This window comes from Euprymna scolopes, chromosome 6, assembly GCF_053919585.1.
Source record: "Euprymna scolopes isolate OS-2025 chromosome 6, ASM5391958v1, whole genome shotgun sequence".
Taxonomy (NCBI): Eukaryota; Metazoa; Mollusca; class Cephalopoda; order Sepiida; family Sepiolidae; genus Euprymna; species Euprymna scolopes.
In genome coordinates this window covers 123,452,950-123,525,038 of record NC_136487.1, presented here as the reverse complement: position 1 = coordinate 123,525,038, position 72,089 = coordinate 123,452,950, and the positions used below count along the sequence as shown (strand labels likewise).

Below are 72,089 nucleotides of genomic sequence, written 5' to 3'. Positions count from 1 at the left end.
TTTTGGTTTACATTTGTCATTTTTTTTTTGCTCCATTGTATCATTTCCAATAGTTGTCTTTCTTTTGTCCTCTTTGTAAATTTTCCAACAGGTATTTTTGTCTGACTTACATTTGTCATTTTCATTTGTCTTCTTTGTTTTCCCTCCATTAATCGCCCTTCTTTATGCCCTATATGTGACCCCTTACTGTCCCCTTTCTATCCATTCTAATAAGTGTATTTCATTTTGCCTTACATTTGTCCATTTCTTCTGCCTTTCTTTCTACTTTATGTTATCCCCTTTTCTGTCCCCTTTGTTTTTTCCAACAGTCATCTTTCTTTTCTGTTTTATATTTATCCCATTTTTCTTTCCTCTTTGTTTTCTCTTCAGCAGTTATTTTTCTTTTTTGCCTTACATTAATTTTTTTCTGTCTTTTTTGTTTTCTTTTAATAGCCGTTTTCTTTCTCGTTTGCATTTGTCTTTTTCGGATGTCCCCTTTTGTTTATTTCTGTTTTAAACTTGTCCTTTTTCTGCTGCACATTTTGTTTTCTATCGAATAGTCGTTTTTCGTTTTGTATTGCATTTGTTTTTTTTTTCTGTTCTTTTGTTTTCTTCACGACTCTCTTTTCTGTTTGTTTGTTCCTTTCTTTCATTGCACTTTTTACTTTATTGATTACTGTCTCCTTTCTCTCCTTTTTCTGTTTATTTTCTCTTTTTCTACCGTCCATTTTATTATATTCTTTTTCGGAAACCTTTTTCCTTCCCGTCTTTCCTCCTCTGACTACTCTTCCTTTTGAATAAAATAAAATGCGCATCAAGTGAGTTTGAAAGCCAAATCACAACGTAATGTTAGGAAAATAAACAAATGATTACTTGTGTGAATTTTATAGCATAAATATATTTCGGAGCCGAACTCCATCCTCAGCATATTGTTTTCTTTCTTTTCTTTTCCTCTTCCTTGCCATTTGATTCGACGTTATTCTCGCGTTGCTTACGCACTGTTGCAACATTTCAAAACACAACCGCCGAGATACAACGCGCGGCTCCTTACAAACTGACTTGTCATTCTCCAACTTTACAACATGGCAAGAAAGAGGAAAAGAAAGAAAAAAGAAAGAAAGAAAACAACATACCGAGGATGGAGTCTAGCTCCGAAATATATTTATGTTATAAATTTCAAACAATTAAAAATATTTGTTTATTTTCCTAATATTACGTTGTGATTTGGCTTTCAAGCGCACTAGATGCGTATTTTATTTTATTCAAATTAAATCAACGTTTCTATATGGAACTCACACCTTTGACGACTCTTCCTTTTATTTTCCGTTCGGAACCCCTTTTTACGTGAGGTGTTCTAAATGTGATTCCTTTATTCCTATTTACAATGCCTCCCCACGGGACAGAGTTAGACACCAGGGTCGTTTTTTAACGTGGAGAAAAGGAACAAAAATAAAAATGGTCTCAGTCGTGAAGGAGTTCTCCTCCACTGACAGAGAACAAGAAATTGAAGTGGAGCATCTGAAGAACAGATACTACACTTTGATCTTGTCCCGAAGGCCAAGAAGAAAAAAAAATGTGATTCCTTTCTTGATTACTGTCTCTTTTCTCTCCATTTTCGTTTATTTTTTCTTTTTCTACTGTCCATTTTCTTTTTTTTTTCCCTTTCGGAAACCTTTCTCCTTTATGTTTTTTTCCACCTTAAACTATACTTTCTTTTATTTTTCTTTTCGAAACCTTTTTTTTACGCGAAGCGTTCTAAAAGTGATTCCTTCAATTTTTATTCCATCCAACTGGATCAGAGGGGATTGCAAATCGTATTGTTATGTCTTTCGTTAACTATCCTCCTATCTTTCTACCTATCCACGTTAAAACAAACAAACACACAAAACATCGCCTTTATTTTTAGCTAAGATAATCAATCAACTTATCCTAAATTGATTGATTAATTATTTTCTTTCTGATTGGTTAAAACAAAGAAAATAAATGAACACCAAAGCGGACAACAAAGCAATCGACTCACTATCAATTACGTAATCTATTCTAATCACTTTAGGAAAGCCCAAAGGAAGAATCCCAAGCGTTTATAAAGCAATTGGAATAGTGAAATTGACTTAGGAAAACAAGTCACTTTAATTGTTTAAATACGTTACCGGCAACACTGGTAATCTTATAACGCAATCTTATAACAACAAAAGGGTTACGGCTTCAACGCGCGGCCAAATAAACGGCAGTGTGCATTTGTTATTGATTTATTTGCACTTAATTAAGTACGGAATATCAAGGGCAGCTAACTCAATTCCCCAAATTGACCTGGCAAAGGGGATAAATCTTAATTATAGAATTACATTTATGTTACACATGGGTATTTCATCTCACACTTAACGACTACCGGGTGAAATACGTACAACAAATAGTATGTGGATTCATAATTTCATCTGGTGAGGTGTCGAATAGAACACTCTTCCTGGACGATAATCTAGCGGGGAAAGATCTCTCCTCCACCAGAAGACCCATTACAACCCTTCTTTCACAGAAGACCCGTTGCAAGTTACTTTCTACTCTATCATTATTTCGATGGAAAATGCTCGACTGAGCTCTAATCTTAAACTTTTCGTTATAAGACATTCAGAATAAGAACTCGTATTCCTACCACAACGGAAAAAAAGACTTCACTTTTTCTTCTCCATGTTACTCGCGCCAGGTAGAATTTCCGTGCACAGAGCTACTTTGCAAGATCTTTCCGCCCGTGGAACATATTACTGCGGGAGTGCTTCCCTGCAGGTTACAACTTAGCCGTCTTTAATACAATGTCAACAAATACTCTCCCTAAACCGTCCCATGAGTAATGAAACGCAGTTCATACCATTGATGTCTGTATTCATATAGCGTTCCCCATCTTGTGGCTGATAGTTATTCCGTCTCATTAACCCTTATCCTCGATCATTCGTGGCCTTAATAAAAGATAATCCAATACTGAAAACGTAATCACATTAAAATTTATTGAGCAAAAGATGTATTGTATTTATATCTACATATATTATGTGAGGTACCTCACCAGAAATTGGGTCAGCTGAGAAATTAAACGCAAACACGTGTTACTATAAACGTTTACGTTTATATTCATTTTGAAAGTTCATTTATACTGTTTAGCAATGGTATTACCAGTCTAGGACACATTTTCGACAATTATTTCTACAGTGGCATTTTTGCTGGGCTGTTGTGGTATGGCTCTATTCAGTCTTAGGAGGCTCACTATCACAGGCTTCACTTTATCTCTAAGAAAGAGTTAGTTCAATGGTCTGAGAAACCTCTACTGGAAACAACGTGGTTGCTCGGGCATTTTTTGTAGGCCAACTAGCACTTCACCTAAAGCACTGGCTTTTAAACCATCGACTGATCTTGTATCTAACCTCATACAAAGCAGGTAAATAAATACGGCGTTTGTTTTTATTTACTTGCCTCCGTTGGGATAAGCAACACTAGACCTGGCCAATTTAAAAAATGGGTGACTATTTGGGAATACCAGGTGCTGTATGTGCTCTTCGCTTATCTTGGTATTGTTTCTAGTGGTCTTGAATTTCTCTTTGCGACTAGAATCAGATACTGCCAACTAAGGAGACGTATAGTTAGTAATTAGGGATTGCGAAACTCTTGCTTCATGATTACACGCGGATCTACTCTTACAGAGGGTATCCCTTGTCTCTCAAGACTGAACGAGGGCTCATACATATATACTTACCGCCACAAGAGGGCTGAGTTAGATACAAAATTGGATCTTAAATATGGGAGAAAAGCCAATTCCACCAAAAAAGGCGTCCTCGCGAGAAACAAAGATTAAATTGCTACAGTCTAGAAGGATCTCTCTTTCATTGAACGAGGATAAGAATGATAAAATGTAGTTACGTGACAGATGCTACACTTTAATCCTAATTAAAATGCCAGTTTGTTATTGAATTAAGATGTGCATAAAAAGGGGACTCTGTGTGTTTGCACAATGCAACTTTGTGCATTGTAACTTTGCCTAATGTTTGTGTATCATGGTCAGATATGGTTTTCTTCACCCATCATTCATTTTTTACTAGTTGGATCACAATTAATCAAGGCTTACATGCCACACGAGGACAAGTGTTAATGAGTTTAAAGTGGCCACTGAGACAAAATCTGATGATGATGAGTAATGGTAGAACTTGAGTAGGGTTTGATTATTTATAATAAGAACTTGTTTACATTAGACTTGAAAACGGCCATGTTATAGTCAGTTGGGAAGCAACTCCACGGTATTTTGTTCTACAAGCGTGTAGTACTAGGAAATAAACTTTGCTCATGGAATTTATATTTAACTTTAGGCACAGATAGATAATGAGGAGAAATTGTTAGCAGTTGTTGTAGTTAGACGAGTGCCCGATGCGAATGTTCTACAGAGCGAAGTATTGAAGCTCAGTCGAGCACCTGTCGTGAAAATATCTATAGAGGTTGATTTGTTACGGGTCCTTTCTGAGAAGGAGGAAGTAAGGTAGAGAAGACGGCTTCCACTAGATTTCGAAGTCGGTTTTGTATCCTATCAAGGCTGGAAAGGTCACTCTTAGCAGCTCCTCGCAAGATGTGTCAAGAGTATTCGATCTTAGGACGTAGTTAGCTCTTATACAGGTAAAGGATTGCGTCGGGAATAATATCAGATAACTTTTGTGGCAGTAAATTGACCCAACCATTTTATTAGCAAGCTTGATGTAAGTTTTCTGTTTCAGGTCAAGAGTGAAGGTCAGACCAAGAAGTTTATCAAAACGGGGTGCTTGTTTGAGACGAGAGTCTGCGACGAAAAGAAGAGGTAGGTTCTGATTGTTAACTTTTCAATGGAGAATGATGTTGTGAGCATTACTTTCAACGAGGAAACAAGCGATCAGGCTTGTTTCATTATCATGCATGTTCTTTTGAAAGATTACAATTTTAGTGCCACTACTAAACGAACATAGAAGTTTTCTTAAAAGTTGCCCTCTCATCAATTTTAATCCGTTAAGCATAGTTTGTAATCTCTAAGGTATTCAAGAGATTGTTTGCTGAAAATGAATCTGTCACGCGTAAAAGTGTTGCGTTTTTACTTGCCGATGGGTTATACATCATTACACACACCGTCAGGACCACGAGTTCTATTTGTCTGCTGACAAAGCGAAAAACGTTAAGATGAGAATAAATAAGTAACGAGTTACTTGCGGTGGAGAGAGAGAGAGAGAGAGAGAGAGAGAGAGAGAGAGAGGGAGAGAGAAAGAAAGAGAGACAGACAGACAGAGACAGAGACAGAGACAGAGACAGACAGACAGACAGATAGACAGACAGAAACAAAGACAGAAACAGAAAGGGATGGGTCACTGATAAAAATACACATAGTCGGATAAATACAGATAGATGGACGGATAGATAAACAGACATAAAGACATACAGACAGACAGACGGACAGCTTGATAGATAGATAGATAGATAGACGGATAGATAGACAAATAGATGTATAGTTCGTCTCACTACACCTACTAAAATTGAGCTCGACCGGCCACCCCTAATTATAGACAGCACCTCCTATCTGGAAGTCACGTCGTTCCGTAGACTTCCGTGTAACTGAAGTCGCCTCTGATTTCTAGATGCCACTCAAACTTTTCGATTCAAATGACGAATTTTGAGCAAAAGATTTTGTCGATTTGTAGATGGGGCATTTTAAGCTATATTAATTGATTCTATACATATTGTTATTACTTAAACATGTCACCCTTACAAATTTATAACTTAATTTTCAATTCTTAACTCATCATTCCTATTTTTCTGCAAGATTATTAAATGGTCTTTCATGTTTATCTGCAATTTAACCAAAAACGACTTTCTTTAGTCAGTAGAAAGGGAGTAATCTTCCATCATGATAATGCTCGTTCCGACACAGCACTACTGACCAAATATTTCCTAGGTGAATTTGGTTGGGAAATCTTGCCCCATTCTGCATATTCTCCTGACCGAGCTCCGTTAAATTATCACTTACTAGCCGGGGGGGGTGCTTTTCCCGGTCGTAAAATACGCTTAAATATATTTTAATTTGTCCAGTTTTCGTATACTTTATTATAAAGTCGTGATTTTAAATGTTAAAAAACAAGTATTTGGGTGCCATCAGCTAGAATCGAAACCGAAACTAACATTCAAAACTGGTGACGTTACCACTGTACCCACGTGACACGTATATGAACTGATTAAACATTTAAAATAACTACGATAATGTACAAAATAGATGTAGATTTTTTTCAATTTTGACCCATTTTTGAGCCCTTAAAAACAATTTTAACCGGCTAAAGACCCATAAAAGAGCAGTCAGTAAAAAAAAAAAAAAAAAAAAAAAATCCAATCATTTGCGGTCTCTAGCGCTGCTCTGCGACTTTTAGTTTAGGGGGAGATAGAGTTTAAAAATATGGAGACAGAGAGACGGTCATATAGCCTTTTATATATTAGATTTCGAAGGTTACAAAACCATTTAGATGACTTTAGGTAACACCACGAAAAGAGATTAGGCATAAAGTTAATATTTCATATTAAGACCTGACTAATTTTACAAGCGAGACATTTATAAACCCGCTGATAAACGGAATCAAGTTATAAAGAGCAGATGTCGTTATTTTTCTGAATAACGATTTTCAAAAACAGTTTTTCATTTTCAAGGACAAGGATAAATTTTAAATTGGCAAAAACTTTTGCACCAACCCGATAACATATATTATAAAATAGTGCAAAAAAAAAAAAAAATGGGTGAGAACCTACAACTGAGCATGCCGTCCAAGCTCGTTTGAAACCATAGCTTATTAGTACTACTATCTGAGCCATTCTTGAAGCGGTTGCGAAGTGGAACCCTGTCCAAATAACCTCATATGGTACCTGCCAAAAGACTTTGAAAGATAAATGTGCCAACGAAGTTTCGGTGTGAAAATGTGTTTTTTTTTTCTTTTGGCCTACACCTGTGTGCGAACATAGGCCTGAGATGAAGATCAATGACTAGTCGATAAAAGAAAATGGCCATTTATAACAGACTCGAGGGGAAAACGAACGAACACATATCCAAAAACGGCTAAAACCTTAGAGAATGCATGGAGTAGTATTGCCACATCTGAACTAGTTGATCTGCTACTAGTCTGTCACTCCTAGACAGGGTTCAGAAAAGAGTCGCCACCCTAATACGTCTCACACTAGTAACCAAACTCCAACCTCTGTCCCATCGCCGAAATGTGTTATCTCTTTGCCTGTTTTAGAAGTATTTTAATGGACTGTGCTCTGTCGAACTCAAGGCACTTGTACCCCTCGACGTAGATACCCGTATGTTTAGTTTTAGGCAAAATCAAGCAGCAAAATTCCACCCCTACACTGTAGAGATCCATGGATGATGTAAAATCTTCTGCTCAAATAGCTTCTTCCGTCGAAATGCTAAACTTTGGAATTCTCTCGCAGGTCCCTGCTTCCCCGATAGTACTGACATACAGAAGTTCAAGTGTAATGTGAGCGGATATTTTACTACCCCACTTCTTATATAGTGCCCCTGTAGATTATGACAAAGTCGTACTCTATTTTGTTAGGGTTGAAATAACATTAAAAATAGAAGATTTGGTGAATTAAGGCGAATACAAAATAAAAAAAAAACAAAAACAAAAAAAGCAAAAAACAGAAACAAAAAAAAAACAAGAATAATATGTGAAAATTTAAAACCATGAAAGAAAAATATTAAAATTAGAAAGTACGAACAATAAACACCAAACAAGGATTCAGTATCCAATGTTGCTGCTCCCTGAAATGATCGGGCTTAGCACTACACATTGTCTGAAGTCACTAAAGCACACAAGATAAGAACTGTAGTCCGTATAATCGAAAACAATACAAGCGAGAACAATAATTGAAATAATGCAAATTATCTAAAAGTTGCTGAAAAATAACAGTGTGTCTTTGATTTCATTTTATAATTTTAGTTCAAGTCTCAACTACTTTTTTAAAAAGGTCTAAGAGGTTATCAGTATTTTGAACCCGACCAATGACAGGTACCCCAGCTAGTTGTATCTATTACTTTAGCAAGGCTCTTCAGTCTATAACACGTTGAGATCAGAGTAAAAAGCTAAGTGTATGTAAATATGACCTATAAGTAAGTTATTGATTATTGGGTTATATTCCGTTAAATTATGAACGAGTTGAGAGATAAGGGAGATAACTCAATTCAGAAAATTGATTTAAAGGGGCGTTGGATATTATCCACGATAGGTTTAAGTTGCGAAATAGAATTTTTGCTCCAAAGGAGGAGATAAAAAGAAGGAAAATATAAAGGAAGCGATAAATAAGGCAGACAGGAAAGAAGAAAAAGAAAATAAATAAATAAAAGAACAGAAGAAACCAGAAGTGCGGAAAGAATATTAGAATAAAAAACTAATAAAATAGGTGTAAAAGAATAAATAAATAAAGTAAATAAAACAAAACACAATTGAAAGAAAAGGAATGAATGTAACCCCCTCCCCCCAAAAAAAACAAACAAAACAAACAGCAAACAAAAGAAACAAACAAACACACAAACAAACAAACAAACAAACAAACAAACAACAAAAAACAAAAAATGCCAAACCATTGTTTTAGAACGACAGTTGAGAGATAGTATCAGCTCTGTCCTCAGTTGGGAAAGGAGAAATTCTGGGCATGTTTTACAATAGGTAACTGATTTAAAATGCTATCAAAAGCAAAACAAGTTACTATTGTGTGATTAAACGTCTTAAAAATTAGTACAAACCTGTTATTTTTTGTGTGTGTACGACCTGTAGATCCCCGTGAAAAAAATGGCCGCCTTTTCTCTGTATATGCTTCGATATTGTCCTCTAATATACAAATGAGATGCTTCCAGTTTCAAATAAAAAGCCTGATATCCTTTAATTTGTAAACTTACATTTAACATTTAAATCATATAATATTATTTACGTTTCTGAATTTTTGAGGTGTCGATTGGTTATTTGAATTATTTGGATTTATCGAATTACTTTCATTTCCCAATTTTGCGATGCTATCAAAAAAGTCATTGGAAAATATTTTGGGTTCCACATCTGTGCATGGCTTTCGCAATTTAAGCCGTAAATAATATTAGTATCATTTGGTTTCATCGGACTACTGTTCTCATCTTCAATGCCATTTTCACAACATTTCGGTCGATGTAACTTCCGACCTTCTTCATGTGTATCTTGCTGAACTCGGGAATATTTCTGTCGAACTAGAGAATTATAATAGAATTTTGAACGGAGCCTTTTATTTAATTCACGCATGTTCTTGTTCCATCAGCCATGTATTCGCAATTGCATTTTTTCGGTTGAGTACTTGGAAAAATCAATTGTAAAAGTTATATTTTCCTGAAAGTTGAAGGTTCAATTCTTACTGTGGGCGAACGAAAAATACAATTGCGAATTACTGAGATCCTCTATCTAGTCGTGGCTGACAGAACTAGAGCACAGTACTGAGTATGTAGAATTAGATCCACAAAGACTTACCAGGCAGTGCACATCAATCTGACATGCATTCGAAAATAAACACACAGAACTGGAAAAATGAAATTGTCGGGTGTTAACTCGCATGCTTCTCCATTTTAGACACATTTATTCCACTGACTTCAGGTCGAATACAAAATGAATACAGAACCTGTGTAATACAAGGTGTTCCCTTTATCTGTGCGCTACGCACGCGTGAAGTCATTACTGTCAACTGGAGACAGTAGTCCGTTAAGACTAGAATGTTAAAGAACTGTATGGGGTAGTTATTCGTTCCGTTTATTGAACTTTTTTTTTTTTACTGTACACGCAGCACACATCGATACATTGATACACAGTATGTTACACGCATGCTTTTTGACAATGAAGTACGTACTTTATAGATCCAGTTAAAGACACGCGTTGGTATTTGTATATACCCTGTATGTGATATAAATACATATTTACAAATATAATACTTTCAAATAATCATCAGACAACGGCAATATTTTGCATATTACTATCTGTTATATATACCTCCTCTTAAAGGAGAAGTCTAATCTCTGGCAAGTCACAATCAATTAAAATATTTAGACATTCCTAATATACGTTGTTGGCCGTTCGTTTCCGAATGCTATCTAGCCCGACTAAAGACGACGCCTGTAAACTAATTCGTTTATATCTCGAAAATAAAAACGAAGACAAGTGAAACTGTTGATGACAAAGAATTGGTTTATTTTCATTGTTATTGTTCAAACCTATGACCGATGAGGCAAGGGGTGGGGTAGAGGGGTTGAGAGGTCGTTAATTATATCGCTTTATCATATCTTATTCGAGCATCTCTAAAGCACTAATTTCACAAGTGTGTGATTCCAAGCGAACTTAAAACTTCTCTCCCCCCATTCTCTCTTCTTCGACCATTTAACGTCACATCCGTGTCTAGAACACAGACGATCGAACTGCCATCCTAGTATACTCAACTGACACCGAATTAGTCCGGCCCTCGTCATCCTCTACGCACGAAATCACACACGCACAACATATTTATATACAATTTATTCACGGTTCGTTTTTGTATTTTTGCTTTCTCTTTCGTTCTATTGTTTTCTGTATTTTTTTTTTGTAAAATATATTTCATTCTGTCGTTCCCCGTTGTTTTCTTTCTTTTCGTCTCATTTTTCAGTAATAGATTGAGGTGAGTAACTGTTGGATTAACTTCTTGTTTCAGAGTTTTCGCTTGTGTTTCAATTTTTTTATCGTTTTATTTTTATGTGGATGGGGCATCCTTCTTCTTCTTCTTCTTCTTCTTCTTCTCTTATCATGGGATGTTGATGTTGTAGATGAAATCATGCTTAGTGTTCTCTATAATCTTCGGTCAATTGTTGGTTCGATCCCTCTGAACACATCACATGATTTTGAACTTGGCAGAATACATGGGGTGGGTTGCTATTACCTTCCCCAGAGCAGTGGCATCTGACTCGTCTGTTCACACCTATTAGTTGTCCTTAGATCATCCGCATAGCTGCTGTCGAAAAACGTAACTCTTAATATCATAGAACCGTTTATCTGCTAGAGATTCATCCTTATCCATGGTCATCCAACGTCCTACTACCGACGTCATTAGAGTTACCTTCTCCTAGATGCATATCTTTACTAAGACTAGGGGTGCATCTCTCCCAGTGAATTAATGCGTCTCCAGATATCAACCTGGGAATTTCTTATGACTCGCGGTACATACAGCGCCTAGCCTTCCCAAATGGTCACCCATCTGGTGCTGACCAGGCTCATCGTTGCTTAACTTCGGTGATCTGGCTGGATGCTAAACATTCATGCACTATTTCAGTCACAACCAACCAAGAGATCTTTTTTAAATTCTAAGCGCTCCTTTGAATGCAATTGTTTGTTTGTCTGTATTGTAATATGAAGGAAGAAGTAGCCTGCCGAGGTCAATTAGAAAAGACATCTAAAAAGTGTGGGGACGGAAGTGATGAGAGGCAAACGGATAAGAAAATGACGTAATAGAGAGAAAAAGAGTCATTTGTAAAATTAAGAATTCGTGATTAAAAATCAGTGCGAAGTGGTTAGCAGAAAATGAGTTAAGGGATAGAAATAAATAGTTATTTATCCTTCTTTTTACATAGGCATAACCACGTATCAAGGCCCAGAGACCACTGGAGGATAAGGGTTACGAGTGTACAGTAGTCAGTTGGATAATATAGTAATCGTTAGTAATGGAAATTCGGTAAATGTGTTAACTTAAGCAGAACAGCTCATCAAGAACTTGTTTACGTTGGACTTGAAGACAACCATATTGTAGTCAGCTGGAAAGCAGGAAAACAAAAGACAGTTCCACAGGCATGCAGTTCTAAGAAATAAGCTTTGTTCATGGAATCTCCGTTTAGGTTTAGGCACAGATAAAGAGTAGTGGGGAATTATTGATAGTGTTTTCAGCTAGACGGGTGTTTCTTGTGAAAGTTTGGCGAGGGGAGACCATAGATTGAAGCTCATGAAAATAACGATAAAGCAGAGAAAAACTCGCAGCATCTTTCTCTTCATAAAAAATAACGTATTGTCTGCTCAATAAACTACATTTTTTTCAGCGGCAAACATTTTGTATGTTTTTGTGTTTCTTTTGAATAGAAGCGTAAAATGTCTTAAAAATTTGAATTTAAATTAATGACTAGATGAACAATGGCGGCTAAAATCAGAGAGAACCTAAAATTAATTAAAAACGACAGGATCATCTAACATTCATTTCATTTTGTGTTCGTCCTTTCATCCTGATTTTCTTTCTTCCTTTCTTTTTCTAAATTTCTGTTCCCTTGGTTGTTCCCCTTATTCTAGAAAGCATTTTTATTTGTGTTTTCTTTATTTCGTTGTTTTCTTTTCGTTTTTTAATTTTCCTTCTTTATCCTCTTCCCATCCATTTTTAATGTTTTACATTTTTTACGGGAATATTTAAAAAAAAAGGGTAATACTAAATTGTAAGACAGCGAGAAAAATAACATATGATACATATACACACACAAAATAACGTATGATACATATACACACACAAAATAACATGTGATACATATACACACACAAAATAACATATGTTACATATACACACACAAAATAATATATGATACATATACACACACAAAATAATATATGATACATATACACACAAAATAGTATGTGATACATATACACACACAAAATAATATGTGAAACATATACACACACAAAATAACATATGATACATATATACACACACAAAATAACATATGATACATATACACACACAAAATAACATATGATACATATACACACACAAAATAATATATGATACATATACACACAAAATAACATATAATACATATACACACACAAAATAACATATGATACATACACACACACAAAATAACATATGATACATACACACACAAAATAATATATGATACATATACACACAAAATAACATATGATACGTATACACACACAAAATTACATATGATAGATATACACACACAAAATAACATGTGATACATATACACACACAAAATAACATATGATACATATACACACACAAAATAACATGTGATACATATACACACACAAAATAACATGTGATACATATACACACACAAAATAACATATGATACATATACACACACAAAATAATATATGATACATATACACACACAAAATAACGTATGATACATATACACACACAAAATAATATATGATACATATACACACACAAAATAACATATGATACATATACACACACAAAATAACATATGATACATATACACACACAAAATAACATATGATACATACACACACACACGAAATAATATATGATACATATACACACAAAATAACATATGATACATATACACACAAAATAACATGTGATACATATACACACACAAAATAACATGTGATAGATATACACACACACACACACACACAAAATAACATGTTATACATATGCACACACAAAATAACATGTGATACATATACACACAAAAAATAACGTGTGATACATATACACACACAAAATAACGTATGATACATATGCACACACAAAATAATATATGATGCATATACACGCACAAAATAATATATGATACATATACACACACAAAATAACATATGATACATGTACACACACAAAATAACATATGATACGTATACACACACAAAATAATATATGATACATATACACACACAAAATAAGGAGGTCCAAAGCCTATGTTCACAAAAACAAACATATACACACAGACACACGTACACGCATATATTAGATATTTTTTTAAAGTGTGAGATAATATATAATTATTTCACAAATTAAACAACGCCGCAGCTTACAAGCACCATGAGAGCTGCCAGTAGATTGTTGACCTGGGTTTCGAATCTCGAGTTCGAAATATTCATCTGATGAGCGCAAAGGAAGGCGAAACGAGTCCTGTACTTCCAGTTTGCGGCTTTCTTAGTTCGTGTGAGGTGTGGCGGTTTTTGATTGTAGAAATAATTACATAAATGGAACGCCTGGTTTATTCAAAATCGATAATCTAGAAAGTTACAAGTCCGTTTGTAAATATATTTTGCAACAATGACTGTATCTAACCTTACTGTGTTTTTAAATATTAAAAATTATAAAATATTACCATATTAAAAAAACAACAACTTTATTTCGTCACCGTCACTGTCCGTTTTTGGCCAGGACATTGAGTGTAAATACTTCCGGTTTCTTCCACGCGTTCATAAGTATACCATTAAGCCTGTCATATTTTTATATAAACAATTACATTAATTCGTTTTTTTTGTTACTTCTTTTTTCGGCCTGCTTTTTCTTTAGATATTATATTTTACCATTGACTTATTTTTAAATTCTATTCATACACACACGTGCTGATTTCCCTCCAAGTATTTGCGCATTCTTTAACTATTTCAGAAAATTCGGGTTTTCATCATATTCGGAAACAATGATTTTTTAAAAAGATTACATTTTCACTCCAAACAAGGCACATTGCCACTTTGGTGTAGGGGGCTACTATCAGGGGCAACAACTACTGGGGTACTATGTAGGGATTTGGGCAGCAAGATGTCTGTTCACGTTTCACTTGAACTTCTGCACGTCAGTACAGTTGGGGAAGCAGGGACCTGGATTGGAATTCCAAAGTCTAGCGGTTCTGGGGAAGAAACTACTGGAGTAGAAAGATCTTTTACATCTAGGGATTTCTACAGTGTGGAGGTGGGATTTAGTGGCCTGTCGGGTTTTTCTAGGGTGTGCACGTCGTGGGGCACAAGTGTTTGCAGTTCGTCAGAGCATTCACCATTAAAATACTTGTAGAACAGGCAGAGGGATGCAACGTTTCGTCGATGGGACAGAGGCTGAAGCTTAGATGCCAGTTCAGGGCCTATCAGATTTGCGACTCTCTTTTGAACCTTGTCAAGGAGCGAGAGACTAGTAGCAGATGCACCAGCCCAAATATGACAGCAATACTCCATACATGGGCGAATGGTGGCCTTATAAAGGTACAAGATACTTTCGGGTGTTAGTATTTTTCTAGCACGGTAGAGAGAGACCACCTTCCTTGCAGCGGCCCAGGCGATGCCTTCAATATAATTGTTCCAACTCATGTTTCCTGTGAACGTTAGGCCAAGGCGTTTGAAATATGTACTCTCAGATAAAGAGTCGTTGGCCATCGCTATATGTGGTAGAGAAGGTTTCTTATAATTATTGAATGAAACTAGTTTAGTCTTGGCGGCATTGAACGTGACCATCCATTTTTGTCCCCATTCCACTACAGATTGGAGGTCATCCTCTAGTGTTTCCGCCATTTCTTTAGATATGTGTTCATTTGTTTTCCTGCCATGCCTGTTATAGAGTGTGTTGTCATCAGCATATATACCCATCTCAGAGGCAATTTTGTCGGGGAGTTCATTTATAAATATCAGGAATATTAGAGGCCCAAGAATAGACCCCTGGGGAACTCCTGAATTTATATCACATTGTTTAGATGTACGACCGTCGAGGACAACCTGGATTTTCTCTTATCTAAGAAGGATTTAATTATGTTTAGTATTCTACCAGTGATACCGTATGATCTAATTTTCCTGAGGAGACCCTCATGCCATACCCTGTCAAAAGCCTTAGATATATCTAGAGCTACCGCTCTGTCCTTCCCCGCTTTGTCCAGTGAATGGTATATACGCTCAGAGATTACAGTTAGGATGTCTGCTGTGGAACGGGCTTGTCTAAATCCATATTTTTGGTCAGTCAGAAGTTTAGCATCTGTAAGGTGCTGGACTAGAGCATGGTTAATTAAGGTCTCAAATATTTTGGCAAAAAGTGGGAAGAGGCTAATGGGGCTATAATTTAATGGGTCAGTTCTTTCACCAGAATTCTTGAATACTGGTACCACAGAAGCAGTTTTCCAACAACCTGAAAAGCAAGATTCATTAAGGCATTTGTTGTAGAGTTTGGAGAGAACTGGATCTACTTCGGCTGAGCACTTTTTAATAGCACAGCTGGGATGAGATCGGGTCCACATGCTTTTGAAGTGTCAAGGTTTTTTATGATAGCATGCACTTGAGCAGGGGTGATTTTCAGATCGTCTAGCGTGGCGTCTGTCCGCATAGGAAATTCAGGTAAGAGATGGTTGGAAGGGCCCAGTGTGGAGTTTGGGGCAAACCAACTGGCAAGCATGTTAGCCTTCTCGGTTGCTGAGCAAACAACCTCGTGATTTTTGGTTAGTGGGGGAATTGTTGATTGCCCATTATTTACTACACTGTTGTAGATTTTCTAGAAGTCAGGAGTTCCTAGTTTTTGTGCTTCGATGCGTTTTTTAGTGGTTTCCGTAAATTCTCTCTTAGCTGTCGCTATTTCTTTCTTAACGTTACTTCTAGCTTCTATGTACTTCTGTCTGTTTGAACTGGACTCATGTCGGTTAAATCTGCAATATGCATGCTGCCTTTGAGCAATGGCAGTAGCGCAAGTCGAAGTAAACCATTAGGGAGAGTGGGGCTTGCTATAAAATTTCCGCATGGGAACATGCGCTTCGATTGTAGTTTGGAACCATTCGGTGATCTCGTTTGCGCACTGTTCAGCAGGAAGTGAAAAAATATTTCCCCATGGGGCACCTCTGATAAGATCTCTGATGGCTTCCCAGTCAGCCTTTTTATAATATCTCGTTGTTTTGAGCACTTTTCTAGAAGTCACTGGCTCTTCAGTTTTGGCTCTAGAGTTTAGGGCGATTTCAACCATTATCATTGCATGATCAGCGTTCCCAAGTGGGCTGCCGGCATTCGTTATACAATCATCGGGAACTGTGGTCAAAAACAGATCTAGAAGTGATGCATGTTGTTCTTCCTGGTCAGGGAAACGGGTTGGAAACGTAACAATTTGTGATAGGGAATAAGATATAGAGAAGTTATGAGTTGTGCTGCCCGCTGCATCTGTGTAATAGAGAATCCAAGCCAGTTTTTGTGGGGGACATTACAGTCACGAAATACATGTACTTGTGCTGTTTATCTAACCTAACTGGGTTTTTAAATATTAAAAAAAAAAAAACATATTACATAAAATTTTTCTACAACGTCACTTTCCATTTACGGCCGATTAATTTCGACATTTGTTTTTCTTTTTTTTCTTCTTTCTTTCAATTCTCTTTTTTAACAACCCATTGTATTAATTCATTCTTTGTTTTTAATGCAGCCTGCCTTTTCTTAATTATTATAGTAAAAAATAATTATATATATATATATATATATATATATATATATATATACATACATACATATATATATATATATATATATATATATATATATATATATATATATATATATATAAATATATATATTATTTTTTACACTTAGCGGTGTTGTTTACTCTCCGAGTTTTTTTTTTCGTCTCTATTTCGACCTTATTAACTGTTTTTAAATATTAAAAATTAAAAAAAACAAAAACATATTACATAAAACTTTTCCTACAACGTCACTTTCCATTTACGCCCGATTATTTTCGACATTTATTTTTCTTTTTTCCATTTCTCTTTTTTAAAAACCCATATATTAATTAATTCTTTTTTTTTTTAATGCAGCCTGCATTTTCCTATACATATATATTATTTTTTACACTTAGCGGTGTTGTTTACTTTCCGAATTTTTTTTACTTGTTTTTTTTTTCGTTTCTATTTTGACCTTATTAAACAAACGTTTTTTCCGCCAACTATTTTTTTTGTTTCCTCCATTTTCTTTACAGCTTACTTTCCACATTTACGGTGTAGAATTACCTTATCTCACGGCTTGCTATTTCATTCCGATATAGTTTTTTTTCTCATTTATATACGACCGGTTTTTTTTACTTGCTAACAAAAAAACACCGTAAATTAATTTTTTTTGACATGCTTCCTTAGCAGTGTCGTTTACTTTTCCAGTTTTTTATTTGTTTATTTATCCTCTTTTCTATTTTTATCATATTAAACTTCTTTCCGCCAACGTTTGCATTACTTTTTTTTTCATCCTGCTTTTTCTTTATAAATTACTTTTTGCATTTGCGGTGTATAATTGCCTTATCTCAGTGTATGCTATTTCATTTCGCTATTTGTTTTATTTTTTTCGTTTTTTTTTTTGGCTTTTCTCTCTTTTTTTTACAACCGTTTTTTTTCTAACAAAAAAGCTCCATAAATCAATTTTTCTACGTGCTTCCTTATTTTTTACATAAACAGTAAATTCACGTGGATTACTGTTACAGCACTTTTCCTATTTATCACAAACAAAAAACTATAGACTTCTTTCTTTTGTCCGATTCTTACATTAGCAATTTGTCCATTTACTGCTTAGGACAACCCCTTTTCCTTTTGGCTGTTCTTTGGATCTAAAGTCGTTCTTGGTAAGTACCGGTGGCGTTACAGTTTTCCCCCTCTTTAAAATGCCCCGCCATAGATCACAATGCCGATTCAAATTAGTTGACAGTCAAAATCCTGAACAACGAGCATCGGCAAACGAACACAGACAATGGATGATTTTGATACGTGCCAATGAAGCAGCAGATCGACGTGCTTTCAGACTTGAGGCAGCAAAATTACTGGTACAACAATCCCGTAATACAGATCTGCTTCGATCTCGATGGAATGAACGTGAGAGACTGCGACATGCGGAAAGACGTCAACGAGAAACTGCAGCTCAGCGTCAAACTCGACTCCATGCTCAACCAACCCGCGATTAGGATCGGCTTGCATTCCACTACGACCCTGATGATGATTACAGTTTGAGTCACCAGGTTCAAATCGCCACAATGACTGAAGTGTGTCCCTACTGCAAGGCTCTGAAATTTAAGGGGGAAACTAAAGGATTGTGCTGTGCCAAGGGGAAAATTAAATTACCTCAACTTGAGGAACCACCAGAACCATCAAAATCTTTGCTTGCTGGATATACTGCTGAATCAAAGCATTTCCTATCGAACATCAGGAAATACAACTCATGCTTCCAAATGACGTCGTTCGGTGCAGAAATCGTTACAGCACAATTCATGCCAACTTTTAAAGTTAAGGGACAGATTTACCATAAAGTTGGATCTCTGCTTCCTTGCCCAGACGGTCATCATAGATTCCTACAACTGTATTTTATCGGTGATAACAATGATGGACTGAATGCACGCTGTGGAATTTCAACTGGCACAAGAAGGGCCATTGTTTCCGAACTGCAAGACATGCTTCATAATAAAAACAATTTGGTGCGTTTATTCAAAACTACAATTGAAATGATGCCATCTGATACACACAAGATTGTTATTCGTGCTAACAAAGCTCCTGCTGGAGAACACGTGCGAAGATTCAAGGCTCCAACTTTGCATCAACACTGCTCTATTCGGAAGTGCCCATGTATTACGCATGGAATAGGAGTAGAAAATTATTTGAACGACGCAAACGAGGAGATAGAGTAGACGGGCACCCTGGAATTTACAATAGGCCGACTTTATACTATTCATCCCAAACAAGATGAATGTTTTTTCCTTCGCTTGCTGTTGGTAAATGTCCCTGGTCCAACATCTTTCCAGCACTTAAAAATTGTCAATGGTGTTACACATGCTACTTTTCGCTGTGCATGTCAAGCACTGAATTTATTGGAGAATGACGGACACTGGGATGAATGTATTAATGATGCATGTTACACATCGCATCCAATTCAAATTCGTGCATTGTTTGCCATCATATTGACAACTTGCTCCCCTTCATCTCTATTAGAGTTATGGGAGAAATATAAATCACACATGGCCGAAGACATTTTGCATAAAAAACGCAATGAAACTGCAAATACCTACCTGGATTTTACATCAGAACTTATAATGAGGCATTGATACGGATTGAAAATTTGTGCTTAGAAATTTCAAAAAAACTCCTCAGTCAATTGGGATTGACGTCACCGAACCGATCTGCTGCGACTTTGATGTAGAATTGCGTCGGGAACAAACTTACAACACAGATTATCTTTTGTTGTACATTCATTCAAATATTACAAAATTAACTATTGAGAAAAAAACACATTTACAACGAAGTAATGGAAACAGTCAATAATGGGGTGGGAGAAATTTTCTTCTTAGATGCGTTAGGAGGAACTGGTAAAACCTTCTTAATCAAATTAATTTCGATCATATTCTGACATAGCCTTAGCTCTTGCCTCATCTGGAATAGCTGCAACATTACTGCCAGGTGGAGGACTGCTCATTCAGCTTTTAAACTACCATTGAATATGTAATTTATGGAAACTCCATTGTGCAACATTTCCCAAACCTCGAGTATGGGAAAGTTATTGCAGAAATGTAAACTTATTGTTTGGGATGAATGCACAATGGCACACAAAAAATCACTGGAGGCTCTGGATCGATCATTGCAAGACTTGCGTAGTAATGACCGACTCTTTAGGAATGCAGTATTATTGCCAGCTGAAGATTTCAGGCAAACACTACCTATTATTCCTCGATCAACACCAGCAAATGAAATAAATACTTGCCTAAAATATTCCACTTTTTGGCAACATGTGAGAACATTCCATTTGAGTAGAAATATTCGTGTCCAGCAGCAAAACGATCACTCAGCAGAGTTATTTTCTAATCAATTACTGCAAATTGGGAATGAAAAACTGCCGGCTAATCTAACCACAGGGCAAATTACATTGCCACAGAACCTCTGTAATAAAGTGACAACAAAAGACGACTTGATTAAAAAGGTTTTTGCGGACATCCAATTTAACTATAAGGATCCCAGTTGGCTGAGTGAACGAGCCATTCTTGCACCCAAGAACAAAGATGTTCATGAACTCAACAGTACTATTCAGTTGAGCATTCCTGGTGAGTTAGTCACATACAACTCCGTCGACACTGTTCTTGAAGAAGATGAAGCAGTCAACTATCCAACAGAATTTTTGAATTCGTTAGATTTGCCAGGGATACCACCTCATGTACTTCAATTAAAAACTGGCGTGCCAATCATCCTGTTGCGAAATATTAATCAGCCCAAGCTTTGTAATGGCACACGTATTTCTGTAAAAAAATTAATGACTAACCTAATAGAAGCCACAATTTTAATGGCGCCCTCCAAAGGTGAGGATGTCCTGATTCCACGCATTCCTATGATTCCTACAGATATGCCATTTTAATTCAAGAGATTGCAATTCCCAATTAGACTGGCATTTGCTATCACAATCAACAAAGCACAGGGACAATCTTTAGAATTGTGCGGCTTATATTTACATACTGATTGCTTCTCATATGTTGCATGTTCTAGAGTCGGCAAACCAGGCAATCACTTTATTTGCACTGAATCAGGAACCACCAGGAATATCGTGTATCCACAAGTATTGGAAAATTAAACATATCAGACACACGCATTTTTTTGTCAATTTACACCATTTACGCCACAGCAACGCGTGGCGGGGTACAGCTATTATATATATATATATATATATATATATATATATATATATATATATATATATATATGTGTGTGTGTGTGTGTGTGTGTTCATGTACATATGTATGTATATATGTATGTGGTCAGGTCATGTCATATGCTACTGGTACCATGCAACCCAGTACTACCTGCCTCATGGTCGGGTCACCGGCGACTAAACTGGTTACCCCATCAGACTTGTTTGGTGAGGAGGGCGGCTAGTCTCCTTGAAGGATTAAAAACAAAACCTTTCAAAGGACGAATGAACTCTTTTTCGGGGTCAACGGCCAACTATCACCGTGTATGTATATATGTGTTGGCGTGGAAAGGGCTCCCGTAAGCCGTGGGGAGGCAACCTTTCTAGGAGAAGCAAATCTCTGATTAAAAAAAAAAATAAAGCGGGAAACCAGTACCCGGATTAAGCTGGTCTGCAGTTTAATTTGTTGCTGGCTATCTTGCTCTTGCTTGTTGCTGGATCTCAACGTTTTGAACAGAGAGAGAGAGAGAGAGAGAGAGAGACTTAGCTGTCGTACAAAGCTAAAACTCCGTAACATCATCTTTGTATAGATACTCCCTCAGGCATTTAAGCTAAGACTTGAAGTGTCTGAGGGAGTGGCACTCGTCTGACAAGTCGTTGCAATCATCATGTATGTATGTATCAGAGAGGCGGTAGCACTCTCTATATAGGGATGGCCCGTACACGCCTATATACGCCTACAAAACAAAACTATCTAAATCTCAACTAAAATCAACTTATAAGTTTCAAAAAGCACATATTCTTACAGAGAAGCGTCTTACGAATCCAGCGAGTGTCAGAACGTCGGTTAAAATGTCAAAAGAGAGCAAAAAAAGGGTACAAAAATGGCCAATTGTTCTTCTTTCTTCTTTCTTCTTTGTTCTTCTTCTTTCTTCTTTCTTTTGAGACGATGTATCTCGGTGTACGAACGGTCTCTGACAACAGTTCAAGCATCAATCGACTGCTCTTTACACGGAGAAGTGCAGTGACCCATCGCTTTTTAGCTAACTCCATAATTAAATAAGATTACGTGTAATAACAAGTTTTAAACACTATATACCCAATGTAGACAGACCACTTCGAACACGGAACTTCTCTCAAAAGGGACAGCTCCAAATAATACACCGGATGCTCACAGACGTTCCAGTTTGCCAGTGGCCTATATTTCTTGGACGCTGAATATTTGAGGTGAACGTTAAGGTTTTTTCTTTAAACAGTAACCCACCAGCGTTAATGAAACCACGAAATCTTTATCTCAGTTGATCAAAATTGTTATAAGAGTAACCTATCAGCAAGTACGACGTCAAAAAACAATGTTATAAAAACAAATAATTCTTCAGATTTTGGACTGTAAAATATGTACAAAATGTCAATGCTATGACCAGGATTCGAACCTAGGTTAGCACGGCCACAACATGGGGTCCTAACCTCTAGACGATCACGGCTAACACTGACGTCTGTCGCTCTTGGCAGAAAGACACATGACTACTGTCAAACTATTGAAAAATAAGGAGGAAACTTGAAATTCTCACGCATGCGCAAAAATACACTATAGCAACCATTTTTAAATGCAGCTGAATCTCTTCGCTCGCTAAGAAAAGTAGATCAGACCAGTTCTTCTAAGAACTCACCAAACGCCAAAGGAAATAAGTTAAATTAACCGCAAAAGAAACTGCAAGAAAGTCATCTTCTAAGAACTCACTGGAAGCTTACCAAAAAGAATCAAAATCCAAGCCCTAGCCACAAAAATAACTGGATATTGTGGCTACTATACACAATCTACTAATAAAAACAAGTAAGTTTTCTAAAATAAACTACAATAAATTAACCAAGTAACCTCACACTGTCACTGATTAGGACTTCATATAAAGATAACAACTACACTATTGGTGTATATACCGTTCCACACTTTAACTATTAGTGACGGGGCAGTATCTCAATTCTACGAGAGTTGTCTTGCTATAAGATAAGTGATATTATAGTAAGATACACATAAGTGTTATATCTTTACATTTAATAAAAAATGCCAAAGTCAGCACGTAGTAAAAAAGCTCAGAGAAATATAGACTATGAAAAAAACAAAGTAAAGGTATTATCTGAGCAAAAAGAATACTATCAGAAAAATGCTGAAATAATAAAAATTAAGTATCATGCTAATCCTGAGGCAAAGAAGGCTGCCTCACGTGCTGACTCAAAAGCACGGTATAACAGGGATCCCGAGAGGAAAAAACAGCCTCACGTGCTCTTTATAACAAAGAACCAGAAAAAAGAAGGCTGCCTCACGTGCTGACTCAAAAGCACGGTATAACAGGGATTCTGAGGAGAAAAAAGCTGCCTCACGTGCTCTTTATAACAAAGAACCAGAAAAAAAGAAGGCTGCCTCACGTGCTGACTCAAAAGCACGGTATAACAGGGATTCCGAGGGAAAAAGCTGCCTCACGTGCTCTTTATAACAAAGAACCAGAAAAAAGAAGGCTGCCTCACGTGCTGACTCAAAAGCACGGTATAACAGGGATCCCAAGGGGGAAAAAGCTGCCTCATGCACAAACTATTATAAATATAAATATCAAAAACTGCCAAATCTTTGCCAAAACGCCAAAGAATGAACCAAGAAAAATTTAATAGTGAAGGTATGAACATTTTAGAACTTTATAATACTCTAACTGTTTTATCAGATGGGCGGTAGCACTCTCCATGTAATATAAAACCGATGGAGGACCAAGAGGCAACGCCTAAGGCCCCAAACCCAAAGACCTAAAACCCAGCAGGAAGCGACCTGCTACTAATGGAGGCGGCAATGAGCCGCCTCCCAAAAAAGACAATACTATCATGAATGTAAGTTTAAAAATAAGACTTTAAGTAAAAATACTTATTAACGAGAATAAAAAAGCATTGGAAATGCAAAAGGATATTGGGATGGTATGCCAAAAAGTATACAAACAAGATAGCTATGAATGGCTAGGCACAAGGAAATAGAATTGCATCCAAAGTATAGCCCTATAGCTTTTTACAACCGAAATGATGGCACGGAATGAAGATTGGAGAAAAGCTATAGGGCTATACTTTGGATGCAATTCTATTTCCATGTTCCTAGTCATTCATAGCTATCTTGTTTGTATACTTTTTGGCATACCATCCCTATATCCTTTTGCATTTCCAATGCTTTTTTATTCTTGTACTATTGAGCATCGATGGTATCAATAAAGAGTAACAATATAATAAAATAAGCATATTTTTTGCCTAAACACGCACACACACATACACACACATGCACATACGCACATACGTTGTCCGGGATTTAATGAAATGTTCCACCCTCCCATACTTTTATTGTCATCCAAATCGGTAAAATGGCCCATTTTTAATCAAATCGATTGATTGTTTTTTTTTAGTTAGCCTGCAGTTTACCGAGAGGAAGCTTCACATTAGTCCAAAAGCCAGTGTAGTCTACATTATATTGTAAAGAATCTACTGTTTATTTGATAAAATCATATGTAAATAATGGCTTCACTTTAAGTTTAAAATGAAAAAGTCAAGTATCATGGTTCAATTGTGCTCTGAAAAAAAAACATTTATTTCGAATGCATCTCTGTTTTATAAAATAATCTATAGTTTATTTTATAGTCTGTATTTTTTGCTTGTGCAGTGATAGAAATTTTCGAAGGCACTTGTGATGTTAGGTTGTATGAAAGAGTTAACTTTGGTCAAAATCGGATTTATTTTTATTATCGATTTTTTATACTAATTGGACACATTCTAATACAAAACCTATGTAAAAACATTCCCAGACACATCAAGAACCTTCGTGTGCAATTAAAAAAAAATCTTCTTAGTTGTTTCTGAGTTCAAAGGTAACTGTCTCTCTTACACACACACCACACACACACACGCACGCACGCACAGACGCATACGCACACACGCACGCGCAGACACGCGCACACGCACGCACGCATACACACATATAAAGTTCCTTTTCTATAATAGTATAAATGTATAAATATATATTGTGCATCTGCACACGCACACACACGCACAAACGCACACACACACATACACACACGCATACACACGCACACGCACATATACACATAAAGTTCCTTTTCTATAATAGTATAAATGTATAAATATATATTGTGCACCCGCGCGCACACACACACGCACATACGCACACATACACACACGCATAAGCACGCACACACATACGCACATAATGTTCCTTTTCTATAATAGTATAAATGTATAAATATACATTGTGCACCCGCGCGCACCCACACACACACACGCACAAACGCACACACACATACACACACGCATACACACGCACACACACATACACACATAAAGTTCCTTATATAAATGCATAAATATATATTGAAAATGAAAGCATACATAAACATAGACTGCTTGCTTATATTTGAGAGTATTTGTAGAACAAGTCGTATCCACTAGTTTAGATATCGAGGAAGTCTGAGCAATTATTTTACGGCCCGTGAATTATCCACGATTTAAAGAAATCGTAGTCAAAACCGTCTCACTCAATTACAAGAATTACATGTAATTAAAAGTTATTAAATTTAAATAAAAATGTTTATTTGATGATTTACTGTAGGAAAGTTCGGCGAGAAATGTAAGAAATATTTAAATGAATAAGTTTTTACATTTGGTTTTTATGATTAGACGATAAAGCTAAAGAGTTAATGCCTTAATTAAGTTAATTAGTGTCAGAGTGCGTAAGCTTATGTCCATGTATGCATGAGTTGCGAAATGTATTATTTAGCTTTTTCCTTTCGCCCGACTAATTGGCGATGGAAGGTGAGGTACAGCAGATGTTAGATCTGTTATGAAACATTTATTCAAGGAAAAGTTTGATTTATATTTATTTGTGGTCGACCAAAAAGACAAATCTGATAATGATAGAAATGCATCTGATTGGCTTCAAAATACTTTACTTTTTACTAGCGGGAGTACCCGGCGTTGCCCGGTTGTTTGGAGGTGTGTTTGTAAGGGGTGGCGGTAAAGTAAAGAATAGGCGAAGTAATAACCCTGTTTAAATATAAAAATAAAAATAAAAACGATGTTAAACTTATTTAAAAAATCGGCACCCCCCCCAAAAAAAAAGAAAAAAGCGAGGAAAAGAAAGCGAAAAGCGAAAAGAAAAAATGGCATAAATAACCCCTCGATTCGGTTAACTCCATGGTGCGTTTCACCCAGTAGAATTAAAATTCCATTCCCGTTTTTTAAGCAACTACGAAGTAAAGAAAATCCAAAGCGATGTTCCTTTGTAACTGTCTATTGTGGACGGGGGAAGAAGGAATTAATTAGAGAGAAACGATTTTACCACTTCCATTGATCTTAACCGCTTTTGGCAGTGAACTCTCAGCAGATAAAATATAGGAATCTACGATTATCGAGGAAGTGGATAGGTAATAGGCCTATAACACAACTCAGATATTGTGCTGTAGTTTATGCGCATTACATTTGAATGCAATTTCTTAATCTTTAATCCTATTAAGGTCAAAATCATATGGGAAAATGAGTTCATTTTATATATATATATATATATATATATATATATATATATATATATATATATATATATATATATAGGGATTAACTCAGGCGAGTGAATACGTCGGGCCAAATGCGCAGAAACGCAATTTAAAGATTTTCATGTTTGCATACCGAAAAGTAAACTTCATTGCTAACCCTAACCCTACCATTTATTTTCCTTCTTTTCCATTTATTTATTTTTCTTCTTTTCAATGCTTCCGCCTTTCTTTGATTTTGTATTTTCCTTCTTGTTTCTTTATTGTGTTTTCTATTTTTTTAAAATTCCTACCTCACTTTCTTTCTTTTTCTTCTTTTCTTTCCCTCTTTCCTCTTTCCATTTTTTTCGTCCTTGTTTTCTCTCTTTCTTTATCCCTGCCCTTTTTTCTGTATTTGCTTTTATCTATTCTTTTTTTCTATCTTTCATAATTTTTTCATCGTTCTGAATATTAACGCGTTTTGATTTTGTAATTTACAAATTTCCTCTTTCATATTTCCTTCTTTTTACTTCTTTCGTTCTTTCTTGTCTTCTTTTTCATTCTTCCATTATTTTCTTTCTTTCAATGGGTGTTTTTTTTATTGCATCTTCAAGCTTTAATAAATTTCTTTCTTTCTTTCTTCACTTCCATCCATTTTTCTTTCTTTCTTGTATTTAGTTTTATTTTTTGTTTTATGATGAGCTCAACTTTAAGTCGTCAGACTTTTCAAATCCGCTTTCTGCCTTGATCGTTCTTTTTTTCATTGTCTCATTTTTAAATTCTTCCCTTTCTTTCTTTCTTTCTTTCTATATTTATTTCGTTCTTTTTCATCTCCATTTTTCACCATTATTTATTTTCTTTCTTTTTTCCCCGACCTTTCTTTCCTCCCTTACATATATTCTTATCTTCTTTCGTTCTTCCATAAATTTTATCAACGTTACCTCTTTGACTTTTACTTTGACATATATATGTTTGATATCCAGATTTTGGACCTGTTTATCGTTCCAAGGGAAAAATTTCCTAGACAACTTTGTGGCATGCGTGGCACAGAAACCCAGGAATTTGCACTTCCATTTAGAAGGATGGATAATATAAACTCGGCAGCAATCTCCAATGGGCGTCAAGTCTGCTTTTGAATGCGTTTACCGTTTGTCCTTGTACAACTGCAACTGGGAGATCATTCTATGCGTTGAAAACCCTCTGTGAGAAGGTCCCTTTGTGTTTTTTACGATTTTGAGGCTGTTCCTCCTGGTTGCGCTGTTTTGGCGCTCTGAAAAAACGGCTTTCTCGTATCATAGATCCCATGGATGTACTTGTAGAGATCGATCATGTCACCACGATTTCTCCGATGTTCAAGAGTGGACAGTCTCAGGGTTCTTAATCTTTCAGAATATGGCTTGTCCTTCAATGATGTCAGCAGATCACGGCATAATGTCTTATCATGTGGCTGCCAGACAGAGTGGCCATACTCCAAGATAGGGCGCACAAGGCGCTTGTAGAGTTGCAAAGACTGTATTCGAAAGAAAGTCAAAAGTGCGGCAAATGATCCCGACAACTTTATTTGCTTTTGCGATGGATTTAGCCACATGTTCGTTGGAACTCAGTTTGTTGTCGATGTAGACGCCTAGGTCTTTCTCATGATCATGCTCTTCCAGTGTTATCACTCCAAGCGAGTTGTCTTTCGATGTGTATTTAGCCTCTGATCTCCTGCTCCCAAGTTTCAGGATGCTACATTTCTGTGGGTGAAAACGTAACAACCAGTCCTGTGACTAGTTCTGCAAGTTATCTAGATAAGCCTTAGGCTGTCTGTGGCTCCTGGGATGTCACTACGTGTGAACAACTTTGTGTCATCTGCAAACAGCTTCATTTCATTTTTGCAGAGTTTGGGGAGGATCGTCCATATTTTTTTGTTATTTCTCTCATTGTCTTTCCTTTGTCCTTCGTCATCTTTTTAAATTCATTACTTTCCCTTTCCTTTCTCTCCTTCTCTCTCTCTTTTTCTCTCTTTCTTTCGTCCGCTCTTATTTCTCTGCAGTTTATACCCTTACTCATTCTTTTTCTTTGTTTTCGTCTTTATTTCTTCCCAATTTATTTATTTCTTTCATATCATTCTCAAAATTATCTCGACCTGTTTTTTTTTATTCAATTTTTCTTCTGTATCTATCCTTTCCTTTTGTTTCAGTTTTTTTTTCGTTTTTTCCTTCTTTTCTTTCTTCATTTCTTATTACTTTCTATTTTACGCCATCTTTGGTTTCCGCAATTCCTTTCTTAATTTCCTCATACCAATTTTACTTTCTTTCATTTCGCCTTTAATGTTATCTCGTCCGACTTTTTCAACATTCGTTGTCATTTATTTCTCTACTTGTAACAATATTTTGATTTTGTCCGTTGTTACTTATTGACTATTGGACCATTTTTCCCAGAAGATAAACATAAAAGAACTAATTTTTTTTTTACTGTGCTTCATGTTATTTCACCAACACAAGCTCATATTTCATATTTCACCTTGATTGCTTCTCTATAAAGTATTGGACCCTAAAATTACAATAATATATATATATATATATATATATATATATATATATATATATAGTGCAAAATTTTGTTGAAAATTCAGACTCACGTTTTCTTTTATATATATATATATATATATATATATATATATATATATATATATATATATATAATGGTGGATATTTGATAAGAAAAACAGGGAAAGAATGATTTAAGCAAAAATCCCCGAGAGTGAAACACACACACACACACACACACACACACACACACACACACACACACACACACACACACATATTTGGTAAAACTGGTAATTAGTAAAAACTTGAAGAGAGTGCTCAATACTATTGCAGAGCAAATATGTGTTTTATTTTTTTATTACCGATTTATCTGTTTGGCTACATATGTTTCAGATGTTTGACCATGTTTACGATCTAACAGCCTCATCAGGCCCTCGCAGTAGTGGTTGTTAATTAACAACATATATATATATATATATATATATATATATATATATATATATATATATATAGAGAGAGAGAGAGAGAGAGAGAGAGGAGGGGAGAAAGAGAAAAAAGAAAGAAAGAAAGAAAGAGAAAGAGAGAGAGAGACAGATAGATAATAGAAAGATAGATAGAGAGAGATAGAGAAAGAGAAATAGAGATGAACAACTCTTCTTTTTTTCCGTTTTTCATTTTGTTTTTCTTCTTTTATATTCGTACACTTTTATTTTTTCTTCTTTTGTCTCAGAGAGAGAGAGAGAGAGAGAGAGAGAGAGAGAGAGAGAGAGAGAGAGAGAGAGAGAGAGAGATATGAACAATTCTTTTCTTTTTTTCCGTTTTTTTTTTTCTCGTTCTGTCTTTCTTTTATATTTGTACACCTTTACTTCTTTTGTCTCTGTCTTTGTCTCATTCTTTTTCTTAGGTCCTGGATATGATCTTAAACTATATCCGATGGTGAGGCCCCAGCTTGCAGGCTTTCGGGAGTGTGGAGCCACCTTTCAATTGCCATTCCTCCCAGGTCCACTCTGACCCGGAGTGGTAGTACCTGTTAGGGTCCCAATTATGGGTTAAATAGAAACCGACTTGAAAAAGAATATATTCTATTAAAATATTTTTATTCTTAAATCACTGGATTCGGCATTAAATAACCCGAAAAGGGTTGATATGCCGTAAATCAACCAACCATATTCTTTTTCTTACATATATTTTTATTTCCTTTCTTTTATAACGTTCAGTTTTTAGTTATCTTTTTTTTTTTTGAATTTTCATTAATTTTTCTGTTTTTCGATTCACCCCCTTTTTACTTCTTACCTTCTTTTTTTGTCTCTGCTTTTTCATTTCCTTCATTCATTTCTTTCTTTCGTTTTCTTTATATTTCCCCATCTGTTCTTCCTCTTTTTTAAAAATTCCTACCGTTCGTCCTTTTTTCTTTTACACCCATTCTTTATTTGTTTCTTTCTTTTTTGTTTGTTCGTTTCTTTCCTGCTTTTTTTCTCTCTCTTTTTTTCGTTCTTTATTCTCCGTATTTTTCAACTCCTAATCTCTTGTTTTTTGTTCCATATTTCTTTCTTGTTTCCCTGACCTTTTTGTACAAAAGAGATAGATAGAGAGAGAAAGAGAGAGAGAGAGAGAGAGAGAGAGAGAAAGAGAGAGGCGGTTGAAGAGAGATTATAAGAGAAAGAGAGAGATATATAGAGAGGGAGAGAAAGAGAGAGGGAGAGGGAGAGGGAGAGGGAAGAAGACAAAAGAACAACACACAATCTCATATTTTCCATTTTCGTTCATTTTTCTTTATATTATTATCTTTCTTCTAGTCTGGTGTCATTTCTCCCTTTCTTACGAGATAGATAGATAGATAGATAGATAAATAGATAGATAGATAGAGAGAGAGAGAGAGAGAGTAAGAAAGAGAAAGAGAGAGATAGATAGATAGAGAAATTGGACGTAGACAAAGGAACACATAATCTCATCTTTTCTTTCTTCTTTCTTTCGTTGTTTCCTTCTTCGTCTTTGTACCCATCTTTTATCATTTCTTCCATTCTTTTACAAGAGAGAAAGAAAGAGAGAGAGAGAGAGAGAGAAAGAGAGAAAGAAAGATTAATGTAGACAAAAGAACAACTCATAATCTCCCCCTTTTCTTATCAATTATGTCAATATTGTCCATGCAAACAAATACACTTTGAAGTTTAAAGTTCAACTGGAAAGACATGTCCATCGTCATCCTTTATATCAATACATGCTACCAAGCAACGGGAAATAATGTTGACAATGTCCTTGACTACAGTCTATTATATTTATTAACGAGCACTGAGGAGAGAAAAGTGTCTATCTGCAAACAAATAATAAGTTTATGTCCACATTGTAGTGTCGCAACACGAGCGACCGAAAATGTTCGTTCGTCCGCCTGAAAAGAAGAATTTTTCTGTGAATTTTGTGTCGTTACAGTGTAAAGCTTATATGAAATAAACAATAAGAGATAAGTAAAAAAAAACGTGCAGAGGGTGAAGGTGTCGACAGTTGTGAATGTTTTTTTTTTTGCTGGTGAAGAGGGAATTGGAGATAGAAATGCAGACATATGCATATGGAGGAAGAGGAGTATATGCAGCTAAGGGGATGAAGAGAGAAATGCATATAGGGGATGGTAAAAAAATGTCGAGGAAGAGTGAGAAAGAGAGGCAAGAGATGAGGAAAGATGAGAAGAGAATGACAGATAGTCAGAGAGAGAGAGAGAGAGATGTAGATAACCAGAGGAAGAGAGAGAGAGAGAGAGAGAGAGAGAGAGAGAGAGAGAGAGAGAGAACGCAGGGGTATGTTCAGTTTGACAGATACAGAGAAAATACACAGCGGAATTGACAGAGATGTCAAGAAAGAGTGAGAAGAGAGAGAGAGAGAGAGAGAGAAAGGAAGAAATAAGAAGAGAAAGTTAAAGAGAGATGTAGACAGACAAACCGAGAGTGGGAGGATCACAGAGGGGTATGAACAGTTAGAAAGATACAAAGACAAATGCATAGAGGGAGTGAGAGATGTCGAGGAAGATAGATAAGTCAATAGAGAGAAGGAGAAATAAAGAGAGAGAGAGACAGAGACAGAAAGACAGAAAGGCAACACAGAGGAACTGACAGAGATGTCAACTAAGAGTGAGGAAGAGAGAGAAAGGAAGAAAGAAGAAGAGAAACAGTTAAAGAGAGATGTAGATAGAGATACCGAGAGAGGGAGGAGCACAGAGGCGTATGCAGAGTAAGAAGGATACAAATATAAATGCATAGCGAGATGAGAGATGTCGTGGACGATAGATAGATAAGTAAATAGAGAGACGGAGAGACAAAGAGGGAGAGAGAGAGAGAGGCAGACAGAGGTAGACAGAGACAGAGAGATAGAAAGGCCACTCCTGAAATCTATCTATCTATCTATCTATCTATCTATCTAAAATGAACTTTGTTTGTGTACGTGAGTTCGTTCCCCATAGACTTGGAAATGACTGTGCTGATTTTTATGAAATTCCACGCGAAGGTACTCGGTGTGTCTGGGAGTGTTCTTACGTAGGTTTTGTATCGGAATGCGTCTGATAAGTATTGAGAACTGATAATCGAAAAAATTGTACCAACGTCAAAACTTTTATACAAGCTAACATCACAAATGCGCTTGAGAAGTTTTATCACCGCACAACCAGGAAGGTCTAGCCTATAAAATCAACCATAGATTCTTTTAGAAGACAGGCGCATTTGAAGTGAATATTTTTTCTTAGAACACAATTGAACCATGATACTTGATTTTTGCATTTTAAACTTTAAGTGAAGCCATTATTTACAGAATATTTTATAAAATCAACAGTAGATTCTTTACAGTGTACTGCAGACGACAATGTATTGCTGAATAAGTCACTGCGGGAAGGCACGTGAAGCTTTCTCACGGTACACTGCGGAGGGCCCTTAACTAAAGCATACAATGATTTGATTATAAATTTGGAAGACAATGAAAATATGGGAATGTGAAACATTCGTTGATCTTCATTCAATCCCGGACAACATCGGATCCCCCTGCTAATAAAATATAACGTAAAATAACATATCTTTGTTAGTTTATTATTTTTTGTCATAAATGCTTACATTTTTTTTTATTACACGCACAAAAAAGAAACTAGAAAAATACCGCTTAAAAATGCTTGGTTTCTCAGTGCTTGGCTATTGTTTCGTTCATCACGTCTAAATATATCGATTTACACTTATTGAATTATTGAACTCTCACATTAGCTTCACGTGGTAACATTCTTAAATGACCTTTAGATCAGTTTTGTAGTATAAAATATTACACCAGCTTTTATTACTACGTTTTTTTTTATGGCAAACTACAATTCAACGCTTACTTTGGTTCAGTTAGTTTAACAACACATTTTGATATCATTAATGCAACGCGACGCCATTGTTATGTCCACAAATGATTTTGAAATATTGTTACATACAAGGTGCAGATTCCGACACGACTGCGTGTCTTTAAATCCATGCATAACGTACATACGTCATCGTCACCGCGAGAGTAAATAAACATCGATCTAACATACTGCGTATCAATGTAGTGATTTGTGATGTGGGCATGGGTGCATACATATATATATATATATATATATATATATATATATATATATATATATAGAGAGAGAGAGAGAGAGAGAGATAGAGAGAGATAGATAGATAGATAGATAGATAGATAAGGAAAATCTAGGAACTCACACCTTTCAGGAAAAAAAAGACATCTAATAGTTGCCAGTTTTGTTCAAATCCCAAGAGCGATAGGAACCTTCTATCATGTCTGAATGTGACACAATGTTCAACGAGTGAGATCGGAGATGCTTCGCTGAATAAATGCTCTCTACCGATCCAAGTTATGACAAGAGGAAAATTCCTAGCGCCTTCAAAATGCAACTTCACATAACAATGAGGTGCCCATGGTGATTAAAACAAGGTTTCCGGTCACGTTTATGGTCTTTGGTGTGGTTTCAAATGCACCTCACATCTTCGAAGTCGGTTTTAAAGTCAACACCAAGGTGAACTTGGATATGCTGAAAAGTGTGGTGATCCCTTGGTGCAGTCAGGTAGCCGCTGGCAGACCCTGTGTATGGCAGCAGGACTCGGCGCTGGCCCACAAGTCCAAAGAGACGCACGCTTGGCTTCAGAAGAAGTGCTAAGATGTTGTATTCTTCTATCATTTCTCCACCCCTTCCCCGATTTGAACATGTTCTTCGTTTGTTCATACGTCGAGAATATCACCAACATGACTTCCCACAACACTAAAGCCAGCCTAATCGCTGCTATCCGCCGAGTATTCGCTGAGCTCTCGCTGGCGTTTGTGGAAAAGGCATGCTCCCAGTTCTGGACCCGTATCGAGGCAGTTATTGAGGCTGAAGGTGGCTACATTAGAATAGAGTTACCTGAATTGATTTTTTCAATAAAGTTTTAAAATAAAGCTGCAGTGTTTTTTTTTAGGTAGACAATTTTATCGTTCCACGTTGTATTATATGATGCATTATTTGTTAAATGTAAATCTGAAATCTCTTTCTTTGTCCTGTAAACTGACCTTCTCCGGAACGACAATTGTGTCATCTTTGATGTTTGAAATGAGTCCAATTTTTGTTATTGTCTATTGTTTGTTATCCTCGTATTCAACTCGATTCTCATTTGTTTACAAATTCCATTCTTGTCACATATTTGATTTGTATCTGTTTGGCTTAGCGGGACAAACTGCATATTTGTCTAGCTAACCTACTCATTAGCTAATCGTAGGACCCCTATATGCCACAATATATTTTGGGATATTTTACGGTCCTAACTCCAACTCTACAAAAGGAAAAGTAAACTGGTAAACGATAGTCGAAGGCAACCCGAATGTTCCCTTTTCAGCGAAGTGTAAGGAAGAATGATACGATGAGTGTGTAATTTGAGTCTTAAAAACAGGCTCAGTTAAAGATTAACTCAGGACAGAAAGATTCCGATGGTGTGATGGAAGAATGGATTAACGTTTTTAGGTTAGTAGATAGAGAACAGCTGAAGGGGGGGGGGGGTGGTGCAAGTTCAGAATTGCGCTTATTAAAAAAAAAACAACAACAAATATACAGAAAAATCTTTATGATGTACGTACTCGTTACGCAAAGATGCCATATTCCAAAAAAATTACCAAAGTTGGTATAGTAGTTGTTTTTAAGTATAAAAGTACCACACCCCATTTTTAGCGATTTTACTAATAAATTATATTGAACATAAGGCTGATTTACTCAGATTTCATGACGGCTGACGAAAGCATTACAACACGCTTAGTCATAAAATGTGATTTGTTTTTAATAAAAGAACTATTTGATCAAATTACGTAATTTAAAAAAAAAGTATTTCATTTCCGTTCCGTGATTGGTACGTGAATCATAAAGATTTTTTTTCCATTTTTTAAAACTTTTAATTGTCGCCGCAAGTGCAAATCTAAGCTTGTACCATTTGGTTAGTAGGTTCAGTTCGCAGAAGGCCAACAAAAATATAAATATAGAAGTGATGAAAATAGATTGAGGGAAAGAGTGTTAAATAAAGATCTGGCAGATATAGATTACTTTTGAAGTCAATTTCCTTGAAAGCCATCCAACGCATACTATCATATAAAACGGACGTTAAACTGATGATGATGATGATGATGATGATGCATACTAAAAGTCGTTTTCATTTTTAACTAGCAAAGAGACCCTACGTTATCCGGGATCGAATAATTGTAGTATTGGGAATCCCAGCTTAATTGCTGCATAGGTAGTTTTAGAAATAGAAAGTTATGTAACTATATTTTCATTTCCCATCAGCGAGTTGCCAGGGTCACAAAAGGTTAGGTTTGACAGGTATCAATCTAGAGAGAATGCACCGGAAATTAGGGGTTACATGCACCGGAAATTAGGAGTGACATGGGAATTGTGGTCGTAGGCTTCCAGTTGACGACCACATAGGCTGAGAGTGGTTTTGCGCAGCAGAGAATGCAGACGGGAGGTTTCGGGTCGCCGACAACCAGTGTTCGAGATGATAGGCTTGCCTTGAAATAAAAGATTGAAGCTTCAAATCTATCTTGTTGTTTATCGATGCATCTGTCTGCAGTGACCACTCCCCACGAGATGGAGACCAGTGTCAAAGAAGGTATCATCCGCTGGCCAAGGCAACCAGGTATGTACGCATTATACATGGCACATACACGTCTCGGAGACTTTCAAGGCAAGAAACGGTGTAAGAATAAGAACACACACACACACACACACACACACACACACACACACACACACACACACATATATATATATATATAATAGTGAACTACACATAACACACGTAAGAGCATACACAGATATAAGTAATAACATTGATAAGAAGACACAGACCCGTAAAAGTAAAGGCAATCGTAAAAAGAATAGTAAATAAGAAACGTAAAATAGAACAATTAGTAAAGTGAATAAACAAACAAATAAATAAATAAATAAATAAATAGGAGGCAAAAGTCTTCATTAAACCTAATGAGCTACAAACATTCCACTTTCCATGCATAATTTTTAATAATCAAACTGATTGATTGCCTCCTTTAGCGGAGGATCCACTGTGGTACCTCAGAAGGAACCTTCGCATGTCTCCCCGCAATGTTATAGCTCACAATACCTTGTAGTATATATTGCATCGAAGAGACTCTACTATTGATTTTATAAAATTATTTTTATATGACGGCTTGAATAAGATTTTCAAATGCAAATGTCGAGTATCATGGGTTGATTGTGCCGTAAACAGAAACATTAATTTCGAATGTGTTGCTGTTTTATTAAAACAAGTGTCCATCAAATTAAATTATTTTATATAATGACATGAATGAAAGTTAAACGTACAAAAGTCAAGTATCATGGTTCCGTTGTGCTCTAAGAAAAAAATATTCATTTTGAACGCGCCCTGGTATTATAAAGTAATCTACAGTTGATTATATAGGCTAAACCTTTCTGCTTGTGCGGTGATAAAACTTCTCAAATGCACTTGTGATATTAGGTTGTATAAAAGTGTTAACTTTGTTCAAAATCGAACTTCCTTCTTTAATTGGAATTTTCGATTATCAATTCCAATACAAAACCTGCCTAAGAACACTCTCAGATATATCAAGTACTTTCGAGTGAAATAAAAAAAAGCTGTCCAACCGTTTCCGTATTCATAGGGAACGAACTCACAAACACGCAGACAAAGTTCATTTTATATAATAGTAGATAGATCTACGGTTGATTTTATAGGATGTACCTTTCTACTTGTACGGTAATACAACTTCTCAAATACACTTTTGATGTTAGACTGTATAAAAGTGTTGACTTTGGTCAAAATCTCAATTCTTTTTAATCGGGTTTTTTTCGATTATCGATTTTCGATATTTATCGGAGGCATTCTGATACAAACCGTAGGTAAGAACACTCCCAGATACATCAGGTACGTTCGTGTGAAATTTCCACAAAGTCAGCACAACCATTTCTGGGTCCAACTCTCTCTCTCACGCACGCGCGCACGCACACACACACACACACACACACACACACACACACACACACACACACAAAGTTCCTCTTATTAGTAGAAAGACAGAAGGAACGAAAGAAAGAAAGATAAATAGATATAGATATAGAGATAGATAGATATAGATAGATAGATAGATTATTGCGTTTTCTTTGAGTTTAAATAATTTTCATTTGCGCAGCTTATATACAGCGAAATGATTTCCAACAGGATTTTATTATTCTAAACAACTTGTGAACTTTTCCGTATTTAATTTAGAAATTACTGCAACTTGTCCGCGAATCATAATACGTGTATTGTTGTCCCTCATTTTCAACCTATTCTTTTAAAATAGATTTCATTTTTTGTTTTGTTTTTAATATATATATATATTTATCAGCTTTTAATTCAACGCATAGATTAGTGAGCAATTATTTAATATCAAAGTGTAAAATGGTTGGATATGATTATCGCATCAACAGTTTAAAAGCGTCGAAAGCATTTTTAAATTTTGCAAGTTCACGAAAAAAAAAAAAAAAGAACGTTAGTGAAAAGATGCCAAACAACAGTAAAGAACGTTAAAATGCACTTCAAATAAGGAATTGGTAAGAAATAAAAGACTAAAAATGTAAATAAAAAAATATTGCAACGTATAAACTTATAACGTATACAATGTGACTATTGTCTGTTTGGAATGGAAAACACGCAGTGAATGCGAACAATGAATGTTAGCAATCTACATGCATTTTTATTTGTTTGCTATTGATAAGAGAGAAAAGCCAGGAACAGTGAATAAGTACGCTTATATATATATATATATATATATATATATATATATATATATATATAATTTTTTTTAAAAATATGATTATCCACTGACACGTGTTTCGCCGGCTACGACTCATCAGAGTGGCTGAATCTAGCGAGATTCGAAAGCGGGACCCCATGGTAAGAAGCCTAAACCCTAACCCCTCATCCTCCTCGCTGACTGTTCGGATATATCGTGATTTACGCATATGTTTTTTGTTTTGTTTTTTTTTGTTTTGTTTTATTCCCAACTTGCATTTAGGTAAAAATTCCTTTTCGTAAATAATTGAATTCATTCAAGATGTTTCGCAAAAACAAAAACAAATAACGTATATATATATATATATATATATATATAAATTGTCCGTTTGTTTGTAAAGAAGCTAGCAGTTGTAGCGATGAGCAAGTGCTTATTTAATAGGCCCTTGATGATGGACGTTTGCGGGTACCGATTCGTAGGCTTGTGGGTAGAGCTGGCGACTGCCAACTTGGTGGTTGTAGGTTCGATGCACGGCTGAGGAAAGGTGTTTTTTCTGGTGATTTGTGATACAACGAAACGGTACTGTGTGTGGACGATTATATATACATATATATATATATATGTAAGTGAGAATGTGTGAGGACACTTTTCAACCTATATACTCAACGAATTTTTGACCTACAGACTTGAAATGTGTTATATAGGCTACTCAGACATGTAGAAAACGTTTTAATCGGTTTCATCCGAAAACAAAAACAGGCTACTAAGAGGTAAAAATAGAAAAAATTGGTACGGGTGTGTCATCGGATTTTTATCTGTTTTTCGACGGTTTCACGCATGTGCGAGTGATTCACATGACCGATTCATCATGTTAAAAATAAGTAGGTTTAAAAAAACGTCCTCCAAGTGTATCGCCATCTGTCCTTAATTACCTGCTCTAATTGAAGACAAATCGCGATACCCTTGGAGAAAGCCTCACATGCCTCTCGCAGTGACTTAGTTCACAATATATTTGTAATCTACATTGCACTGTAGAGAACTTACTGTTGATTTTATAAATTATTTATATATGTAATGACTTGTATAAAAATTATGCAAAAGTTAAGTATCAGTTTTCAATTGTGCGCTAAAGAGAGACATTAATTCGGACGCGCTTTTGTCATATCAAAGAACCTACTATTTATTTTATATATTCATTACTGGTTGAGCAGTGATAATGATCATTGTGAAATTGTGCTTCAAACAGGAACATTTATTTTGAACGCGCCCCTGTCATATCAAATAACCTACTGTTGATTTTATATGTTGGGCCTTTCGGCTTGTGTGGTGATAAAACTTGTCAAATGCACTTGTGATGCTAAGCTATATAAGATGTTAACTTTGGTTAAAATCGCCTGTTCTTTCTTTCATCGAATTATTTGAATTATCGGTTATTGATACTCATCAAAGACATTTCGACAAAAAACTTATCTAAGAACACTGCCAGACACATAAAGTATCTTCGTGTGAAATTTCATAAAAATCGACCCAGGCGTTCTCGAGTCAATAGGAAACAGCAGACACACAGATACACTGACACACATACAAACTTCATAGTAAAGATATATAGATAATTCTTAAAATGTTGCCAAAATGTGAATTAATGAAAACTATGAATAAATACGCAGCCACTGATTCTAGACGCTATTTAAAGACTTGCAATTAAAAAAAACCCCAGTGTTTTCATTAATTATAGATTTTTCAAACTAAAGTAACTCACGGATATCTCGCAGAAACCAATCCGATAAAAGATATAATAAACAGAATCGACTGGAACTTTTACATGTAATAAAGATTGCAAACCTGTTAATTAATGGATAGTCAGAATCAAATAGTGATTTATAATTTGCATTGTTATTTAGATCTTGTTTGGAAAATCCGACCGACTTCATTCTATCTATCTATCTATCTATCTATCTATCTATCTATCTAGAAATTTATGAAAATATGTAAGACAATTAAGTTACTCAGAATTGTCCGCGTTTTTTATCTTCATAAGGACTCGTCAAACTATTATGCATCTTAGCTTAACGAGTCCTTACGAGGCTGAAACGCAGAAAATACTGTTTAACTTAATTACAATTTTAGCCTGACGAATCCTTACGAAGAGTAAACACAGAAAATTCCAGGTAGCTTAATTGTGATATATATATATATAGTCTGTTTATTGTACAAACATTAATGGTTGCATATATATATATATATATATATATATATATGTGTGTGTGTGTGTGTATGTATGTATATATATATAGTCTGTTTATTGTACAAATATTAGTGGTTGCATATATATATATATATATATATATATATATATATATATATTTGTCGGTGTAATAAGAACACACAGTAAATGGGAGAGGTGTTATGTTTTCTTTATACCTATGTATTTCGAAGCCTAATGCTTCTCATCGAAAGAAGGGTTCTTTATTACACCGAAAAATAAGTCTATATATACCAACATATGTCTTTGTCTTGTCTATAATTGCTATTAATATATTTAAGCTCCATCATACATGTTGAGCTTTACATATATTGATAGGCTTAGCTTATAAGGAACATCATTTCACTTTTGTTTTGTGGGAAGTGCGTAAAGACGATAACCATTAAATTAGTATCATTCTATTTAATAAATCCAGACGCGAGCGATGCGTTGTTTTATTGAATTAAAATACAATTTTTAGAATACTATCGATTAAAGCACCGTGGGTGTAACGTCACGTCTAAAATGCTGATTACTTAATTGTTTTCATTATTCAGAATACTATTGATAAGGCATAAAATTTTCATATTAGAAAAAAAAGAAGATTAATTTGTTTAGTAAGTCGTTCAGTTTACTATGCAAGTTTACCATAAATTACCCAGCCAGTGTGTATTTCTGGGCGATGATTTTACCACCTTTTTAATTTTTGTTATTTATTTTATTCGAGAAAAAGATGGTTTGTTTCTTTTTTGTTTTTTTACAAAGGCATCACCACTTATCAAGGCCCAGAGACAACTCGAGGATAAGGGTTAAAGAGTGTACAGTAGACAATTGGATAATAAAGTAATCGTTAGTAATGGAAATTCGGTAAATTTGTTCGCTTATATGGAACGGCTCACAAAAAACTTGTTTACATTAGACTTGAAGACAACCATATTGTAGTCAGTTGGAAAACAGGAAAAAAGAAGACAATTCCATAGGTGTGCAGTTCTAAGAAAGAAGCTTTGTTCATGGAATCTACGTTTAGATTTAGGCACAAATAAAGAGTGGGGGAAATTATTGATAGTATTTTCTGCTAGACGGGTGTTTTTTGTGAAAGTTTGGCGAGAGGGCCATAGATTGGAGCTCAGTCGAGAACTTGCCATGAAAATAATGATAAAGCAAAGACAAACTCGCAAAATCTCTTCTGTGAGAAATAGGTTGCAGAGAAGAGAAAAGGACATCCCCTATCAACCCTTTTCGGGTTATTTAATGCCGAATCCAGTTATTTTAGAAATAATATTCATGTTGCATTAAGTTATTTTGTAGAAGTTTTCTATTCTTCACGTTCTTTGTATCTTCAATCGCTAATTTTGTAGTGTTTGATTGTTTCATAGTGGATTTTATCGGTTCTGTTACCTGCTCTGCAGAACATGAATGAGTTTTGTAATGAGAGAGAGAAAAGGGTTACAGTATTAATGTTTGATACATTTTAAGTTAGGAAACCAGTCAGGAAGTGGGAGAGATAGAAAGAGAAAGGGGAAATGCGAAGAAGAAAAAAGTGGGGGAAAGGTGGGTTGTTGTTTTTGGTTTTGGTTTTGCAGAACATAATTAAGTTTTGCAAAAGGAAGTAGAAAAACAAAAAGCATCAATGTTAGGTGCATTTCGTTTCAGGAAGCCAATATCTTCAGACAGCCTGATATGGTAGCACCAAATCGAGAAAAGGATTCCCCGGATTTGTTGAAGTAGGAGATTACAAAATTATTGATCGATATTCGAAAAAGCATACGGAAAAACCGATCGAAATCTCAAGATTTTTTTTTGTTTGTTGTTACGCAAATACAAAAGATAAGTCTTTTTAGATTAATGGATGGCAGTATTAGTGATCTCAAAAGTGTATTTATTACTCCCGAATTTTTAATGAATTAATTCATAATTAATTGAACTCACATCGATGTTTCCGTTGATTTTCAGGAGACAATGGATACTTCCAATAAGGGTAGTTGCGCGTGTAAGGCAAGGGTTGCACAATCCCAAACCACACCTACCCGGAATCGGGACTGCTTAAGTTCAATGGCAAGGAGAAGTCTAGGACGACTGAAAACAATGCTGAGATAAGCGGAGAGCACATGCAGCACATGGGATTCCCAAATGGTCATCCATTTTATTACTGACGTGTCTTACCGTTGTTTAACTTCAGTAATCTAACGAGAACCGATGTGTAAACATGATTATGCCGCATTATTTAATTCAAATAATTAATATTGCACCAACAAATTTATGGTCGTGTCACAGCAATAGTAATTTTTAAAAAGCAATTTTTTTTTAACAATTTAAATTACATGACATGATTAGTTTTTGGACGGATGTTTTAGTCGCAGACACCTAACACCTAATCTTGACCCCTCTTTGCCAAATTCAAAAGCTGTGCTAGTATTCGAAACAGTGACTTAAAACTCTCCGACAAACTCTAAAATAGCATCTCGCAAATATTTCATAAACATAGGAACAAGTCTCCTGGAAATAACATCTCCTCGGGATCATTTTACGCTAGACTTTCAAAATAAACTACCCCCCCCCCAAAAAAAATGAATAAACCGATTTTAGCTTGAAAATATGGACCTCACCGGATAAGTATTCGGAAGACCTTCAAAAAAAAGAAAACAATTATGAGAAGGTGACCGCTGTCATATTATTCTGCCCAATCAATTATGACGAAGTCGGTTTCCTAATGGCTTCCTTTGGTTTTGCCTTTTCGAATCTAAGGTTGTAAAGAATTGAGTCTCTTTGACGTAAATTGCATTCCGACGAAACGGTGCAGACATTGTGATGGATTTTTATGTCATTACGATTTGGTTTTCGCAAGAAGAATTCTTAAGTCGGGATAGACGTTCTATTGGAAAAATGCAATAATAAAAGACATTTATGAAGACACGTGGTTGATGTGTATTAAGATTAATAGTATTTAAGCACAACGAAAACGGACACACGCACACACACACACACACACACACACACACACACACACACACACACACACACACATATATATATATATATATATATATTCTAGTATTTCAGCACGGTGTTGCCCGGGTGTTTGGAGGTGTATGTTGAGCAAAAAAAAAAAAAAAAAAAAAAGAAAAAAGCGGTCAATTTTTTTAATTTGACTCCTATTATCACCCCTGAACATTTACTGTTTTGGACTAAAATCAACCTATTAAGTTAGATCCATGTCCAAGGAACCTATATCTAAAATTCCAAGTGTTTAAGCCCAAAATTGTCGAAGGGGTTTGGTAGAGTTCTCAAAAGTCAAATCGTTGAACTTTGACGCCTTTACAGTCAAATTTCTGGCCGGAACCCGATCACATCGATTTTCCCAAATCTCAGTACCCTGTATATCAAATTTCAAGTATGTAGACTTAAAATTGACAGAGTTATTGCGTAGGGAAATGTACACAAACACACACACACAGACACACACACACAGACAGACACGTTCACTTTTATAGATATATATATACATAGATATATATTAGCATGGGTGCCCGGCGTTGCCAGGATATTTGAACGTGTATGTTGAGCAAAAAAAAAAAAGCGGTTAATTTTTTTTAACTTTGACCCCTATTATCACCATGAAAATTTATTGGTTTGGGCTCAAATCAAGTTATTAAGTTAGATCCATGTCCAAGGAATGTATATCTAAAATTTCAAGTGTTTAGACCCAAATTTGTCGGAGGAGTTTAGTAGAGTTCTCAAAAGACAAATCGTTGAACTTTGACCCCTTAATCGCCAAATTTCTGGCCGATATTCAGTCACATCGATTCTCTCAAATCTCACTACCCTGTATATCAAATTTCGAGTCTGTAGACTAAAAATTGACAGAGTTATTGCGTATGGGAATGTACACAAACAGACACATACACAGACCGACACTTTCACTTTTATAGATATATAGATAGACTAGCATGGGCACCCGGCATCGCCAGGGTATATAGAGGTGTATATTGAGCAAAAAAAAAAAAAAAAAAGAAAAAGCGGTCAATTTTTTAAATTTTGACCCTTATTATGACCCCTTAATATTTATTGTTTTGGGCTCAAATCAAGTTATTAAGTTAGATCTATGTCCAAGGAACCTATATCTAAAATTTCAAGTGTTTAGACCCAAAATTGTCGGAGGAGTTTGGTAGAGTTCTTAAAGGTCAAATCGTTGAACATTGACCCCTTAATCGCCAAATTTCTGACCGAAAACGGATTACATAAATTTGCCCAAATCTCAGTACCCTGGATATCAAATTTCGAGTCCGTAAACTAAAAATTGACAGAGTTATTGCGTAGGGAAATGTACACACACAGAGACAGAGAGACACTTTCACTTATATATATATATATATATATATATATATATATATATATATATAAAGTGAATGTGTCTGTCTAAAAGTGAAAGTGTCTGTCTGTCTGTGTGTCTGTGTGTGTGCATTTCCCTACTCAATAACTCTGTCAATTAGAAACTGAAAGAAAATCTGACGTCTTACCGCTACTCTATAAACGCGACCAGAAGTTTAAAGCGTTCAAATTTAACGTAGTCAATCAAAACCAGAAGATGACTTGCAGGAATGGCGTTGCTTTTAAACCACCCACGAAAGCAAATTAGACACACGATTGTTTTTAGTCGCGTGCAAGCGACTCTATAAGTCACTCTGTCGGTTCGTCATTTGGTATGTCGGTCGGTCTGTCGGTCGGTCGATCTGTCGGTCTGTCCTAAACACTTTTGTGCTTGGCCTTTTTGGTTAAGATCAAAGGTCTGTTGTTAATACATTCTGTTCTTAGCCTTTTAAGCTTTTCTTGGCCTTTGGGCCGGGATCAAAGTGTAATATCTTTCCGGCAGATACTGCAAGCAAAGACCACATGTGGGGGCAAGCTCACATATAAGACCTTGGTTAATGTAAAGGCAACCCTTCATACCAATTGTCATTATCCAGCTCCCCTACTCCCCGGGGAGTTGGCCCCCATTCCCCTTCACTCCTCACATTAAAAATCGGCCTTATAAATACCGCATTTCTTGGCCTTTTGGCCAAGATCAAAGTGTAGTATCTGTTCCGGCAGATACTGCACTTAAGATAATTTGTACCAGTCAATGGAGGGGAAACCCTCTATACTGGGACAATTATTATTTTTGGTAACCAGAGTGACCCCTTTTAGGGGAGCTGGTTTTTACCTCACATTAAAAACGGCCTTGTGCCTAATTTGCTCAGTGGGGGAGCAAATAAATACCATCTGTTCCGGCAGATACTGCAAGCTATGACTAGCAAAGACCGGATGTGGGGGCAACCCCACATGCCTGACCATTAACCAGCTCCCATTTCCCACCTCTCGGGAGCTGGTCCCCTTTTTCCCTTCCCCCTCCCTTCACTCCTCACATTAAAAATCGGCCTTGTGCCTAATTTGCTCGGTGGGGGAGCAAATAAATACCATCTGTTCCGGCAGATGCTGCAAGCTATGACTAGCTATGACTAGCAAAGACCAGATGTGGGGGCAACCCCACATGCCTGACCTTTAACCAGCTCCCATTTCCCACCTCTCGGGAGCTGGTCCTCTTTTTCCCTTCCCCCTCCCTTCACTCCTCACATTAAAAATTGGCCTTGTGCCTAATTTGCTCGGTGGGGGAGCAAATAAATACCATCTGTTCTCCCAGTTACTCAGCTTTGATTTTTTTCAAGAGGTCCGCCACTTGACCCACCAGTCAAGTTTAAGGCTTTCACTTTGGTCACTTTTGTGACTTTACTAACCTTTGTTAGTGGGACCGACCCCCTCTTTGGGGAGTCTGGACTCTTTTCGCTCCCCCTGGACTGACGCCATTGTGTGGGAGTCTGGATCCGAAAACCGATCCCTTCTTTGGGAGTTTGCTATTTTCGGGACCAACAACACTTTCTTCGGTAGATGCGATCTGGTCGGGTTAGCTTAGCATTTTTTCTTTTGGGTACTTCATTTCCTCCTCCCCTCTAAGGTTGAAATGGTCTACTTTCTCCCCTTTTAATTGCCAGAGCAGCACTCTGACCTGCCAGGCCCAATCTTTGTCTTCCTTCGCTGCTCTCCCAGTGTATTGAGCAGACCGGGCTATCTTTTTCGCTTCCTTGGGGTTGTTTGCGGGCAGGGTGACGTGGGTAGGGCGGGTGTTTCGTTTCTGCTCCCCTCTGTGGGCAGAGATGTCTATCCCCTCTCTCTCTCTTAATTGCGACGCAGCACTCTGACCTGCTAGCACCCATTGCGTCTTCCTTTGCTGCTCTCCACCCTTGCAGGGAATCTGAGTTGACTAATCCGACATCCTCGTGAGGGGAGGTCAATCCACTTTCTCTCTTCTGACCTCACCCACTCCCCCACCTCTCCTTTTCCCTGCATTTTCTTTTCTCCCTAGCTATACTTTGGTCCACGGCAGTGGCCATTGCAGTTTTTCCGCACAATGCCGGGGAAAAGGCGTATACCACCTCAGATGCGCCACATCGCCCCACTCGAGTATTCCCCATCTGAGGGAGCACCTCCCACGAGGGATGAAGAGAAGGAAAAGGCCAGGGTAGGGTCGCAGCCCGCGGTGACCCAGGCAGTGCCAACACCAGAAGGGCAACCAAACCAGCCCCCTGCTCCCCATGAGGGCCACTCCCCAGTCTGGGGAGTCAAAGAAGCGGCTGACGAGGGAACGAGGCCCAAACCCGGTGGTGCACATCCAGCGACACCGGTTCCGCCTCAGTCCTCGTCAGTCGAAGCAAACACTCCTGCTCAGGCTCTCCAAGAGGACCAAGACGAAATGGAGGACACTGGAAAAACGGCTGACGAGGGACGATGCACCCGGCAGGTGGTACACACCCAGCGACACCTATTCCACCTCAATCCTCGTCGGTCGGAGATGACCTCACCACTCCTGCTCCCCAAGAGGACAACCTCCCGGCAGAAGAGCAAAGAGAAGCTGGAGACGGGGAGACCAAAGACGACACTGATGACCACAGCCTGTGGCTCCACTGGTCTCCCAATCCCTTTCTGGTCACCCAACACCAGATCCCCAAAAGGACAACTCCCCGACACCAGAAATGGAGGAAAACGAGGATGGTGTTGCCTGCAACACCAGAGCTCTGTTGAGAGACACCCTAGCATCGCTAAAGATTCTGGGGGGGGGGGGAATACAGGGCACCTTCACTGCCCAAAGCTTCCCTAAACATGCCAACTCCACCCAAAGTCCTGAAAGGCAACCCTCCGATGACCAAGCCTGCGGAGAAGAAACCCACTCCACAATCTCCGGGCAAAACCAAGGATGGGGGCCAGAGATTGGGCCACAACGAGTGCACGACACCCCAGGAGGACTGGCCAAGTCTTACCCCAAACAAGGCAACGATACAGCAGCAGCTGCAACAGCAGAAAAAGAAAGAAACAGCGGCCACTCCTCATCCCAGTTCATCCAACGCCAAACAGGATGGAACAGCGACATGGGGCCCACAGAACTAGGAGTAGATGACACCTGAAGAGTACAGGGAGCTCTTCAACTTAACTTACAAGGCTGTCACAGATGGTATAAACATCCAAACTCTTCCGGGACAAATTGAAGAGCTGGAGAAGAGAGTTCTCTCCATGGTCACATCTGACCTTAAGACCAGGAGCTTAACAGGTGTCAACAAAGACACCATGGTGAAACTCCTCATCGGACTGAACATTCCGGTCAGCTACATATGCAGGAGAAGTTTCGCCATGTGGGACATCCTACTCCCTAGTCAAGAAGAGGCAAAAAGACTGGCCGAGACTGACCACATAACAGGAAATATTCGGCTCCAGCCGATATATTTGAATAAAAAAAAATCGCCTCAGTTTCAGTCTTAAATGTCCCGTGCTACATGACTGGAAGGGAGCCCGGGGCCATTATGAGCCAGTACGGCAACGTGGAAGCTGTCGTCCCATCCCGCAGTCAACGCAACGTGATGACCGGGGACTACAAAGTCCGAATGGTCCTGGACAAGGTCGAATTTGACACCCTTCCGGCCATGCTAAAGTTTTGGGACTGGACCATGACACTGATCGTGCAGGGAAGAAAGCCGCACTGCTGGCACTGTCAGCAAATGGGACACATGGCAAAGGACTGTCCCAAAAAACAACCAGCCAGAGCCCCGGGAAAAGCCCCCACCAAAGCACCGGCCAAAACTCCAGCAGAAGCCCAAGCCTCAACACAAGTCACAACCTCAGCCGCAGTAAACGCCGGCCCAGTAGCAGAAGCAGGTTAGGTGACGGTCACTAAGAAAGGCAGAGCCAACAAAAACCTGCCCAAGCCAATAGTGACCAAAACCCAACCCGACATCACACTGATAGACACGCAGGCATCCTCTTCCTCCAACAAAAGGAAGCGGCAAGATTCCGAGGAAGAGATTGTGTCGGACGGAGTAGAGGCGACCACAGACGCAGAGGAAACAGCCACAGCAATAGTCACCAAAAAGACGAGCAAGAGGAGGAAGAGCAGGAAGACTAAAGGAGACACCCCCACCCACAAAGACAATAGTAAAACAGAAGCTGAACTCCCCACACCCCCACCCCCAATCAGCCAGCAGAACCAACCCCCTCCCGCCCAAGCTCCCCCAGAACAGTTTCACGTAACCCATCCCCGCATAGGGTAAACACCAACCCCCAAAAACCTACACCCCCAACTCCCGTCACTCCCATCCTCACTACTCCTCCTTTCCTGGCCAAGGAAAAACCTACGCCACCAGTCTGCACGGAGCGGACCAAAAAACTCCCTTTCTTACCAGGGGCAAGGATTTGCGAACTGGACCCTCTCCAACCAATACCTGACCTCAAAGGCCAGCAGAAGGTCCGGTACAACAAATTGAGGAACTTTGTGTATGTCGGTGGCGACAAAATCGCCGACCCAACCAAATTCAAGAACGTTTCCTTGTTGACCACTTTCATTCGGGTCAACAAGAATGCAAGGACTGAAGCCATCTGGGCCATGATAGATGCAGCAAAGGATGATATCCCAGGCCAGCAGCTGGTGGATAGGGAGCATCCCTCACTGAACAATATCATATACGAATGCTAGGGAAGAATCCCTGTTTATATCCACCCCTCCTTTTACAGGGCACTTTCCCCCTGGATGTGGGAGGAGTGGCCAAGGATGGATTACCCTCGCTGGACTTACTCACTGGAAGCCTTGGACAGGCCTGCCACGTCCTCACCCCCGAGGACTTTAGGCCCGTGTGTGACACTGAATAAGGTAGGTGACCATGGCTTTAAACTTGGCTACTTATAATGTGAGGAGCCTCAGATGTCGAAGCAAGGCCGCGCGTGTGCTGAGAGATCTGGTGTCCCTCAAGATAGATATTGCCGCTATACAGGAGACCCACTTTATTTGTGACGGGGATTGTCAGGTGCTGGCGAGCGACTATGATGTTTACTCAGCATATGGCAATACCTATAGTCGTGGAATCTCCTTGCTAGTAAATCGCACCCTATCAGCGTCGGTGAATGTTGTTTACGCGGAGGAGGATGGGCGGGCGATTATCGTTGATGTTGCCGTTAATAGCAGTGTGTTTCGGATAGTCACAGTTTATGTGCCTAATTCTGCTGTGGAGAGGGCTTCCTTCTTTCGACGGGTGGAGGGATTTATAGATGATCCAGAGAGGGTAGTCTTAATGGGTGATTGGAATGCCATCCGTGATCCCAAGATAGATAAGGTTGGGGGGACTAGTGGGTCGGTGTAGTGTGACAGCAGTCTGTCTGACCTGATGGCTTCGTGCGACCTGGTCGACAGATTTCGCCTGGATCACCCGGGGCGGGAGATATGGACATGGCATCCTAATACACCTTCCATTCCAAGTACTTACTTGGATCGGATGTTAGTTAGAAGAGGCAATGTAGATTTCTTATCTTGCCCCACGTTCCACCTTTTAGGACACTCGGACCATAAACTAGTTATGGGCCGTCTGAACTTGAGCTCTAAGCCTAAACTGGTCGGATACTGGAAGTTCAACAGCACCTTGTTGGAGCTGGAGGACTACTCGTTAAAGGTCACAGAGATAATCCAACGGGCATTAGTGGGGGCAGTTACCGGGAGTAAATGGTGGGTTAGTCTCAAGGATACGATTAGACGCTTCTCGGTCCAGTACAGCCAATACCTCGCACTAGATAAGGCTAAGGCCAAGAAGCGTATAGAGAATAGGCTGACCCGGGCGGTGGAGGGGGGACTCCCTAGAGATAGCACTAGCTAAACAAGACCTCAACGCTTGGTTAGTGAGCGGTATGAGGGCTATAGGGCTAGGCTAAGTAAAGTCGCGAACGAGGCTATTAATGTAGACGCTGTTGAGCGTAAGGCTGCTCTAAGGCGCGGCTCGGACGGCTACATTAAAAAAATAAACGACCTGGAAGGGCACGCCTTCGTGTTGATGCGAGAGATTTGTGAGGGGTTTCGAAGGCATCTATCGGAGTGCTTCCCCCAACTACCCAGACTCAAGGTCGAAGAATTTGGCAGCTATTTGGACGACTCGCCCCGCCTCATGGCGGCTCAAACAGTTAGCTGTGATGGTTTTGTCATGGAACATGAGATCATTACTGCGTTGAAGCAGGTCGGCTGCAACAAGTCCCCAGGGCTTGATGGTCTACCCTATGAATTCTACTTGAGGCTGTCACTCATGTTGGTCCTTATTCTGAAGGATACGTTCAACCATTAGTTTGTTCAGGGCTCCATCCCTGGGAAGGTGACCAAGGGAGTGATCACATTGCTGAGGAAAGGTAAATGGCATGGTGGGAAGGAAGATTTAAACGATTTCAGGCCCCTGACTCTGCTAAACACAGAGTTAAAGATTTTGGCCAAGGTTCTTGCGAATCGGTTGCAGGTTTTCATCACTGACTTGATCGAACCAGACCAGAGCTATGTTGTGAAGGGGAGATCGATTCAGGACAATCTTCATCTGATACACACGATGCCGAGGCCGCGCTGATGAGTTTGGCTTTCGATAGGGTGGACCATCGGTTCCTGGGATCTGTGCTGGAAGCCGCCGGATTTAATCTGGATTTCTGCAAGTGGATCTCTGTACTGTATGACAGGCCGACGGTAGCGGTGCAGATCAACGGTAAGCTGTCGGAGTCTTTTGCCGTCTCTTGGTCGGTGCGACAGGGTTATCCACTGTCGCCTCTCTTGTACGTCCTGGCATTGGAACCCCTCCTTCGCAAAGTAAGGGACGAGGCGACTACACCAGTCCTGCATGGGATAGCTCTCCCTGGAGGCACACAAGCCAGGGTTTCCGCATTCGCTGATGACGTCACCGTGCTCGTGTCTTGCCCCACGGACATTCAAGCGGTCACCGAGGCGCTCGATCAATACGAAGAAGTTACAGGGGCCCGTCTTCAATCGCAGTAAGTCGGTGGATCTGCGGTTGGGTGCCTGGACCGGAGTAAATTCGCTTCCAGCTATCTTCAGTTAGACTGACGGCCTGGTCCGGATCATTGGTGTGTGGTTCGGACCGGGTCTCCAGCTGAAGAAAAACTGGTTGGAAGTAGAGACCAAGGTCGAATCTTCTGTCAAGATATGGGTTCGAAGGAAATTGTCCTTGAAGGGTCGGGCGAAGGTGCTGCATACATCTTTCTGCTCATCCTTTATCGTCTGTGTGTACTTCCCCTCCCTGCAAAACGACGATTAAGCTTACAGGAGAACCTCGACACACTCTTGTGGAACGAGGGTAAGCATTATGTTTGCAAGGAGGCTTGGGACTGCTCGATCTCCTGTGTCACAAGCATGCAGAGAGGTTGGCCTTCCTGAGCCGTTCGTTGTACGTAGACGTTCCATGGGTCACTGCGGTTGGAAGTTCGTTTCCAATCATATGGATCACATGCCTCAAGCGAGTCCGTGAAGGGATATCTGTTCCGGATCGGGATCTGATCGTCTACTTTAAACATCTGCTTAAAGTAAAGATCAGATGCGATTGGATGAGGTTGCCTCGAGTGGCCTTTGGCAAGAGGTGGGTGCATGACGCTAGCTTGTGCATCCGATGAGGCGCCAAGTTTGAATTTGTGTTACCAACATAAGCATGGCATATGCGGTACTGGGTCCTACGGAGCCCATCCCGCTAGGCTAGACAAATAAAAAGTAAAGAGACTCTTGACTGCTGGTACAAATGAGATCCTGTCCCCCGATTGTTTGTTTTTTGGCACTAGAGAACCTTCCGAGGGTACTCTACCACTACCCCACCTCTATCTTTTTGGTGTTATCACCCCCTAGTCAACCCCTACTCGAAGGTCGCCAGCTACCCCCCCCCTCTTCCCCTTTTTTTTGTTTTTGACAATTATTTATTTTTCATTCCTACACCCAATAAGAATTCTTCCCAATCCCCACAAGGGATCTTCCCGCTTGTTTTCGGTGCCCCGGAAAACAGTAGGTGATCTAACTTTCTAGATTAGCTCAGGGAGGGACCTTACTAACAATGCACTAGGAAATTTTATTTTTTGTATATTTTTTTCTAGATTCCCCACTCCCCAACACGAACTGTTTCTCTTTCAAATTCAAGAACTTTTTATTTTCCAATGAATTGAACTTTTTTCACACGCACACACACGCATTTAAAAAAAATGTACACACACACACACACACACACACACACACACACACACAGAAATTGTGAATATATTCTTTTTTGCAAAAACGCTGGGGTTTTCATTAGTTAGTTTAGAGTCCACAGAGTGAATGAGGTATTGTGGTAAATGTTGCCAGTCAAGAGTAAAGTCGCCAAAGACTCCAATTTTCACTTTAGAAACAAAGACCCTGTAAAACTCCCCATCCCACTTCTTGTATGGCCTTGTGCCTAAGTTTGTTTACAAATGTTAATTTTTTGCTTTTACTTTCTGAATTTGTCATTATTTAATTGTAAAATTTTTTCATTATAGAAATAAACTATATAAACAAGATCAAAGTGTAGTATCTGTTCCGGCAGATACTATAAGCAAAGACTATATGTGGTGGCAACCTCACATATAAGACCTTGGTCAATGTAGGGGCAACCCTTCATACCAATTGTCACTATCCAGCTCCCCTACTCCCCGAGGAGTTGGTCCCCATTTCCCCTTCACTCCTCACATTAAAAATCGGCCTTGTGCCTAATTTGATCGGTGAGGGAGCAAATAAATACCCTTTTCTTGGCCTTTTGGCTAAGATCAAAGTGTAGTATCTGTTACACGCTGTACTTATATTTGTAACTTTGTGATATAAAGTGTGTGATCACTTTTCTGTATTAATTTAATGCAAAATGATCACCCTCTTTACAACCAGTCAGTTTCAAAACCATTCAAGTCATTCACCAGATCATTCAAGTTGTTTTTGAAGGATTCCAGTTATTTTTTAAGCATTCAAGTCATTCTTAAGGTCATTCAATTCATCCTTAAGTTCATTAAAGTAATTCTAAGTCATTTACTTTTTATTTATTTAAGTCATTTCAGCCCGTTTTTCGGTCATTTTAGTTTATCTTTAAGAATTTCATGTCAATCCTACATTCACGCATTCATTCATTACACGAGAGCACGCGACTAATTACTATCGGCCTTGTTAATGTGGGAGGAAAGGGAGCACTCTGGCTTTATCCAAATAAATAGTAATTGTCTCAGTATAAAATGATATGACCAAGGACCAATTACTTACAGAACAGATACTACCTGGCCTGAAAGCCAGGCGTTTGCATTCAAATAGTTTTGCTTTATTTATATGAAAAATGCAAACAAACATAGTGGGAATTTTATTTAACTTGATCAAAAAAAGATAGGGACAAAGTCCGTTTGCAAATCTGAGATATTACGATATGGGAAGTATGCAGAAAACTTCTCGCGGAATCTAACTGACACAAGAACAATAAGATACAAAAAGCCTCTCATGGACAAACACAAATGTTCGCGTCCATTTTGCCCTTCATATTATAGGAGATGACCTTCCACTTCTTGTAATAAATCATTTTACCAAAGAAAACTTCATAAGTTTTGGTCTCGGTTACGCTTATAGCTGATGGCACTCAAGTCATCTATTTTTTATATAAATAATTTTACCAAGAATTTTTCATAAGTTTTAATTTCGAATTCAAATATAGCTGAAGGAACTCCATATATATATATATATATATATATATATATATATATATATATATATATATATACACACATTTCCACAGCCAAACAACGTCGCAGCTACAAGAGCCATGAAAATCAACGAACTGAAAGTCCAAGACTCGATGTTCGCCCTCATATGGGCTCATCATTACACATATCCGAACTTGGGATTTGAAACCCGAGCCCTTTGTATGCAAAGCAAGCACTCTGCCAACTGAGCAATCGCCCCGCACACAAAAAAGTATATTAACTAACACAGACAAAGCAAACTGCGGCGTAATCCGTCTTGTAAATGGGCCTACTTCGTCTCGAACAAGGGACGCAGTCATCCAACCAGCTATAACCCAAGCCGATATCTCAAAAGTAGGAATATTTGAACTAGCTATATATATATATATATATATATATATATATATATATATATATATATATATATATATATATATATATATTTTAACCGGCTAAAGACCCATAAAAAACGGCTCGCAAAAAATCCAACCGTTTGAGGTGCCTAGCGCCGCTCTGCGACATTTAGTTTCGGAGGAGATAGAGTTTGAAAATATGGAGACAGACAGAAAGACAGACAAACAGACAGACAGACTGACCGACAGCAGACATACATATAGCCGTTTGTATATTAGATTAGAAATTGGCTATCAAACGCCGGCAAGATAACTTTATATGTTAGATTGAATATTTTCGAGAAAAAAAAGATGATTGCCATTAATGCATATTCATTCACAACTTTCTTAAGAGAACCTCGCAGCTGAATATTCCTCCCTCACTTTACAAATCAAACTATTTCCGCTTTCAACATTTGAAAGTGGATGAATAAAAGACCTAGTAACAATGAATACCATTTTAGTGGACGGAATCAAAATTCGGTCGACGATTTTAATTAATTTTCTAAATATTGTTCGTAAATCGATGTACATGTAAACTAAACGCATTTTTACCATTAAAAATTATTAATTTATTCTTCGCTCCAAATCAAGAGTTTTTTTTAAATTTTTTAAACAGTATATTTCGCATAAAGTTTTATAATTTCTCTCATCTTTGCAATAATATGACGAATAATACAATGAAATGAATGGTTCTTGTCTTGAGGAAGCACCATGTATTGACAAGCCTTCACTCCTGATCTGAAATGTAACACGTATATCAAATCTGTTGCCGAGATAGCGGGAAAATGGTTGGATCATTGTACCGACCTAGTAGATATCTCACTGCCGATGAAATTCTCTATCTATATAAAAGCCAAATACGTCCTAAGATGGAGTACTGTTTCTACATCTGGGCAGGAGCTTCTCAGCGCGACTTATCTTGCCGTGATAGAGTTCAAAACCGGATTCGAAACCTAGTGGGCAATGCCCTTTTCTCTTCCTTGCAACCTCTTTCCCACAAAAAAAAAAAAAACATTGAGAACCTGTCTCTTCGCTATCGTTATTTTCATGGCAAGTGCTTGTTTGAGCTCCAATCTATGGCCCCCTTTGCCAAACTCTCGCAAAACACTCGACTAGCTGCAACCACTATCAACATTTTTCCTCACTCTCTATTTGTGCCTAATTTAATACGCATATTCCATGAACAAAGTTTCTTTCCTAAAAATGCCCGCATGTAGAACACTGTTCCACTGGCCTGCTTTCCGGCCGATTATAAAATGATAGACTTCAAGTCCAATGTAAACAAGTTCTTGTTGAACCGTCCCCTTAATTAATCTAAATTCTACCTAATGTACACTATTAACGATTAATAAACTACCACCTTACATTCATTAACCTTCATCCCTGAATAGCTTTCAGGTCTTGATAAGTGGTGACTACTTTGTAAAAGTCGAAAGAAAACTCAAACTGCGTAATGAAATACTACTACTACTACTACTACACTACTACTACTACTACTACTACTACTAATAATAATAATGTAACATTATACGCATTGATGTAGCAGTAACAACCCGTTAACATGTAGACACTTGACACCCAACACGTTGTGGATTTAGTCGCAAAGGAGACAGAAAACAGAAAATAACTTTAACACCTTTTTCAGGTTTTAAGAAAAGACCTTTATTTCTCATTCCCGCGCCACGCGTGCCTTTTCGTTACAGTTATAGTCTTTTACTTTTTCCTTATCATGACGACACTTCGCATATGGCTTGGCATTCGCATACAGCCGCCATACGCGCGTCCGCACTCTGTTCCAATAATGATAATAATATCGCGAAAGAGAAGTGGTTTGAGAAATAATACATGGTCAATTCATTATGGATCTACCAGAGGTAATGGGCAAATTAAAAACTTATCTGTGTTTGTCAAAATGTGACTTGAAGATTGGGACAGAATTCCTAATATATACATCATAGGAATTTTTGATCAAGACAAATTACGTGAAGCATCGCATTAATAAAACGACAGAAAAATTCCAAAAGTAATGACTCCTATTTTTTTCATTCCGCTCGAATGCATCAGAGGGGATTGAAAATTCCATTGTTACAATGATTGAACTTATGCATTCATGATTTAAGAGCTTCATGCCTCTGTTGCAGGTATTGACAGTGTAAGACTAACAAAGCAACCTCTGCACGGAATGTACGTCAGAACCAGACATGCGTCATTGAATTCATGGCAAAACTGCACTGAGAATGGTGGTGACTGTACGGAAAAATAAAATTCAAGAGAACAAAAGGTAGCTTATTTTAATGGTACAACTTCCGTCTGCATAGTTCTTTAACTATTTTGAGGTTATATATATATATATATATATATATATATATATATATATATATATATATATATATATATATATAAGAAAGAAAGGCTTTACGTTTTAATTGCCCTAGTATGACAAAGCGCACTCCGGACGCTCATGGCTGGCAAATGTGCACTGAGAATACTGGTGATTATGAAGAAAAATAAAAATAAATTATGGAACACAAAATGTCGCTTGTTTTAATGATACCACTTTCCGTCTGTGTAGCTCTTATATTTTTGAGTTAGAAAAATAGGAGACTTTACTTTTGAAACGACCCTCGTATATACTTGAGGAAAAAACAACAAAAGAACGATTAGGTCTGACAGACAAGAAGGTGAAAGTATGCGCATCGGACTGGAAATCATTTGGCCCATACGCAGAAACTTTATAAGTAACGGGCACTGGCGACGGATCCAACTCATTTACTTTGGAGCAGAGAGTCGATAAAATGTAACGTTCTCTTTTACGGACTCAGACCTTGTATGTAATAACAGTAGCAAAAAACAAAATCAAAAAAATAATAAATAAATAAACAACAAAAAAAAACATAAGAACTTCGACACGAACTTTCCATGTTCAAGAAAAATTATTTATTTTTTTCGTTTACTACGCTAGTCATCGACACGTATTTAACACAAGTATGTTCTTTTCTTAACCGCCATGTCGGCTGGCTGTCATTGCACGGCACCAGACACAGCTGACTGTCAATATCCGGTACTAGATAAAACTGGCTATAAAACACGGCACAAGACAGAGCTAGCTGTCAATACACTGCACCAGGCATAGACGACTCTAAATTGAATGTGTAAGAGGAAGAGCTGTCGCGTGCATACCGAGCATAACTTTCCACTCGTCTTTTTCCTCTCTTTTTCCTACTATTATTTCTTTCCTTGATATGCATTTCGCTTCACGTCACTGCTTAAAGTGCTGACGGCACGCCATTTAAATGGCGGAACCAGACTCCGTTACGAAATAACTTTTTATCAAGAACTATATAAAACAAAAGAAAAAAAATTGTTGTGATATGTTTAAATAATAACAATATGCACGAAATAAATTAGAGTGGTTTAAAATGCCACTAAAACGGTAGTAAACTTTTATACTGACCTGATATTTCTATCAATACTTACCCCCGTAACCGGCGCGGTCTTCTTTCCAAAATGCTACGCATGCGAAACACATCGTATCTGTGTTGTTCCTACTGGCAAGTCAACTTTCCCGCTACTCAGATACTTGTATTGTTCACATATCTACTGTATCATTTTAATTTTCATATAAAAGAAGACGATCAGAATAAACATTTAAAAAAGAAATAAACATTAAATGTTGCTGTGTAAGCTATGTCTTATTCGCATAATATGCCTGATTCATTTTAAACAATACGACGCTGACTTCTTTCCCTCTTCAATAAACCCATTTAGTAAAGAGAATAAATCAATCGATTTGCTTTGCAAATCGAAGTTTAGGCTATTATTTTGATGAATAGCACCATTCTCGAAAACATTTTTGAATCGTTACCCTTCAAAAATAGTAAAAGAAAATAATAATTCAAAAAACTGTTTTCTTTGCCGACTAAATGCGTGATTAAAAAACAAAACAAAATTATTTGCAGCATTAAAGCAAAGTCGCCATTATTCTTATAGCTAAGCTATTTAATCGCTACAATAAAAAAGCTATAACAGGAAACAATAATAATTTATACAAAATATAATTTTTATATAAAGGAAACGTGTATATTCATGTTTTTCTTTTTTATTTTCTCTCATTTTGTTTTTGCTAGAGCCAGGAGCATCTTTTTTTTTTTTTTTACAAGAGTGTCACCACTTATCAAGGCCCAGAGGCCACTCGAGGATAAGGGTTAACCGGATACTCAACATTCACTTGCAATTGCAGACACTCCAACCGAGAAATTTTTTTAAAAGATTCTTACCGTCCCGTTTAATGCAGTTGATTGTATTTCTGTTGCACTTATTTCATCGAGAATATTTGCCAGATACTTTTTGAAATTCGTTTTAACGAGTCCGATTGCTCCTATAATTATTGAAACAATAGAGATCTTCCTAAGATTTTCTTTTCATGTCGTACAGGGTGAAACGATAAAGTGTCACCCTAACGAAAACAAGACTACAGCTTTATGTTAAAACTTTTATTGAACAAATCAATTCAGGTAACTTTATGTAGTAGAGCTGACAGCTGTTGGTAATGTTCTCAACGTATGACCAAACGAAATAGTCCAGCGGATTCAGGTCGGGTGAGGAGGGGGAGCCAGTGAGAGAAGAGTACACAGTCGTAGCACTCCTTCTGAAGCAAAGCGTGGGTTTTTTTGGACTTGTGGACTGGCGCCGAGTCCTGCTGCCACACCCAGGGTCTACCAGTGGCCACTTGATTGCACCAGGGGATCACCACACTTTTCAGCACAACGAAGTAAACTTTGGTGTTGACTTTCAAGCCGACTTCGGAGATGTGAGGTGGCAAGGTGTGGCTCTCATTTGAAATCACACCAAAGACCATAACCGTGGCCGGAAACTTTGTTTTCACCACCCTGGGCACGTCTCTGTTATTCGTGGCAATCCAACGATGCATTTTGAGGGTGCTGGCAATGGTCCCGTTGTCATAACGTGGATCAGATGAGAGCATGAGTTGTACAGCGGCGCATCTTCCATCTTGCTCGTTGAATCTTTAAACATGATAGAAGGCTCCTATCGCTCTTGGGATTTGTCCACAACCGGGCAACTAGTAGATTGTCTGCAGCAAAAAAAAAGAAGAAAAAAAAAAGATTGTCTGCAGCAAAAAAAAAAAAAAAAAGAAAAAAAAAGAAAACCGGTTTTCATCAAACGCAAATGGAATCACGTCGCCGTTTTTAGGGCACCTATTTTATCGTTTCACCCTGTACTTAAGACGTTCGTATTTCGTTATATATTCCCCATCTCAATTCTGTTTTACCCAGCATCATTGGGGAAACTAACTTCTACTAAGGTTTTTTCTTCCTCCGTCTTGTCCCATATTATTATGTCAGGTTTAATAGCTCTGTTTTCTAGGAACGTAGTTGTAGGAAATGCATAATCATATTGGATGGGACATGGCATTTTTTAAAAATTCCAATTTACACCCCAAACAAGGTACAATGCCACTTTGAAGTAGGGAGCTACAATCGGGGACATAAGTTGAAGGGATATTATGAAGGGAGATGAGCAGCAAGATGTCTGTTCACATTACACTTAAACTTGTGCATGTCAGTACAGTTGGGAAAACAGAATCCCGGAAGGGAGTTTCAAAGTCTAGCAGTTCTGGCGGAAAAAAACTTGGAATAGAAGGCTTTCTTACACCTAGGGATCTCTACTGTGTAGGGGTGGGTTTTAACTGCTTGTCAGATTTGTCGGGGGTATTTACTTCGAGGCGGTACAAGTGCTTGTAGTTCGTCGGAGCATTCACCATTAAAATATTTGTAGAGCAGGCTAAGGGACGCAACATTTCGTCGATGGGACAAAGGCTGAAGCTTAGATGACAGTTTAGGACCTATCAGATTGGCTACTCTCTTTTGAACCCTGTCCAGATGCGCCAGCCCAAGTTATTTCTGGTATATGTCTCCAGGATTTGCTGCTGCATTCAATATTCAACTTTTTTTAAATTGTACAGTAAAGATATTTACGCACTCCATTGCGTCGTATTCTATAGCAGAACCTTTCAACTGGATGTCAGGTAGCTCTATTTATGTGTCAGAATCTACACTTGTCATTGATGAGACCACCCATCTTCTTACAAACATTGTTTATGAAGCTTTGGTCTCGAGGAAGCCATTATCATCCACTCCTGATAACAGTAAAGTGATTCTCTTCCAGCAAGTCAATAGAATATTCCTTACTATATATTCCAGGGTCAATTTATTCAGAAAATGTTTCTCACGTTGTTGGTTGACCCATTCTTCAAAATGTCTTCAATGGAAAATCTTGGTGTATTTTTGGCAAAACTTTTGAGCTATATCCGTGGCAGACTTATTTTGCGTTTCCATCTCGTTTGTAAGACAGTTTTGTCCAAAAATTTTGGGTAGCATGCTCTTGTTCCGTCAGCCTCGCATGGGTAGAAAGTCCTATGTAAATCGTCATTGTATTTTGAAGATTGAACCTTCAACCCCTAGAAGAGTGTAACTTACAACTAAATTTCGCCACTTATCTCCAACACCACGGGATTTTAAGAAGGTCGGAGACTGCATCGACCTAATCGTTGTGAAAATAATGTCCAGGATGAGAATAGTACTCAGAAGAATTCAAATAAACTTTCTGGTGGAGTTCGTATCTTTTGGATTAGTAGCTTATAAAAGAGAACGTTTATTTTTAAGATGATCCATTCAATCTCTGCATTTTTCGATAAGACTACTATTACAAACTTAAACGTAACAAACCGACGGACGGGTGGACAGAGCCTGTTAGAGAGATACATGGACGTACCCAAAATGCTATTTAAAACCTAAATCTAATCAATTAACATACGATTCCAATCTTAAGCGCGTCAATCCAATGAACGAACTTCAACGGACTGACAGATATTGTCTCATGTAGATATGCGTCGGTACATCTCAAAAGGTTATCCAAACTAGTTCAAAAAATTGCCTAAATGCATATGAGCGTCTGCGCATGCGAACGCGGTTTTTCTTGAATCGGTGAACAGCGCTTGTATGATTAGCCATTTTGTAATGGCGGCTTAATTATGCTAATCGGATTTACCTAAAATGAATTGGGCAGAAATCTTACAACCGCCATGATAATTTATGCGTCTTTATAGAAGTTGTTAAGTAATTATTTAAACATTTCTCCATTGTTTATCGCAGGGAAAGATGTATTATTTTTAGAAGGTGCGAGTCGAATATTTATCGCATGCAACATCGGAATCTGCTGCGTTGTTTATTTCCCAAAAGTAATAACACACACACACACACACACACACACACACACTTATATATCGTGTATATTCAGGCAGCAAGTCTTCATTTAAACATATACAGTTGTAAAGCACGGTGAGTTTCTGTTTAACGAACTTCCTTTTGATTTTTTTCCAATTTACGTATTAATCTTTTTTGTAGTATTTCACTTGTTTGTATGTACGATCCATATGTTTTGTGTTGTTGCGCTTTCTACTGAAACATCAGTCGTCTTCAGGCGGTTATTTATCTGCTTGGTTTAAAAACGTGTGACTATTTATAGAAAAGTACGTTTTGGGAGACGTGGTCATGTGGTTAAGGCGTATCAAATTGGATGTATGTACAGTATTGTAGAAAGCAGTAGTAAGCGCAAGTGGAAACAATGCTACAACACGAACATATGGTCCTACATATACAAGTATTCGATAATACTACAAAAAAAAAAAATTAGTACATAAATTGGAAAAAGCAAAAAGAAAGTCGTTAAACAAGAACTTTCTATGCATTTCAACAATATATATATATATATATATATATATATATATATATATATATATATATATATATATATATATAAAATAGGTTAAGAAATTCCAACGAAAGAAAGATGTATATTTAAATAAGGGGGTGGTCACCAACAATGTGTATTTTTTTAACATTATTTTATTATTCCGTGTCTTGGTTTTTCATTGAGAATTATGTTTAGATCATTGTAATAATGTTTTTAAATCATTGAAATCGTTTTTAACGCGTTTCAGACGTTCTGTGAAGCGTCCTCTTCAGAAATTATTTTCAAAATGTGTTGGAGATGTAAAAATAGCATTTTCGTAGTTCATTAGATTCTAACGGGAAATAGGAGGAGAGACTTAACATTCTGATTCATATAGAGAGCTGAATGGGGTATAGATGATGAAGAAAGTCAAGATAACACCAATAATAATATGAGCACTAGGAACAATCTGGAAAAAAGTTTGAAAAAAGAATGGGAGAAATCGGAATCAGAAGAATAGCTGACAAGATATAACGGATAGCAATAATGAAAACGGCTGAAATATTAAGGAAAACCCGTGAATGCGGAGACTTATACACATGAGTTACAGGCGCTAACTGGACACGTAGAAACCGCTGCTGAAGTGATACACAAAGAAACCACATAAAATTAAGAAAATTGAAACTTTATAATTGTAAGTTTACCTCCGCCAAAAATAGCATCAACTGGTACCACACCAAATAGTCGTGAAGAGTCAAAGAGGATGGAAAGTCTGAAGAGACAAATCGCTAACTAGACCTCCACTGGATTTTGGGGAGTCTTAGTGCCACCCAAATGATAGTGAAGCTAATGGTCGTTGCCAGCGAAAAATCAATGGTAAATAGCTGTTGCAATAATGCAAATTAATTTGCAAAAGTTATCGAAAGAGGCGGAGAGTATTAGAAATTTGGGAAGACTTGTCGTCTGTCAGACTACAGGGAATGTTGTTATCCAGGAGAATTCTTTGATACTGGCCTGTGTGAAAATTCTAAGTAAGTTAATAATAATAATAATAATAATAATAATAATAATAATAATAATAATAATAATAATAATAATAATAATGAGCATTAGATGCAGTCGCGAGAAACCTGGAACAATACTAGGAGAAATTGGAATCAAGGGGAAGACTGGGGCTTTACAAAAGGTGATAATAATGAAAACAGCTGAAATCTTTTAAAAATTCCTGGAATGCCGACATACATTACAAACATGAATCAACCAAACGAAAAATGCAGCATAAGTACATCAAGACGATGAAAGGCACATCACATGGATCAAGGGGAACAAACACTGCAAGAAATCGTATAAACTATTCCAGCAAGAAAAAATGCCTCGCCTAATATCGCCCAAAATGGTTGTAAATATTTAAGGAGGATGGAAACACCGAGGAGGGGAGGCACTAATCTAGCCTCCACTGGAAAAGTTTGGAGAACACTTGGATCTTAGGGAGGCTTTCTGTCACCCAAACTCCAGGAAATATTATGACCGTTTTCAGTGAGAAATCAATGGCAAGTGGCTGTTACGATAACGCAAAGTTATTTGAAATGGTTATCGAAAGAGTGGAGAGTTCTGGCAATAGACTTGTTGTATCTCCTAGACTCCAGGGAATACCGCTAGTTATTATCAGTGAGTAATCGCTGATGATTACCTATATAAGAACTCCTAGTGAATAAATAATAATAATAATAATAATAATAATAATAATAATAATAATACTCTGCTTCTCTCCTTCTCTTCTCCACCCTCTATCTCCTTCCCTTCCTTCATCCCCCTTCAATCCTCCCTCTAGTTGCAAAACGTTAAAAAAAATTGTAGTGCTAACATCAGCTGGTAATACACCAACTGGTCGAAGAGTCAAGGAGGATAAAAAACCGAGGAGTGAAAGCGCTTACCAGACGTCCACTGGATTGGTGCAGAGGGGAATGCGACTTTGAGGAGGCTTATTGCTACCCAAATTTAAGTGAATACCAATGGCCATTACTAGGGAGAAAGCAACGGCAAGCGACTGTTGCGATAATGCAAATTAATTTGCAAAAGTTTATCGAAAGAAATGAAGAGTACTGGAAATCTGAGGAGACTTGCGGCCGCCTAGACTCCAAAGAACATCACCGGTTGTTATCGGCAAGCAATCTCTGATGATGACCTGTGGGAAAACACCTGATGAATTTAAAGGAGAAACAGAGCAAATACACAGAGCTAGCCCGAGAGCTGAAAGGGATATGGAAGATGAAGAAAATCAAAATAATACCTGTAATAGTAGGAGCACTAGGAACAATTCCGAAAAACTTTGAAAAAAGAATGGAAGAAATATGAATCAAAGGAATGACTGGAAAAATACAACGAACAACAATAATGAAAACAGCTGAAATATTAAGGAAACCCTTGAATCTAACACACAGGAGCAACAAGCGCGGGCCAGACAAACTGCTACAGAGACAAAGCATGAAGCGCTACATGGAACCAAGAACAATGAAGCTGCATACCTATAAGTTCTCTAACCCCCCATCCCCCATTACCACATCACTGTCCCCCCCAAAAAAAAGTGAGACCGAATAGCCAAGTAGTCAAGGAGGAAGGAAAGACTAAGGAGTGAGCACTGACCAGATCTCCACTATATAAGTGCGAAGAGAACATGGACCTTGGAGAGGCTTATTGTCACTCGAATTCCAGTAAAGATCAATGACCACTGCCAGCGAGAAATCAATGGCAAGCAGATAGCGATAATTTAAATTTATTTGCAAATGTTATCGAAAAAGGTGGAGAGTACTGAAAAATCTGGGGAGATCTTTAATGACCTGCGTGGAAGCTCCTTGTGAGCCAATGGGGAAAAATATCCTGCCAAGAAAGTATTTTCCCACCGGTATTTTTTATTTATTTATTTTTTTATGCTTAATTGTCGATTTATTAATATTCTTTATTTTGACTCAATCTCTGCCAAATATAATATTAATTCCAGTAAGTTGTTAAATGCAAATGTACCTAAAATATCCCCCCCCAAGAAAGGAGAAAGGAAGGGGAAAAATAATCGGGAACTATATCCAACGGTATTACGACGAATCCACAATACCTGTAAGTATGGGAGGGGAATCTATCTTAAAATATCTCTAATTTCGAATTACAACTACGGACTTATACTAAGTAAATATTAATAAGTCCTTTGAACCCCTTTCCTTAATTTTTTATTTTTATTTTTCAAATTTTAATTTTATTTATTTATTTTTCATTTTATTTTATTATTTTATTTTATTTTTTCTTTATGTTACTTTATTTGTTTTTATATATATATATTTTTTGCTCATGTCCCATATGTATGTGTGATAGTGCACGATACCTCCTGTATACATGGGGGCGTTACACTATCCATGCAACAGAACCACAGTTAAAACAACCCTGGGCCCGGTGTTGCCACAAACACCAAAATATGAAAAATGTCAATTACAAATAATCCAAAAAGTGGGACCCAGAAGGAAGATCTGGGTGTCATGATCGGCAGGTGCTCCTTCGGTAGCTAGCATGGAGGACCCGGTCGTCATCCTACGAATGTTGGCCAACTTTCTAATTTCAGAAACTCAAATAACATGGACGCTGAACAGGAAAGTATAACCTCTAATTTCAGGGAACAAAAACATACCGAACAAACACAGCGCAGCCATGATAACCATCAAAATGAAAAAATTCGAAGAAAGAAATGGACAACAAAAGAGAATAGACTCGTAATGGAATGCTATTATAGAAGTCATCCTAAATATAGACATGGAGGTTATCGGAAACGAATGAAAGAACTATGGGACCTATCCAGTGACTTCCATACGACAGAACAAAGAATTGCGGACCAAGCAAGACTAATACTCAAGAAAGGTTGGCTCTCTAAACTAGAACTAACAGAAATACAGCGAAAAATAAATGATGAAACTGAACAAGAAGCATCCCCCAACGGAACCGCATGTAGAGCAACACCACAAGTAAAAACACCAAATGCCGATGGCCAACAAAGAACGATGTGGAAACCGAGAACAATGAAACATAACTATCAGAGAATTAAGCAAATGAAATAAATAAAATAATACAGCTGATTAACGAGGAAAAAACAAAGCTCCCATCGTTAAGAAACCAAGAGCAGAAGAAATTAGAAACAGAAACAGAGAAGGTTAACAAGATCCTCCCACATATCCCAACAAACACAATCACAGACTTAAACAATCTCATTTACGCAGGGGTAAAAATGGTAAGTATAAATCTCAAATCAGAAAAACAACCGGGGACAAGCGGACCGACAAAACCTGGATGGGAAATAAGACTAGAAACCCAAATACACAAACATAAAAAAGAAGCCAAAAAGATCAACAGGAAGAAGGCAATGTGGAGAAAACAGAACATTGCAAATTAACTGACAGGGAGAGGCTAAACAAGAAACATGAAGAACTGGACCAAAAAATAAAAGCAAAAGAAGAGAGATTGAGACGATATAAATATAAATCTGAACAATGCAAACAAAACAGAACATTTGAAACTAATGGAAGCCAATTCTACCAAAATGTGAACGGAGAAAAAACAAAAACAACAACCAAATCCGACAGAAACAAAACTAAAAACTAAAAATATGGGAAGAGCGACGAGATCACAATAGAAATGCTGAACGGTTTAAAGACATAAAAGAAGAGTTAGAACAAGTAGAAGTAGAAGAAGAAACAGTGAATGAAATCAACAAGGAAACCCTAAAGAAAACCATAGGAAAAATAGCAAACTGAAGAGCACCAGGGCACGACGAGATACATGCATACTGGTTCAAATAATTCACAACCTTACACGAAAGGCTAGCCCAAAACCCGAAAAGATGTATACAGGAAGCAAGCGTGCCAGACTGGATGACAAAAGAAACTACTACAGAAGGACACGGAGAAAGGAACCGTCCCTAGCAACTATAGGCCAATCACGTGCTTACCAACTATGTAGAAGATACTGACAGCACAACTGAGGAAACAAATCTACCACTCCCTGAATAATCCTGGACTCATCCTCGAGGAGCAGAAAGGATGCCAAAAAGGAAAAAGAGGAACGCATCACCTGTTATATATAGATCAAAAGTTCCTAAAGGAGGTAAAAAGGAGGAGAAAGAATTTAGCCATGGCATGAATCGACTACAAAAAAGGCGTACAACAGGATTCCCCAAGCATGGATAATAGAATGCTTAAAAATGTATAAAATACCAAGCGGGATTACCAACGTAATAGAAAATGCAATGAAAACATGGAGACTGGAATTGACAGCCGATGGACAACACATCACAGAAATTAACATACAAAGAGGCATCTTTCAAGCAGACTCACTATCACCACTACTGTTCATCATAGCCATGATGTCCTTGAACAGGATTCTGAGAAAGTGCCAAGCCGGATACAAGTTCTCCAATACAGAGGAAAAAAATGAACCACCTGATGTACATGGACGGTCTGAAACTATTTGCAAGGACCGAAAAGGAGCTAGAGACACTAATTAACACTACCAGGATCTTCAGCCAAGATATCCAAATGGAATTTGGAATGCGCACAACTAGTTATAAGAAAGGGAAAGCTGGAAACGACAGAAGGCATGGAACTACCCAACCAAACAGAAATGAGGGCACTAGGGGAACAACACGACTATAAATACTTGGGAATTCTGGAAGCGGACACCATCAGAGCAACAGAAATGAAAGAAAAAATTGGAAAGGAATACCTCAGGAGAACAAGAAAACTCCTGGAAACGAAAGCATATAGCAGAAACCTTATAAAAGGTATAAATACATGAGCAGTATCACTAGTAAGATACTCTGGACTGTTTATAGGGTAGACAAAAGAAGAACTGAGACAACGACCAGAAAACCAGGAAACTCATGACCATGCATAATGCACTACACCCAAAGGACGATACTGACAGACTCTACGTGAAAAGGAAAGTCGGCGGGAGAGGCCTGATCTGTATAGAAAACTGCATGAAGGATACGAAAAAAAGAACTAGAAAAATACATAATGCAAAACACTGAAAGCATAATTATGACAGCGAGAGACACACACACAAAAAAAACAACAACAAAACAGAAAACAGAGACAAACGACAAAACGATAAAAGTGAAATGGGAAGAGAAACAGCTCCACGGAAGATTCATAAGAATGACAAAAGATGAGAATAACGAAAACACCTGGATATGGATGCGAAAAGGACATATAAACTGAATCTCTTATAACTGCAGCACAAGATTACTCGATAAGAACCAACCATATCAAAGCAAGGTTCGATAAAACACAAGAAAACAGCAAATGCAGACTATGTGGACAGAGAGACGAAACGATGAACTATTATAGTAAGTGAATGCAGCAAACTGGCCCAAAAGGAATACAAAAACAGGCATGACTAAGTGGGGAGGGCGGTGCACTGGGAATTGTGCAAACGACTGCATTTTGAGACAGACAAATGGTACAAGCATAAACCTGCAACAGTACTCGAAAACGAGAACCACAAAATCCTATGGGACATGGACATACAGACGGACAAACCCATCCAAGCAAGAAGACCAGATGTCATAATAATTAACAAGAAAGAAAAATCCTGTCAAATCGTAGACTTTGCTGTCCCAACTGACAACAGGGTGAGTATGAAAGAAAAGGAGAAACGAAGCAAATACACAGAGCTAGTCAAAGAGTTAAAAGGGAGTTGGGTGATGAAAAAAATCAAAATAGTACCGATAATAGTAGGAGCACTAGGAACAACTCCGGAAAACTTCGAAAAAGAATGTCAGAAATTGGAATCAGAAGAATAACTGCAAAAGTACAACGACTAACGGTCATGAAAACGATTGAAATATTAAGGAAAACCCTTGAATGCGGAGAATAATACAAGAAGACAATATAAAGAATAAGCGTTACAGGGAATGAAGAACACCGAAGCTGCATATCTACAAGTTCTACACTCCCATCATGCATCCCCCCATAGTTTCACCACCGCTCCTCCTAATAAAAAAGTGACACCAAATAGCTGAGAATGGTCAAGAAGGACTGAAACACCGAGAAGAGAGTGCCAGCCAGATCTCGGTTGGACAAGCGCAAAGAGAAGTAGGACTTTGGGGAGGCTTAGTGCTACTCAAATTCCAGTAGAAAAGAATGGCCACTACCGGCGATAAATCAATAGTAAGAGGCTGTTGCGATGATGAAAATTCATTTGCAAATGCTATCGAAGAAGGTGGAGAGAATTGGACGTCTGTGGAGACTTGTTGTCACTCAGCCTCCAGAGAACACCACAGGTTTCCAATCAGATCGTTTGTTGACTTGTGTGAAAGCTACATGTGAGCCAATAATAATGGAAGAATCTAAAGACTTAAAAAACAAAACGAAACAACAACACAATACAATGATAAAAAAAAAAACTTATCTAGAAATATCAACGCCAATAACCAACTCTCTAATATTCTTCACAGATGCAAAACGTGTTAACGTCATGAATGGCTCAATTATAAATTTCCAGATGAAGTCACGGGACGAGATTTCATTATGCTTTAAAAATAAATAGTTGCACCAAGACATCCGAGGATCTATTATTTCAGTAAACAATAATTGGTTGATACTTGAGAATATTTCTAGACGAGTAAATCTCTTTAATTCCGCTTATTCCATTATTCGTCAGGTCTTTTTCTGAATGCATTGAACACATATTAAGCCAGACAACATGATTATCAAACCTAGCAAATAAGAAAAAAAAACTTGAAAATTAGGTGCTTCGACGAGGTACAAGCCCTTGTTCCTCCTCGACGCAAATACCCTCGACAAACCTGACAAACAACAACCCCCCCCTAAACAGTAAAAATCCTTAAATGTAAGAAAGCCTTCTACTCTAATAGTTTCTTCTCCTTCTTTACAAGGTCTGCTAGACTTTGGAATTCCCTTCCGGGTTCCTGTTTCACCGACTATACTGACTATAGTAATTGGCTTGGTTTCTCTACTTACACAGATGCAGCTTGTAACATAACACATAGCTTCTCTATATCTAATTCCTTATCACAGACAGTTACGTTTCCGACACGTTTTCCAGATCAGCAAGACCGACAAGCCTCACTTCTAGATCATTTTCGGACCGCTTTTCCTGATGATTGTGTAACACCTGCCCATAGTTCACTCGGGAATGCTGCTCACGCTGTGATAATGGAAGAAATCGCCCTAAACTCTCGACCCAAAGCCGAAGAGCCATTGCTCAAAATAACAAGATACTACAAGAAGGCCGATTGGGAAGCAATCAGGGATTTTACCAGAGATGCCCCATGGGGAAATATCTTTTATTTTCCCGCAGAACAGTGCGCAAACGAGACCACTGAGTGGCTCAAAGTGGCAATTCAAGTACATGTTCTCACACGGAATTTCTATAACAAATCCTACTCTCCCCAATAGTTTATTTTACTTGCACAGCTGCCATTGCTCAAAGGCAGCATGCCTACCACAGATTTATCCGACATAATCTAGTACAAACAGACAAAAGTTTATAAAAGCTAGAAGTAATTGTAAGAGAAAAATAGCGACAGGTATAAGAGAATACACCAAAACCACCAGAAAACGCATTGTAGCGCAGAAATTAGGAACCTGTGATTTCTGAGAAAATCTACAACAGTGTAGTAAACAATGGGCAATCAACAATTCCCCCACTATCCAACAATCATGATGTTGTTTGCATGGCAACTGAAAAGGCTAACATGCTTGCTAGTCGGTTTGCCTCAAACTCTATATTGAACA

The 72,089-nt window shown here is 37.8% G+C and overlaps 1 non-coding gene and 1 pseudogene across 1 annotated transcript; both read left to right on the top strand.

Moving 5' to 3' along the window:
- Positions 1–46,083: 46,083 nt before the first annotated feature.
- LOC145278496 (U2 spliceosomal RNA) lies at positions 46,084–46,225 on the top strand (annotated as a pseudogene).
- A 7,947-nt stretch (positions 46,226–54,172) lies between these two features.
- LOC145278466 (U2 spliceosomal RNA) lies at positions 54,173–54,376 on the top strand. The gene has a single exon (XR_013868367.1). It is a non-coding gene; the product is annotated as a U2 spliceosomal RNA (small nuclear RNA).
- Positions 54,377–72,089: the final 17,713 nt, after the last annotated feature.